Source organism: Humulus lupulus, chromosome 6 (genome assembly GCF_963169125.1).
Source record: "Humulus lupulus chromosome 6, drHumLupu1.1, whole genome shotgun sequence".
In the NCBI taxonomy this organism is placed as follows: domain Eukaryota; kingdom Viridiplantae; phylum Streptophyta; class Magnoliopsida; order Rosales; family Cannabaceae; genus Humulus; species Humulus lupulus.
In genome coordinates, this window is record NC_084798.1 from 34,537,046 (window position 1) to 34,609,134 (window position 72,089).

General features: G+C 40.3%; 2 protein-coding genes across 8 annotated transcripts; one reads left to right on the forward strand and one right to left on the reverse strand.

Annotated features, from left to right (window-relative positions):
* The first annotated feature begins 15,653 nt into the window (after window positions 1–15,653).
* LOC133782038 (uncharacterized) lies at window positions 15,654–19,772 on the forward strand. Of its 7 annotated transcripts, none has more exons than XM_062221184.1 (4): window positions 15,654–16,058; window positions 16,512–16,579; window positions 16,754–17,929; window positions 19,231–19,772. In XM_062221184.1, exon 3 carries the CDS (start codon window positions 16,847–16,849, stop codon window positions 17,924–17,926), a length of 1,080 nt encoding a protein of 359 aa, XP_062077168.1. In that variant the 5' UTR covers window positions 15,654–16,058; window positions 16,512–16,579; window positions 16,754–16,846; the 3' UTR covers window positions 17,927–17,929; window positions 19,231–19,772. The 7 variants fall into 7 exon arrangements, with proteins under 7 accessions (XP_062077168.1, XP_062077170.1, XP_062077173.1 ...); XM_062221186.1 differs by having other exon boundaries at window positions 15,654–16,054; XM_062221189.1 differs by having other exon boundaries at window positions 15,654–16,043.
* A 430-nt stretch (window positions 19,773–20,202) lies between these two features.
* Window positions 20,203–23,157, reverse strand: LOC133784960 (probable inactive receptor kinase At1g48480). Its single transcript, XM_062224223.1, has 2 exons — window positions 21,747–23,157; window positions 20,203–20,867 (listed from the first exon to the last, which is right to left on the reverse strand). The coding sequence occupies exons 1-2, from the start codon at window positions 23,155–23,157 to the stop codon at window positions 20,203–20,205; spliced, it is 2,076 nt and encodes a 691-aa protein (XP_062080207.1).
* Window positions 23,158–72,089: the final 48,932 nt, after the last annotated feature.

The following is a 72,089-nucleotide window of genomic DNA, read 5'->3' on the forward strand; positions in this document are numbered from 1 at the left end:
GTGGAACACACGCTCTGACTCTTTAGTAAGGGTCTTAATACTTAGTTTCTTGTCCTTAAATCTCCGAGTTCATCCCATCGAGCTCGTGATTCTTGCATGCATGGCCCTCACCATTTTTTCTTTCTCGTTAGATGTCACATAATCCGGAAAGACGGTGGGGGTCATTATGAGCAATCCCTTACGAGCCCAAATCTCCGAGCCCGGAATCGGTCTTTGCCCGGAACCAACGTCGGATTACAGAATACGAGATCACACGCGAGCAAGAAGACATTTGAGCCCACTATCGTTGCCAGATAGACGAGGTTATTGAAAAGAAGAGAAGAGTTCTTCGGGAAGCCATCTATCCGGAGCCCAACCAAGGACCTAGGCCAGTTCCCCTCGACCCTGCGTTAAAAGTCACGGTTGCATACCACCCAGGGGAACTCCAGTTTTCCTTAATGGCGGAGCCTTCGTCTTCGCAGCCTAGGAGGGAGATGTTTGAAGCCGAATTCTACCAGAGCTCGGTTACCACCAGCGACCAAATAACTGATATCTTGGCCCTCCATGGCCTTAGTTCGTTGGACACACTGAAGTGTCGAGCTCTGACTAGGCATGAACAGAGCTGTTTCGCCCCTGGGGGCCGCGATTCCAGTGTAAAATACGCGGCCTGGAGCCAGGAACATATAAGGGCAGGAGCTTTACTGCCCCTGAAGTCCTTTTTCAGAGACTTCATTGATTTCGTTGGGTTGGCTCCATTCCAACTCAACACCAATTCATACAGGGCGCTGTCTGCCCTGAGGTCCTTGTTCCACGATCTGGAGTGGACAGGGCCTTCACCCCAAGAGATTTTATATCTCTTTTGTTTGAAGAGTAATCCCTCCCGAGCTCGGGGAGGAGATGGTTTTTACTATCTTTCGTGCTACCCCAAAGAGACGAAGATCTTTGAAGATCTTCCGAACCACCCTCCTGACTTCAAGAAGGCTTTTTTCTAGACAGACGGTCTGTCCCCGTCTCGACATCGTTCGTTTAGGCGGATTCGTAAGTATTCTCGTTACTTTCTATTTTTGAGCTCGAAATTTTAGCCCTTAAATCCATATTTAGTTGAAGTGTATCTTGCCTTTCAGCTAACTTTCAGCGTCCCACCCCTGACGAGACAATGAAGGGGCACAGAGAGACCTTGCTCCGACTCCCTTACGGCAGGAGATCTCTCTCATTTCTATTACATGAGGACAAGCTACGAGCTTGTGGGTTGTTGGGACAGGGCCAGTCAACCTCTGACTGGTCCAGTAAAAAATATGAACGCTAGGAGGAAGTGCCACTGCCCACAGGCATCCTTCCTCCGAGGAGAGAAAGGAGGGCATCTCTCCCAATTCGCTCGAGAAGTCCGCGATCGGGGAATGAGGCCAATGACGAAGCCTCGAGTTCGGACTCCGATGGAGGTAAAACCCTTCCTACCTCGCGAATGTGGTCCCCCACTTTATTAAAACACAGGCCCAATAGACCAGTCTCATGCCTACAGGATAGATACCACTTCTACATATGGAGTTGGGTAGATGACTGTGTCCATAGGTTTGATAGTGGGCTCGGGAAATACGACACTATGTACACCACGGACGAGGTGTGGAATGGGATAGCTGTGCAGTATGGGACCAATGATTATAGGGACCTCTCGAGGTTATCACCAACTTATAGGGAAGGCACTCCCCCCACCTCTTCTGAAGACGGGGGAATTTCATGGTCCCCAAGCTCGAGCTCGGGGGAGAGTCTCCGTTAGGTTTTTTCTTCAACTGGTTTCCATCTTTTTTCAAAGTTATTATTATTGTTCAACTCACTGTCATTGTGCAGGTGCCATGAATCCTGACCTCGACGCGGTGCTTTTTAGCGATGGTAGAGCTGGCGCCCAAAAGAGTAAACGCCCGAGGATACCAAAGAGATCCGACCGACCGTCCAAGGTACCTAAACATCGCGAGACGACTCCCACGGCCCAGACCACTGCGAACACCTCCAAGGAACCGACTGCCCAGATTGATGGGTCAGGCCCGACTGCATCCATCTCGCTGCTTCCCACCGGAACCCGGTTAACAGTTGTTCGGCCCCCGAAGAAACCTTCTACCTCGACGGTTCAGCTGCCAACGGCTCGAACCCACACTGAGGAGTATGTACTTGATGGTGCCGCTGGGACAGAAGGGGCTTTACTCAGCTTGGACGTCCTTTCTCGGGTAGGTCAGAGCTTTTCCGGCTTTGGCGCCGACCACTGGGATCTCGTGCGCAAGGCCTCGGACTGCAACACTCTTTATGAGAAGAGTATCGAACTCACCGCCGCGATAGCCTTCTCAACTCTATTTTAAGTATTTATGCCTCAATCCGCAATTCTGATTCGTTTGTGTTTCAGGCCCTTGTTGTTTCAGCACAGCTCAACTATAAACTGACCAACGAGGTACAAACGAGCTTGTCTCTGGCTCAGAAGTCGAAGGATCTCGAGCTTAAGATGGTTGACGAGCTCAAAGACTCAAAGTCTGAACTTGAAAAACTAAAGACCCGTCTCGAGGAGCTGGAAAAGTCAAACGCTGAGCTCGAGAAGGCCAATGCCAAGCTCGAAGAGGAGAAATCTGCTACCCTCGTCCTCATGGAGAGCGAGAAGGTCCGCCTCCTGAACGAGTCTAAGGAGCAGAAGGAGAAAGCGGTCGACCAGGCCATGTACAAGCTTTGGGCCGACAATGCCGACCTCGACACCAGCTTCCTGGGTCCTCTCGAAGCCACATATGTTGAGCGGTGGAATGCCCGTCTCGAGGCAAGCGTAGCTGCTCGAGAGGCGGCCCAGCAGGATAGCCATGCTATTCGTCCTGGAGGGTCCGGTGATACTGATGCTGAGAAGGCCAAGGGGACTCCTCTTCCTTAAATCTGATCTCGGGGAAATCACTTATTGGGGCTGCGTCCCCTTATTTAACTTTTAATTTATGCCCATGGGGCTGATACAATTAATTTTAACATTGACTTTTATATGCTTTACATTTCTTGGCTCGAAATATTTTGCACATTTTATATGGATGAATCATTTATGTTTATTTATTCATACAAACATATTGTGGATTTAAGCTCGAAACTCGATGCATTCATGCATAGTTTGTTCAAATTATCCGCTCCCGACTTCGTTATTCATCAAAGTCGGATGTTACTTTAACCATGAACTCGAAAATACTTATATGGTATGTAACGTGAATGGTTCGGTTATATCTTTTTTGCTTAGTCACTTTTCCTCGTCCTCGGTTTTTACTCCAAGGTTAAGAGTTTGAAACTATTTTTCTTTAAGATATTCCAGCCTCGATCTCGACTTATCCCGAAGTGGGTTTAGGTTCCTACTTATCGTCGATTAGTTTTTTGGCTGGTTTGTTCCGAACCTGTTAAGTTTGCACATCTGGTTAACTCCAAACGTTTTCTGTTTTTTGATAACTCGGTTATGTCCGAACTATCTAAGCTCGCGTATCTGATTATATCCAAATACTTCATTTTTGATAATTCAGTTATGTCCGAACTATCTAAGCTCGCGCATCTGGTTATATCCAAATACTTTGTTTTTGATAATTCGGTTACGTCCGAACTATCTAAGCTCGCGCATCTGGTTATATCCAAATACTTTGTTTTTGATAATTCAGTTATGTCCGAACTATCTAGGTTCGCGTATCTGGTTATATCCAAATACTTTATATATATATATATATTTTTTAAGCTATATATACCAATGATGCCCCCTTAATATCCTATGAGTGTGACCATAGGTTATTAAATTAAGAGAGATTGCAAAAATAAAAATAAATTACATGTGAAACAAAGTAGACCTTTCATTTGATGAAATTCAAAAACAAACTAACATAGATAGAAAATCATGGTTACAGGCAACACTTTTCCTATACTATTGATAATAAGGTCTAAGGTGTTCGCCATTCCATGCTCGAGGTATCAGGCTCCCATCTAATCTCGCAAGTTTATATACGCCAGGTCGGATGACTGATTCTATCTGGTATGGTCCTTCCCAGTTCGGCCCGAGCACCCCAGCTGTTGGATCTCGGGTTGCCAAGAATACTCGTCTCAAAATCAGGTCTCCCACTCCGAAATTTCGATCTCGAACCCTCTTATTGAAATATCTCGTGGTTCGTTGCTGGTAAGCAGCATTCCTCAGCTGAGCCTCTTCTCTTTTTTCATCGATCAAGTCTAGGGTTTCTTCGAGCTGAGTATGATTGGAACTTTGATCGTAAATCTGAGTTCGGATCGTCGGAATTTCGACCTCGATGGGCAACATCGCCTCGCAGCCGTACGCTAGAGAGAACGGAGTATGTCCCGTTGATGTCCGAGCTGTAGTCCTATATCCCCAAAGGACTTGAGGCAATTCCTCGGGCCAACGTCCCTTTGCCTCCTCCAACTTTTTCTTTAGAGAACTCTTGAGAGTTTTGTTAACGGCTTTGACCTGACCATTCGCTTGAGGGTGAGCCACTGATGAAAAACTCTTTATTATACCGTTCTTGTTACAAAAGTTGGTGAATAAGTCACAATCGAACTGGGTTCCGTTATCAGATACAATCTTTCTTGGTACTCCATATCGGCATACGATGTTCTTTACCATGAAATCTAGGATCTTTTTCGAAGTTATGGTCGCCAATGGTTCAGCCTCCGTCCATTTTGTGAAGTAATCAACCGCGACCACAGCATATTTTACTCCTCCTTTGCCAGTTGGGAGTGAGCCTATGAGGTCGATGCCCCATACCGCGAAAGGCCATGGGGATGTCAACATGGTCAGTTCGGAAGGTGGAGCTCGGGGTATCGTGGCGAATCTTTGGCATTTGTCGCACTTTTTCACGTACTCGAAAGAGTCCGTTTTAATGGTTGGCCTGAAATATCCTTGGCGTATAATCTTCTTGGACAGGCTATGCCCCCCGGTATGGTCTCCGCAGAACCCTTCATGAATTTCTTCAATAATCTTCTTTGCCTCGGGAGGAGTCACACATCTGAGCAACGGCATAGAATACCCCCTTCTGTATAGCCTTCCATCCAGGATGGTGTAACGAGGAAGTTGATACATTAGTTTCCGAGCCTGATTTCGATCTTTTGGAAGAATTCCATTTTCGAGATAATCAACTATCGGGCTCATCCAGGTCGGCTCTGTCTCGATCATACACACATCTTCCTCGTCTGGCTCAGTAATGCTAGGTGTTGACAGGTGTTCTACGGGTACAACATTCAGCTCTTCATTTTCGGCGGAAGTGGCGAGCCGAGCTAAGGCATCTGCATTTGAGTTTTGCTCTCGGGGAACCTGTTTGATTGCATAAAACTCGAAATACTCTAATGCAGATTTTTCCTTCTCCAGATAAGCTGCCATTTTTGTGCCACGAGCCTGGTATTCTCCCAAGATTTGATTAACCACGAGCTGGGAGTCGCTGTAGCAATGTATAGCTTTGGCCTTGAGCTCTTTTGCTATTCGTAGTCCCGCAAGTAAAGCCTCGTACTCAGCTTCATTATTAGATGCTTTAAAGCCGAACCTTAAAGCAGAGTGAAATTTGCTCCCTGCAGGAGTGATCAGAATAACTCCTGCCCCCGCTCCATTTTCATTTGACGACCCGTCGACGTAAAGTTTCCACAGCTCATGGGCCGTGGTTGTTACCTCGTCGTCGGCTATACCGGTGCACTCCACTATAAAATCCGCCAACGCTTGTGCCTTAATGGTCGTTCTCGGATGGTAGGTGATCTCGAACTGTCCGAGCTCAACTGCCCATTTAAGGAGTCGACCAGACGCCTCTGGTTTAGACAAGACTTGCCTTAGTGGTTGATCTGTTAGTACATGGATAGGATGTGCCTGAAAGTAAGGGCAGAGCTTGCGAGATGAGTGGATTAGACTGAGGGCGAGCTTCTCCATCAGTGGATATCTTGATTCTGCCCCCAGTAATATTTTACTGATATAGTAGACGGGTTTCTGTATTCTCTCTTCTTCTCGAACGAGCACCGCGCTTATCGCGTGTTCGGTAGTTGAGAGGTATAGGAACAGTACTTCTCCCGTCTCAGGCTTCGATAGGATGGGTGGTTCGGCTAAGTGCTTTTTGAGCTCCTGAAAGGCTAGCTCGCACTCATTTGTCCATTCGAACTTCTTACTTCCCTTCAATAAGTTGAAGAATGGGAGACCGCGGTCCGTTGACTTCGAGATGAACCTGCTCAGAGCTGCCATCCTGCCAGTCAAGCTTTGAACATCTTTATGCTTCCGAGGTGAAGGCATATCGATCAGGGCCTTTATTTTGTCGGGATTAGCCTCGATCCCACGAGAGTTGACAATGAAACCCAGAAATTTTCCTGAAGACACCCCGAAAGTGCACTTTTGAGGATTCAACTTCATGTTGTACTTTCTGAGCACGCCAAAGCACTCTTCGAGGTCATCAACATGGTTCTTGTTAAGTTGAGACTTTACAAGCATGTCATCAACATAAACTTCCATGTTGTTCCCTATTTGTTCTGAGAACATCATGTTTACGAGCCGCTGGTACGTGGCTCCGGCATTCTTGAGTCCGAATGGCATGACATTGTAGCAGTAGAGCCCTTTATCTGTGATGAAGCTCGTATGCTCTTGGTCGGGGGTGTGCATGGGAATCTGGTTATATCCAGAATAGGCATCCATGAACGACATCAGACCATGCCCCGCCGTGGCGTCTACGAGCTGGTCAATTCTCGGCAGTGGAAAACAGTCTTTTGGGCAGGCCTTGTTGAGGTCCGAGTAGTCAATGCACGTTCTCCATGTCCCATTGGGCTTCGGGACCAACACTGGATTGGCCACCCAGTCAGGGTAAAAGGCGTCCCTAATGAAATTATTTGCTTTCAGTCTGTCAACTTCCTCCTTTAGTGCTTTCTTTCTGTCTTCATCCAGCTGTCTTCGCTTTTGTTGCTTCGGGGGAAAGCTTTTGTCTATATTCAATGTGTGGCTCGCTACATTAGGGCTTATTCCCACCATGTCAGAGTGTGACCATGCGAAGACATCCTGGTTTTTCTTCAGAAAGCAAATTAATTGCTATTTGGCTTCGTCTAGGAGGTGTTTTCCGACCTTTACCTTCTTCGAGGGTTCAGCTTCGTCAAGCTGAACTTCTTCGAGCTCTTCCAACGGATCGAGGTCAACTTTCTCCTCAATCCTTGGATCGATTTCCTCGTCGATTTCTAAAACCGTCCCATCCTTATTTTGTATGATAACGAGCGCTTGAGCGCTCGTTTGTTTCTTTCCCCTCAAAGAGATGTTGTAACATTCTCTCCCTGCCAATTGATCTCCTTTCAATGTTCCGACCCCGCTCGGAGTTGGGAACTTAAGGGCTAGATGCCTTACAGATGAAACTGCCCCAAGCCCGACCAGGGCGGGTCTCCCGAGCAGTACATTGTAGGCAGATGGTAACTCTACTACCACGAACTCCATCATCTTGGTCACCGAGACTGGATAGTCTCCCAAGGTCACAGGGAGTTCGATGGACCCCATACAGGCGGTTCCTTCTCCAGAAAAGCCGTACAAAGTGGTTGCGCAAGCCTTTAGGTCGCGAAGGGAGAGTCCCATTTTCTCTAGTGTTGCTTTATAGAGAATGTTAACTGAGCTCCCATTGTCTATGAGAACTCGGCGCACTCTTTTGTTGGCAAGCTGCAGGGTGATGACTAGTGGATCATGATGAGGGAACTGGACATGGGAAGCATCTTCCTCGGTGAAGGTTATAGGTTGAGTTTCAACCCTTTGGCTTTTTGGTGCCCTTGGTTCGGGTTCATAAGGAGACCCGTCCCCTGTCTTCAGCTCATTCACATATCGCTTTTGAGCATTTCTACCCCCTCCTGCGAGATGAGGACCTCCCGAGATGGTTATTACGTCCTCTCCATCTATCGGCGGAGGCCTATCTTCTTCCCGAGATCGGAAGTTATTATTCTGTGCTGTCGGAAGTGCGGCTACTCTCTGGCTTGCAGTAGTCTGTCCAGTACTCTGGTTTTTGACATACTGCCGGAAATAACCTCTCGAGATCAACCCTTCGATCTCGTCCTTCAGCTGTCGGCACTCATCAGTTGTGTGTCCGGTGTCTCTATGAAACCGGCAATACTTACTGGAATCCCTCTTGGACTTTTGATTCCTCATTGGGTCCGGACGCCTGAAGGGGACCTGGTTTTCATTAGCCAGGTATATATTTTCCCGAGACTCGTTGAGCTCGGTGTGTACTTTATATACGGAGTAATACCTTTCTCCTTTCTTTTTCTTTCCTCCTTCAGCCTCGGGGTTATTTCCCTCGCTCTTTTTCCTCTTAGAGGGATTCTCTGAGGTAGGCTGTGAAGCCGCTGGGTCAGCCGAGGTTGAGGCGGAGTTAATGTTTATCGTTGTAGTTTCGGTTTGCGAGGTTGCTTTTAGCGTTGACCTCGCCTCCTCTACATTGACAAATCTCTGCGCCCGCTTATTAAACTCGGTTATTGACCTCACCGGTTTCCCTTGCATGTCATCCCAAAGGGCACTTCCAGGTAACACACCAGCTCGGATGGCCATCAAGTGCCCACTGTCATCCACGTCTCGAGCTCGGGCGACCTCTAGATTAAATCTTGTCAGGTAGCTTTTCAGTGTTTCGCCCGGTTGTTGTCGGACGTTAGTCAAAGTGGATGCTTCGGGTCTGACTCCCATCATAGCCCGGAACTGCTTCTTGAAGTCTCTAGACAATTGATCCCACGAAGTTATAGAGTGTCTCTTGTACTTCTCGAACCAACTCTTGGCAGGTCCGGCCAATGATGTCGGAAACAACATGCATCTGAGCTCGTAACCTACATTACTGGCTCTCATAATAGTGTTGAACGTACTCAGGTGGCTACATGGGTCGGTTTTTCCTTCAAACGTTGGGACGTGAGGAATCCGGAACCCTTGAGGAAACTGAGTGTTAGAAATATTAGGAGCGAATGGCTCGAGCTCCTCATCAGAGTCCTCGTATCGACCACTCCCTCGTTCATTCTTCAAAAGCCTAAAGGCTTTTTCGAGCTGATCAATCCTTTCTTGAACTGGGTCCTTAGGTGGTGTCTGGAATTGATAGTCATTAATCGCGATCCCAGGCTCGCGTCTCCGTGAGGGATCTCTACGCCCATTCAGATGATTCCTTAGATCCGGATTTGTCAAATCTCCCTTTCCCCTGCTCTGATTCAGATGATTTCGCAGGTCAGGATGACTCTTGCGATTCCCAGTATTTTTACGACCTCGGTCGTGCTTACTGACGGACCTAGTCTCTCTGGACTCATCACTGGTGAAACTCATTGATCGGTCATTTTGTGGTGGATCCTTTCTACGTCGCCTTGTCTCCGCAGTGCGAGATCGAGACGTCTGACTTCTCTCAGATGGTGCGCCTCTCCGCTCCTGGAACGTCTCCCTGTTTCCTTGTCCTTCCCCTGCACGCCCTTGATCCTGATCTCGAACAGGTTGAGCGTTTCTGCGGGGAGGTGAAGGATATCTTATGGGAGACGGAGGGAATCGTATAGGCGACGGTGGTTGTCGCCCTTGCCTCGGCCTAGAGGGTCCAGAATTTGCCCGAGATGGGTCAGTCGCGTTCGGTGCACTACCAGGAACCTGAGTCCGAGCCTCGGCAGGAGCTCGGTTGTTCTCAGTTCCTGCAGGCACTTCCACAGGTGGATTAGGCGGGACCCGAGCTCGGGTACTCCTCTGAGGCCTAGAAGGAGCAGATGGCTCTACTGGTGCTGGAGGTTATGTCGGCCTCCTTGTGGCAGCATTTTTTCGTGGACGTCCACGGGGCCTCCGGGGAGGAACGTGCACGTCCCTTGGAGGAGGGACTTGGTTTTCGCGCGGAGGCGGGGGCTGAGCCACCTGCACCTCTGCGGCTATCCTGGTCAACTCCTCGTTACGTTTGTTGGCTTCTGCCAACAACTGTTTCAGCTGCCGATTCTCCAATTCTACAATAGGGACATAACGCTCAGGATTGTAGTACATGTCCTCATCCCTTGGTTGTGGAGGTGGTCCCCGAGAATCAGAGGACCCACTTCTTTCATCAGCATCCGGGTTCTCCATTGGCTGTTTTCCAGGACGCCTTGGGTAATTTTCTTCAGGGGTGTTCTTATTGTTTGCAGCCATGAATCTCTCAAGGATGAATGCTTAAGGCTCTCAATGAAAGCACCAAACTGTTGACGCCGTTTTTCGTCAACAGATAAAAGAAGAGCACAAAAACAATGGATGACGATGGCCAAACGGAACAAACAAATCAAACACACGATTTTTTACGTGGTTCAGCAGTTAAATCTGCCTAGTCCACGAGTCTCTGTTATTAATCTTAAGATTATCTCTGAAAAATTCTTTAGCATGAATTCTCTAGAGTTTTCTCTCAAAGATCAGAATTTCGGTCCATTACAATGGTGCATGGCTTCTCTATTTATAGAGAAGGATGCAGAATACTATCCCACATATTTTGGGTAGTTACTCTTTTGTGAATAAAAATAAATGCCTTTAAATGCCTTTAATCAGATAAACAAGGAAACGTCCCTGAAGACCAGGGAATGCATAACTGACTAAATAATATCCCACGATTCTTGGGGATTTACATCAATAAATGAGGATTACATCTCATGTTTACAATACTTGTAGATATTCAAGGTGGTTATAGCGTATCTCCAAGGCTTCAACATCTCAGGTTTCATGTCATTGTGCGAGCCACTGACATCTCCCGAGCTAACATTTCTTTCGAGATAGTACATCGAGCTCAAGACCCATGCTCCGAAGTCCCTGAAGATGAAGGTGTTCTCGGAGCTACCTTTCGAGATCGAGATCATTTCGAGGTCACCGCATTCGAGATCATATATCATACTTTGCATGCTCGATTTACAATCCTAGATCATACTCTAATCCTCACGAGACCATTTATTGCGAACTCAGCTTTCGAGGTCATATTTACCATGGCTCGAAATCTGGGTATAACATAATCTAATAACACTAATTTCAAATAATTAAACTACAATATATTATAATAAAATAACTATAAAAACACACAAAAATCTATGAAATCAAAATAAACCCCATAAATTCAAAATTACTTAAAAACTTAATAAATCAATTAAAAATTCAAGAACTAAGCAACAATTACCATATAAAATATGGTAAAATAACTCTATTTTGTAGAGTTATCAACAATCACATAGGGTCGTGCCCTGCAATACAAACTATAGGGCCACGCCCTGCTCTACAGGTTTAACAGTTTTCTTACCTGTGTCCCAAGCTTCCCGAGCATCGATATCCAGAGCACAATCCCTTAGTCCGAGCCTCGCTGAAAACCTAGTCACAACGTATCAACAACATCCGTTCATCAAGCTCTAATCCGTTAAATAACTTTGGAATGAAATTCTAGTCTCTGGGACCTTGGATTCTATCAATCCGGGTGATAAAATCCACCCCAAGCCTTAATAATTGGGTTCCCAAGCCAAAAACCTACAAACACAACCAATACATTGAATTAGGGCTGCGGCGCGCCCCAAAACAGAGGCACAATGCCTCCCTGCTGGGAGACACGGGCCGCGGCATGCCATTCCTAGGGTCGCGGCGCGCCTCAAGAACAGAGGCCTCCCCAGGCCTCCACGCACACGCAGGCCGCGACTCGCACCCCCAAACCCAGAAAACCTCCATTTTCCCTGCATTTCCTTCGAGCCAATCCTTCTAAAATCATCCCAACTCAATATCTAAACCCAGAATTAAGCTTGGACTTCCCTACCACACCATCTAGGCTCCACAACAAGTCCAAAACAATCATATAAACTCAGCCCATAACTAAACTCAACTCAATAATCTAGTTCACATGAAACTTACAATTCTAACCAAAACTCAGCAGAAACTCAAAGAATTTAGTGTTAGACTAATTACCTCAACTGGTAGCTTTGCCCTTGAGTTAATCCCCAACCACAGCCAGCTTCAATTCCCTAAGAACTAAGCCCAAAATTCTCTAATACCTCAAAGTCTTCAACCGCAAGGAAGAGGAAGGAGGGAACCAAAGGAGAGAGAGAGTCTTGAGTTATACCTTATCTTTTCTGAGTTCTAGTAAATTCCTAAGCCTCTAAGTGTATAACCTTTAGCCAAAAAGACTAAATTTCCCATAAGCCTAACATTAACCCTTTAATGACATCAAGGGCATTTCATTCATTTGCCAAATCTCGCTAAGTCCTCGAGTATTCTTATAAATCCCCATTTAATTTCGACATACTAAATTATTGATAAGTTACTAACCATTACTCATTAATTCTTGAACACAAATTATATACCTAAAATACCCCTAGGCTCCTCTCGAGCCTGGTATTCGACCCCGTTGTGACTTTTTAGCTAAATCGCTCTCTAGGACTGTCTCGGGTGGTGCATCACAAATATATCACCACTCACACGTGGTGTCAATCACAATATACACAAATATGCATTCATGGCCTCAACAGACTAAAATTACAAACATGCCCCTAATAATTAAATGGGGCCCACATGCATATTTAATTCACCCAACACATGCATTTCTAATCACATACTCATCAAATTCACATATTAATATAATAAATCACTTATTGCCCTTCAGGCACGCTAATCAAAGCCCTAAGCCTTGTTAGCAAATTTGAGACGCTACATTATTGGCGAGGGCAGTGGCCACCCGTTATTTGTTCTGGAAAGTTCAGAGTTAAGCCGGGCAGGCTCCGGGTTATTCCTGACAGGTTCTGGGTTATCATTTCGAGCTATCGAAGAAGCTCAGTTATTCCTAGTTCCTGCAGGAACACTTCCTATAGGATTGTTCCTAACAGGGTTCCGAGCGTTCTCTCTAGGTCGACCATTGCTGGTGTTTGTCCTGTGTCTCGGTTGAGCTTGTTGGGCCCTTTGCTCAGCCATCCTGGCAGCTGTACTCCCACGGGGTCATCCTCTGGCCCTCCGAGGTGGTGCCTATACTTCAGCGGCTTGTCTCACCAACTCCTCGTTTATCCGTGTAGCCTCGACCAGTTGTTCGCACAATCTGCGATTTCCTAATTCCACTATTGGCACATACCTTTCAGGATTGTAATGCAAGTCTTGATTAGGCCTAGGGGTCTGACCAGGCCGTCCCCTTGAGGCCGATGATGCACTCCCCTCATTGGGACTTTGATCCACCACAGGCTACTTTCTAGGCCTCTGAGGGTGGTTTTCAGTCTAAGGAGTACGCTCCTCGGGGATTTGAGGTAACTGTCGCCCACAAGTTTCAGGGATGTTCAAGGCGGCCATTGATGTTGCGCAGGAGGTTTTTACTAAACAATACAAAGAATTGCTTAATGATTTCAACTAAAGCACCAAACTATTGACGTCGTTTTTTCATCAACTTAATTATGTAGAGCAATAAACAATTAATTTATAAAGAATAGAAGAAATCAGAGATTTTTAACAGTGTTCAGCCGTTACAATCTGCCTATGTCAACATGTCACTATTATTATGAACACTCTGTAAAAGTTTCGGATGATAGTAATTTGGCAGTCTCTTCTCAGTAAAAAATTGTGCCTAAGTACAAATGACCTAGTCCAGGCTATTTATAGGTCTAGTTGTAGGAATATTTTCCTCCCAGTTCAGGGAAGTTGCAATCAAATATTTACATTCAAATAAATATCTCAATTAATAGTACAAATCAAATGCATTAGTTAAATAATGATCCTATAAAAATAGGGATTCGTTACAACGTTTTGACCAATTCCAAAGAAATAGGGATTTCCCAACAGCTTTTCCGTGTGGTGAACGCGTCATCGAGCTTGAACATTGCTTCAATGCGCTTTCGAGATCACTCATAGCTTCGAGCTCATCAGTTCAGTTGTTGCCTCATCCTCACTTGCTAAGTCGATCGAACTCGTCCCTCGGAGAAAGTTGGTATCCTCGAGCCTGCAACTCATGCTCGAGCGTTGATAGCAAATCTAGAATCATTCGACAATTTGTACAAGTGTACTGCTAACACTTGTTAATCCCGAGCTTCTCCTTTATGAGCCTACATTTCAAGACTATCTATTTAATCTCGAATTTTGAGTGCAACAACTTTCAATTTAAACCAAAATTGAATTCAAAGGAATATTTTGTAAAATTTGTACTAAATGATAAAATAAAATAAATAAATATATTATAGTATTTTTAAAAATAAGTATTTTTTAAAGGATTTTAAAAATAAGTTGAGATATTTAAAACAAAATACCAAACTAAATTAATATATTTCTTCACTTAAAAGTTAAAAATAGTAGTTAGTATAAATAATTGAGGTTTTGTGCAAAATGACTCTTAATGGTGTGTGAAAGTAAGTAAATGTCTATGATTTTAATTTTGTAGTAAAATAGCCTAATCACATTTTTAATATTACATATTACTAAATATGTCATTTAGCAAATTACTATTTTATTCTAAATATTTTAATATTATGGTATATGTATATTATTTTTTATTTTGAAGTTATTTTGATTTTTTTTTCGTTTTTTACGAGTTGTTGAATGATATATCATACCACAAAATATATATATTGAGTTGAAAAATAATATACCAATAAAACTTACAAAATTATTATTAAAAATATATATACTTTGCTAATAAAATTATATACTACCATAATACAAAATTATATAGTACCATTATGTATAATAAAATAGAAACTAAATATTATAAAAAAAATGGAGAAATTTGCAGCCTAACCCCATTTTCTTTAATTTTGGTGGGAAAACCCCCTTATGTTTGATTTGTTGAACACTTAACCCCATTTTCTTTAATTTTGGTGGGAAAACCCCCTTAAGTCCCGTTCCGTTTGCAATTCACTGTTTCGTGCATTGAGGGTTGGAGAGTTTGTGGGTTGTTGTCGATTTCCAAACTCTCCAACCCCGAACGATTTTTTCTTCTTCTTTTAATCAGCCCTAAAATCGACCAGATCTGGAGCGTAAGTATCTTTTGATATTGGAGGAGTTGATTTTCTGATTGGGTCGAAGCTAAATCGCACCAGGTGTGCGTAAACTCTGTTCAAAGTTTTGACCCCAATACTCACAGTCGACATATTCTGGGAAAAAAAATTGTAGATTTGGATCTTATTTATTAGATTTATTTTATTATGTATTATTTTCAAAACACAAAAATAGTTTTAATTTGCCACCTGTGTATTAAAGCAGCCACGTTGGTAGATAGGCTGAGTTGGATTGTGTGGATAATGGGGTCAATGCACGGAATAGTGAATTGCAAACTGTACGAGACTTGTGGGGGTTTTCTCACCAAAATTAAAGAAAAGGTGGTTAAGTGTTCAACAAAACAAACATAATGGGTTTTCCCACCAAAATTAAAGAAAATGAGATTAAGTGTTCAACAAAACAAAAATAAGGGGATTTTCCCACCAAAATTAAAGAAAATGAGGTTAAGTGTTTAACAAAACAAACATAAGGGGATTTGGCCGCAAATTTCTAAAAAAAAATAATATATCATACCACGAAAAATATATACATCAATTAGAAAATAATATACTAATAACTTATAAAAAACTTAAAAAATCAATATAACTTTAAAACTAATTAAACAAAACTCTTAAACAAATAAATAAAATGTTAGAAAATAACAATTTAAATAAACATTTCTCTACAAATTTAAAAATGGAGATATTATCTTCTTCTTGACATTGTTTTAGTTATTTTCCTATAATTTCTCAAATAAATTTTCAAAGAGCTGGGATGATTGGAATTTCAACGACATTTGACTTCTTTCTAGATTGAAATAGGGCTTCCCCTTTCTCCTTTTCCTCTTCTCCGGAGTCGCGTAGTCATCACCGTCTGGACCTCTCCACCGTCAAGGGAACCGCTATAAGGTGTCGGCTGGGAACTTTAACCTAAGCCTCGCCGGTGAAAGAAAGACGGCCTAAGGATTGAAACCCCCCTGGTGAAGCTCTTCAAATTCCTCTGTGCTAAGCCGTGTCAATCAGTGCTCCGCCGCGTCACCGGTGGATTCGGTTGTTCCTTGGCTCCTCCCGTCAGGAAAATTTCATATATTTCGATTGAGAACCGACTTTGTGGAGTGTCAGTTGATTGCTTGCATATCGATTTGGTTAGTGAAAAGTAGGTAAATGTTTTCAATTACCCAACTCTTTGCTGTGTTATAATCTTGAGACATGTAGTTGAGTGAGTAGTCTGATTCTATGCCGTTATAAGCTAATTTTGAAATTGAAATTCAGAATTTTCGAAAGATACATAAAATCATTGGAAATATGAGATTATGTAATGAAATTCCACATGACAGTTATACGGTTGAACATATATGAATGAGTGAGTTGTGCTGGTTGAATGAATTGTTTTCATAAGAGATTGTTAGTTAATGATTATTCAGTTCGTTGAGATAATCTATGTAGTATGAGGGTCGTGTAAATGTGTTTGTAGAACTATTTTTCAAATGAAGTACTAGCCATGTAGGAGAAGGGTTTGGGTTGAGTGATCAATGAGGTGATTAATCGATATTCAAAAGTCTTACTAAGAAGCATGTTGTTTGTTCATTCAGCAATGTTTCCCTTCCTTTCAGGCATGAGTATATTGCGTTTTGGATTAGGAAAGCTCTATGTTTTGCTCGGAGAGGCAAGGCATTATACAGTAAGTTAACCAAAAAAATAAAAAAATTGGTAGACTGTGACGGCTTTTATTTTGTCAACCTGGGGACTTTTGAACTCTAGGAATTTACTCGTTATATACTGGTGTTTGTGAATGTATATAGTGCACGGATTTCACGTAATTTATTCATTATTTATACGCAATCTGTATAATCAGGTGATCCCACATCTGTGGAGAACATTAAGCAAACTTTATAAACAGTTTTGTGTTCTTTACCCTATAACAACAATGCATTGAGCTTTAGGAACTATGCCTACTCGTTATATGCGTAAGAAGGCTTATGATACCAGGAGAATGGCTACTTTGGAGAAATTTCTACAGTTAAAACCACCTTATTTTGAGGGAAAACCGGATCCATCTACTGCAGAGATGTGGCTTAAGTCAATTAAGGAGAAATTTGATACCTTGGATGTGCCTCCAAATTACAGAATGCAGTTTGCCACGTTTCTTTTCGAGGGAAATGCTGAGGCATGGTGGGACTTGATGGAAGATGATCATGACGTGGAGAACATGAATTGGGATCAATTTGAACAGTTTTTTCAGGAGAACTTTGTTACTGTTGATAATCATTTGTCAACGATTTCAGAGGTTTTTCTTGATGAGAATCTTGGTCCATTCAAGTTTTCAAAGGAAAAGAAAAAAATAAAAAATGGGTTGGTGACTAGGAAAAGCCAGAATCAGTTGCAAGGTTCACAGGGTAATGGGACCTCCTGTGGTGGTAGTGGTTTCTCAGGCAGTGGACGTTATAGTCCCTATAGCTGTTACAACTGCAACCAACAAGGCCATTTGAAGAAGGCCTGTCCATTACGTTTGCAACAATCTCCACTTTCCTTGAAGGGTTCTTTGGGTAGTCCGTCAGGTTCAGTTCAATTGGAAGTCAAGACTCCTCAGGGCAGTCAGGACCATAAACAGTTGGAAGGTTCACTGGGTAGTGGGATAACTAGTGGCAGTGGTTATAAGACTCCTCAGGGCAGTCAGTACCATAAAAAGTTGCAAAAGTTGCAAGATTCACAGGGTAGTGGGAAAACCAGTGGCAATGGTAATCTCTCGGAGCCTGGCCCTAAGGGTTCACTAGGCTGTTTCACTTGTGGCCAGCGCCATTTCAAGAAGAACTGTCCACTCCGACAACAAAAGCGACCTCAAACTAGTCAAGCTAGACCAAAGCAGTTTGCAGTAGCTAGGATTGGGAAGAAGAAGAAGAAGAATCAACTTCCGTTGCAAGGCCCAAAAGTTAATGGGAGCACCAACATTTGTTACAAGTGTGGCAAGGCGGGCCATTTCCAGAGGAGCTGTCGTATGATTAGCAGCACCGATCTCCACTTTCCTTGAAGTGTAAGAATTACAGCTTTTATATTACTCGTGAATATCTGGGTTATTGAGACCTAACCTATACATGTTAGCATATATAAAGAATACTCTGGAGCTATTTTGGTATGTAATACTAACCATCCAAAAAGATAATTAGAAGAAAACTAATAGGGTTGTTAATCTGAGTTCATACTGAGAACCTTGTGCCAATTATCTGTCACGTTGCACTTTTGGGCGGAGTACAGTGCAATTTGGGTTATGAAACCCATTTTTAGTAGTCAGAGGCAAGGCGTCAAGAAGTTAAGTTTATTGATCTCGTTAGACTAGCCTGCCTTAAAAAAAAAAAAATTCTGTTTGATGTTGTGTGATGTACCAGAGTTAGTATGTTTGAAGTACTTGAGTACCCAGTGTTATATATTTAGGCGTAACTTCCGTTTATTTTTTTGGTGCAGTTTGGTACAACTGTTTGTTTACATTGTTAAGTGTATTTATTACACATAGGTGGAAGTACTCAATTAAAATGATATTTATAGTGAAAGTATTTAATTAAAAAGATATTTGCAGTGAAAGTACCCATGTAAATTTGATGCCATGTAAGCAGATTTAACGGCGAAAATATAGTTGCATTAAAATATAGATATAAGGTAATTTTGCGACAAAAAATAAGCTGGGATATTTAAGTATTAGTGCTACAAACGTAATAATTTGTATACTTTCACTACGTTTCCCTGTATTATATAATGTGTTTATAAAGATGAATGACACCAGGATTTTACCTAATTTTTTTTGTTCGGAATAGGGATTTTACCTATATTTAATTCAGTGCTTATATAGTCTACTCTATGTTTACAACGTTTTGTTTGTTTGTTTGAGGATTTGCATATGTTTATGATTGAATATCAAATATGTTAAGAAGAATTTTGTGTTCAATTAATTTCATTTAATTTTATAACCCTTGTTCTTAATGTTACCGCACTTAACATCTGGGAGTGTAATATAGTGAGTTGAAGTTGGTCTTTGAATAGTGAATGTGAGTGTAACTAACACACGAAACTCTAATTGGTCTCAATTGTTCCATTTTTCTTTCTGATAAATCTACATAATTAGAATTATATTACTACTTTTTATACATCATATTAGTTTAATTCTTGAGTTCTTATTTTAGTTTGCTGTCTTTATTATTTTTTATTCTTTAATTTAATTTATCTATTTTATAATTTGGTATAAATTTATTTTATTTTGCATATTTTGTTACATTTATTGTTATGTAATTTTCTCCTTTAATTATTTATTTTATCCTCGTTTGCATTTAAAATTTGGTGCAGGTTTAAGAACTTATAAAAGCTTCATTGTGGGGTTAAAATTGAAAGAAGTCCTCAGCCAAGCGCAAGTGCAGAGCACACTACTCTCCCTGAGTTGTTTGATCAACAAGGTGAAGCCATCAGATGCGTAAGTGCAGTGCATGGTACTTAAGCCTTTGCTTGTGTCTTCGAACACTAGCATGGCAAAATGGGGCGGTGGGTTGGAGCCCCGAGCTAACGGGGCGGTTTTGCCCCAGTTTGTTCGGGGTAGTATTCGGGGCGGGGTGCCGACCTGCTGCGCTCTGCTATTGATTCAAGCAGGTCGATCGATGATGGTTAGAGATGCTCTAAGGATTTGTTCTGTGTATTAGAATTAAGCTATGTTATCCTAATCAAGGGAAGAGAGGAATCAAGGGATTGTTGAGGAATCCTAATCTTGATGATTTATTAAATTTAATTATTTAGCAACTAGATAATAATGAAAACAGTATTGTTCTATAACTATTATGATGAATGATCTTAAATTCTTATTTTTAAAAAAAATAAAAGAAGTAATATTGTGTGCATCTCAAACGTTTTTTTTTCTTTTTAATTTTAAGATAGTGTTGTAAAAATTATTTTTAGAGAAGATTTGAAGCGGGATCTTCAATCACTCAAATTATGTTGAACATTATATTTTTGTCACCAAAGAAAGACAATTTAAAAAAAAAAAATTGAAAATTGGAATTTTAATTGTTTTCTCACCTTTTTCTGGATCCAAATAATCAAACCATATATTCATTTTTAAGAATTGCGTGATAATAAATAATAGACTATAATTAAGTGACAACTAAAAATCCCACAACATTAAATTTCATATCAGTATATTATTTACTTTTTGTGCATATTTAGTAATTCTTGCGAAGAAACACGTACGTACCCTACAAAACAATCCAAATATTTTCTACACATACGCGATCATGATCATGATCATCTTCATCCTAGCTAGCTCAACTACTACACGGTGATGGAAATGGAATCATCAGTAGTGTAGGATCGTTCCATCGAGGTATACGGACCATCATCGTCTTCAGACTGATCAACAAACTGAATCTCTTCCAACTCTCTCACCACCTCCGACATATGGGGACGCTTCTCCGGAGACTTCTCAATACAATTCAAGGCAATCTCCAGCATCCTCAGCATTCCAGGCACGGCGCTTCTTCTATTCACGGCTATCTCTCCATCGAAAATCTCCGCCGTCCACTCTTCTCGCACCGCCTTGTAGACCCAACTACACAGGTCCACTCCTTTCACTCCGGCGGGTGCAGTGTAGGCTGCCACTTTACCGGTCAAGAGTTCCAAGAGGAGGCAGCCGTAGCTCCAGACGTCGGTCTTCTTCGAAACTCGCCTCGTCGACTTGTACTCTGGCGATCTGTATGAAACGGTGCGTTGAATCACGACGGCAGGTGCAATGATCAGGAAAGCAAGGCCGTAGTCGGATACCAAAGCGGTGTCGTTCCAGCCGAGAAGAATGTTTGTGGACTTTAGGTTCCCATGGGGGACTGTAACTTGGGAAGAGGTGTTTAGGTGTAGATATTCTATGGCACGTGCTACCCCACGTGCAACGTTTAATCTCGAGCCCCATCGAAATGGAATTCGCCCTCTTTCACCTTTGGCTCCTGCATTTATTTAATAGTCCAACATTAAGGTTTCTGAAAGTTAAAATTTTTGTTTTTTTATTTTTTAAACATAAAAATGAAATATTATTTTTATTTTTTTTATTTAATAATATAAAATGAGATAGATTTAACTGTTTAAAAAATTTTAAAAGTGAAAAAATTTTATTTTTAAAATTAAAAAAAAAATACAAATAAAGTTATCAAATATTGTTTATATTTAATTATCAAATTTTTAATTAATTAAATAAAAAATTATTTTTTTAAGTGTTACCAAATATCACCCATATATGTATATATTTATATGTGTAAATTTTGCTATAATAAATATTTATTAATTATATTAATATAAATTCAAATATTATAAAATATTATTATAATAATATTTAATACAAAAATAGATATTTAATAATTATATTAATATAAATTAATATGTTATAAAATATTATTATTACAATAATATATAATACTAAATAAATACATTATATATATGTATCATGTATTCAAATAATATGATAACTAAATAAGAAATTAAAATAATATTTATTTTTTATAAAGAATAAATAAATTTTTTCTCTAATCATTGATTGTGATTTAATCATGAATATTTTTTTTACTTTATATATTCTAGTTTGTGATCTAAAATATTATAGTATTATTTTAAATAAAAAATTATAAACAATATTTTGATCTAATTTTTCTTTTAATATCTTTATCTCATCTTTTATATATGGTATTATTTATTTATTTAAAATTTATATAGCAATAATAAATTAATTTATTAAGAAATTGTACAATAATAAAAACTTAATAAAAATAATTAATAAATTTTCAAAATAAAAACTAATCAAATTTTGACTTGTCCCTTGTATAAAAGCTCACCATGAATTCGTTGATAGAGGTTGCCTCTCTCGACATACTTATAGAGCAACAACTTCTCATTCTTGGAGTTGTAATAAGCCATAACAGGAAGCAAATTAGGGTGTTTGAGGCTAGCAACCAGAAGAAGTTTCTTGTTGAATTCCTCATCAGCCAAAGGCTTCAAGTTCTTCAACCGCTTAACCACCACCACCTTCTCTTCCATAATCATCGCCTTATAACAGTTCCCAAACGTCCCATGTCCCAACCCTTCCGCCGACGCCTTCAGCAGATCACCTATCGCAAAACTCCTCTCTTCCACCTCATCATCTCCACCAAGGAACATAAGCTTACCTTCACTTCCTTCACTTCCTTCTCCTCCAATGCTCTTCTTCTGATTCGTTTTTGTTAATCTTTTTTCAATATCAGCACCAGTACTAGTACTAGCACTAGCTTTTTTCACTTCAACGGTCTTGATTATTTGATGATTGATATTTTCATTTCCCTCACTTTTGATCACGATTCGTTGATCATTATTGTTAGCTCCCTCTTTCGATTCTCCACCTTGTTTGGTCCTATCTTTAATTATTTTCTTGAGCTTTTTCCGTTTCCTAAGGTACAAAACCACCATGAGAACCACCACCGCTACCAAAACTACATTCAAAAGAAGCAAATACTTCGTGTACGATTTCTTCTTATTGTCGTTGGATGATGATGAATAATCTTCAGTCGTAGACGAGGGGGTGGTGGCGTTTTGAGCATGAGACACAACGGAAGAGTAGTCGAGTTCATTATTTCCTGCATATGAATCAGAGCCAAAAAGTTCCAAGGACGGAGTTAAAGGGACAACACCACTGAGATTGTTGTAGGAGACGTTGAATTCCCTTAAGCTAGTTTGATTAAACGCTGGGACCGGTCCCGTCAGCGAGTTTTCCTCCACAAGAAACGACACCAATCCCAAGAGTCCCAAGACCGAGATCGGAATCTCTCCGGTAAATAAGTTTCGAGAAAGATCAATTCGCGTCAGTTTCGGGTTCAAACCAAACTCCATTAAAGTACCACTCAGAGAATTGTTTTTGAAGCTTAGAGTAGACAAGTCAGTCAATTTGACAAATGCGTTTAAGCTAATACGTCCACTTAAGTTCATGTTTTCCAACACTAATTCTGCCACGTGGCCTTCATTTGAGCACTTGATTCCGTACCATATTGGGGTACTTAAATTGCAGTGGGGACCAGACCAGACTTTGTTGAGGAAGTGATGGTTGAGAACTGCCTTTAGAGAGTAAAGGGCAGTTCTTTCTGAGTAATAGTAGTAATAGTTGTCTTGTTGATCTTCTTGTTTGGCTATGGTGAAAATGAGTAACAAAAGAAATGAAGTGATTAGGACTGGAAGGGACATACTAGATTTGATGGAAAATATGGAAGGAACTGTCATTTTGATTTTATTGTTTGGGATTTGATAGAACATATAATGATGAGAAAACTTTTGTTTATAAATCAATGATGATGAGATTAATTTAGTATAGATTGACAATTTTATTGCATGTAATTAATTTAATGATTGAATATTCTCATTGAAATTCCATTATTTGTACAGCTACACATGAATGGGGAGACAAAAACAAGACTCATTTTGACTTCTTTAGTTTGGCCTTTTTGATTATTATGGTTGTAAATCTGCTTGTTTTGTCTTCATTAATATGAGGTTATAAATTACGTTAACCTGAAATTGACTTATACTATATATATACATTGATCTTAAAACATTTTTTTTGTCATGTTTTGACCTGAGAAAACTAATAGTCGATTTTAAAATATATGTTTGACAGTTCATAGATTTATTTTTTATGTATAGACTTTGTCATATACGTGTTTGTATCATGTGTTATAAAGTATACACTTATGAATTTATTTATAGAAGGAAATAAACAAGAAAATATAATAATCATGACAACTGTATGAATGATATACTAAAATTAGTAGATTGCCCATATCGTTAAAGAAGTTCCTAGAGTTTATTTGTTTAATGCCAAAAAATTTCTTTGATAATATTTGGTGGAATTTTGGAAATAATACAATATATAGAGGCAGACTCACACTCAAAAATACAAACTACACATAAATATAAGACAAAACACAAAAATAAAAGTAGGAAGAGAATAAGAAAAGGAGATACAGTGCCATAACTCAAAATACAAATAAACAAGACTCAAACACACGATGAAAGAAGAAGATGCGGAAAGCACAACCTTAAAACAAATTATAAAGAACTTTGTCCATAAGATTATATTTCCACCCACTGATCTCTAGAATTCTTGGGGTACTGTCAAGGAAGTAATCTTTGGAATTTATCAAGCCTCACATGCTCTTAGGACAAAATTGAGAAGATGAGAATGTAAAGTATACTTCATAGTGCAAGGATCACAATACTAGTATTAATAGTACTATTTATAGATGTTTTTATCAATTTATGACCTTTTTGGACATTAATTAAGAGCTGATTTAGAATTTAAAATCTAAATTGGCAACATTAAAAATGCTAACAAAAAAGACTAATTTTGTATAACATGTGACATGTCGTCTAATGTGTAGGACATATTGCCAACCATATTGTTGTGAACAACAACACAAAGAACTAATCACACAACTCAGAACAAAGATGAACAAAGAGCAATCACACTCAACTTTACTTGGTTCAACAGAAAAAATAATTTGTTTTGTTGTCTACATCCAAGGTCTGAACACAGCCAGCAATGGCTGGTATATCTTTATTGATCAGCTAAGAACCTTTACAAATTATAGGGATTAACAATGGAAACTTGTTCCGAAATAAGAGAACAAAAATCAAAGCAATGCTCCTCTTACAATTCTCTTTGTACAAACGAATTATATCCCTCACAACTTTCTTTTCTGATACAAGTACAAGAGAAATAAAAAATGCCATATAAAGGCAAGAATTCTAACTAAAAAGAATGAGTAGCCAGCTGAGCTGCCACATAAGCCAACTCTTAAGTCACTAAATTAATCACCACAAATCCACCTTGATTTAGTCACTTAAGAGGTTAAAAAAATATAAATTGATTAGACCAGATCCAATAAGGTTCATTGTCAAATACCAAAGTTAATCAAGCTTAGGCGGTATCTAAACTTGGTTGTTGTAACACTCTTTGTTAGCATATCTGCAAGGTTGTCTTCAATGTTGATCTTCTTGGCAAAAACTTTCTTCAATGTTTCTAGTTCTCTGGTAAAATGGTATTTGATGTCAATATGTTTGATCTTTCACGCAATATAGGATTTTTGATTAAGTTCAAAGTACTTTGGTTATCATAGTACACTGTGATGTTCTTTAAGTTCAAACCAAACTCTTGAGTCAAGCCTTTCAATCAAAAAACTTCCTTAAATGCTTCAGTGGCTGCCATATATTCAGCTTTTGTTGTAGATATGGCCACCACTTTCTGCAAGTTTGACTTCCAGCTGACACAACCCCAAGTACCTTAAACACAAACCCTGTTAAATACCTTCTTGTATCCACATTAGCTGCATAATCAGAGTCTACATACCCCACAAAAATTTTGTGAGAATCAACATCTTTACCATAGATTAGACCTTGATTCAAAGTTCCTTTTAGGTACCTGAGAATCCATTTGAGTGTTGTCCAATGTGCTTCTCCTAGTTCACACATAAATATGCTCACAACACTCATAGCATGCCCCAAATCAGGCCTTGTACAAACCATTGCGTACATGAGATACCCTACAATGCTGGTATAAGGAACTTTAGCCATATAGCTCTTCTCTTCATTAGTCTTTGGAGCTTGAGTCTGTGACAACTTGAAATGATTTGCTAGTGGAGTAGGGACATGTTTGACACTATCCATAGAAAATTTCTGAATTACCTTCCTGATCAGATAACCTTCTTGAGACAACTTAATCACTCATTGTCTCTCTCTCTTTATTTCAATTCCAAGAATTCAACTAGATTAACCTAGGTGTTTCATTTTGAATTCTTTACTCAATGGAGCCTTAAGTTTATCTATTTCAAATCTTTTATTTCCAATGATAAGTATATCATCAACATACATAAGCAAATATACATGACCATTAAGATAGACACAAGGATCATAAGCACTTTTAGCAAAACCAATGGTTGAAATGAACTCATCAAACCTGATATTCCACTGTCTTGGAGCTTGTTTAAGCTCATACAATGATCTTTTGAGTAAACAAACTTGATCAGGATTACCATTTTCAAACCCCTCAGGTTGATTCATGAATATATCTTCTTCAAGATTTCCATGTAAAAAAGCTATTTTTATATCCATTTGATCAATTTCCATATGAAATTTAGCAGCCATTGCAGTCATTGCTCTAATTGAAGTTTGTTTTACCACAGGTGAAAAAATGTCATAGTAGTCAATACCTTCCCTCTGTGTAAAACCCTTTAATACAAGCATTGCCTTATATCTTTCTTTCTCTACCCCTGGTATCCCTTCCTTCTTCTTAAAAATCCACTTGCATCAAACTAGTTTCAGTTTCTCAGCTTTATTCACTAAGATCCAAGTGTTATTCTTAGTCAGGGACTTCATTTCCTCTTCCATGGATAGTTTCCATGAAGCACTATCCTTACTGCTCATTGATTCCTTGTAAGTTGTTGGTTCTTCACTTTCAATCTCTTCAACGGCTGCTAAGGCAAAAGCTATGAAATTAGCATAGCCAAATCGATCTGGTACTCTTGTTTCTCTTATTTCTCCGTGCCTATCCAACTGATAAGTGCTTAGATTAGGTTGTATGATTGCAGATGCTTCAGTCTCTTCCTGCCTTATAACTAATTCAATAGGTTAATCTCTAGTACAGTTTCCACCTCAAAACTGGCTTTGTTACTGTTGGAATTCTGAATAATTTCTTTGCTCCTTTTGAATGAAATTTCATCTTCTCTAAATAATGTTACATCTCTACTAATGATACATTTCTTAAATCTAGGTTCCAAACACCACAGTTTGTAGCCTTTAACACCATCTGGATACCCAATGAACATACACTTTATTGCTCTTAGCTCGAGTTTGTCTTGTCTAATATGAGCAAATGCAGTACATCCAAACACCTTCAAATGTTCAAAACTTGGTTTCTTTCCTGTCAATATTTCTTGTCGTGTCTTGAAATTAAGAGCTACTGATGGACACATATTAATCAAGTATCCATCAATTTTAATAGCTTCTCCCCATAAATGCCTCTCAAGTCCTGCTCCTTTCAACATACACCTCACTCTTTCTAAGAGTGTTATCACTACAAGAAAAAATGCTTTTAATAACACCGAAAATGTGTTACCAAAACATACGATAACACTTTCTGATGTGTTAAGACCGACTATGTTATCGTAGGTCAGGGTACTTTACATAACACTTTATTAGTGTTATACAGATGTGTTATTGTACTGTCAACGATAACACAATTTTTGTGTTATTTTAATATATAGATAAGTGTTGAATTATGTTATTTATAGTTGATTATATAACACTTTTTTTGTGCTATACTACACTTTAGTATAACACTTTTTTTGTGTTATACTACACTTTAGTATAACACATTTTTTGTGTTATACTATACTTTAGTATAACACATTTTTTGTGTTATACTACACTTTAGTATAACACATTATTTGTGTTATATAATGAAGTTTGCATAACATAATTCTTTGCATAAAAAGTGTTATTGTAATAGATATTATAACTCAATTTTTCTATTATTGTTATATTTAGATATGTTTAAATTCTCATTATATATTTTATTTATATAACACTAATTTATTCTATTATATTTTAATTTTTTTTATATAATTAAAATTAGATTTCTAATATATACTAGCATCATCAAATGAACTTCATTTTCAAATAACAAAAAGTAAGAACATTCTACATTGAATTAACAATCCACAATTTAATTTAAAACATTCAACACTGTCATCAACAACAAAATATTCTTTAAGTATTCAAGGAGTCTAAAAGTTACTAGTTTCAACACAAAGAAATAACGCTTTGCTGGATTTTTCCTCTACTTCTGCATCATCCATTGACAAGTTCTTAGAATTGTAGCTGTTTGATGGTTCTTCAATAACCTCTTTTTCAAATCCATTTTCCTTACCATTCTGGAGCTTAACTGAAGGACGCGTTCTCTTCAAAGGTGATAACAATTGTTATACCCAGATTTCGAGCCATGTTAATTATGACCTCGAAAGTTGGATTCGCAAATAAGTGGACTCATAAGGCTGGAAGCAAGCTCCAGGATCATATGCCGAGCTTGCAGGATATGGACGATCTCGAGTATGGTGACCTCGAAGAGTTCATGATCTCGAAAGATAGCCTTGGGAACACATTCATCTTCGGAGACAACTTCGGATCAGGGTTCCCGAGCTCGACGCGCATACGATCTCGAACAGATTGGGTGACCTCGGAAGATGTCTCCAGCTCGAAAGGTGACAGGAAACCTGGGAGACTAAAGCCTTAGAGATACGCAATAACCACATTGAATATCTACAAGTATTATAAATATGAGATGTAATCCTCATTTATTAATGTAAATCCCCTAGAATCGTGAGATATTATTTGATCAGTTATGTGTTTCCTGGTCTTCAGGGACGTTTCCTTTCATATCTGATTATAGGCATTTAAAGTCATTTATTTTATTCACAAAAAGAGTAACTACCCAAAATATGTGGGATAGTATTCTGCATCCTTCTCTATAAATAGAGAAGCCATGCGCCATTGTAAAGGACCGAAATTCTGATCCTTGAGAGAAAACTCTGAAGAATTCATGCTTAAGAATTTTCAGAGATAATCTTGAGTTTAATAACAGAGACTCGTGGACTAGGCAGATTTAACTGCTGAACCACGTAAAAATCGTGTGTTTGATTTGTTTTATTGTATTTGGCCATTATCAATTCTTGTTTAAGTGCTCTTCTTTCACTGTTTGACGAAAAACGGCGTCAACAACAATCTAGTAATAGCGGCTTCAACATTGGCTCCACATATTGGCTCTTTTAAATAAGTAACAAAAGGGGTACTGATAAGCTTTCCCTGACAACCCTTAACACTGTCTGACGGGCACTTGAAAAATCCAACTATCTAAGTTAGGAAATCCAGCAGAAGTCTAACAAGCAGTCTGCGTAGATGATCCAAGACATAAAATGACTAGGATACAAAAAATTAAAACACATATTTCTCAAAAGCAGATAATATAGCCAGTATTATCCAGTCAACACTTGACTTGGAGCGCTTGAACTTTATTCATACGGACTTCAGCTTCTTAATGAACAAGTCTTACTTATGTAAGGCCAATAATTATTTTAATTGATACTATAATCCCCTTCTGAAATTACATAGTTAAAGCTATTTTTCAATAGATGGATTGGCAACACCAGTTTGTACATCACATGTTTACCAGTGTTATTTACCAATTACATAAGGATAGGGATGCAAGCTTACTTTTCATGTGGTCGATGAATTATTTAAACTCTGGATCTTCCCACGATGTTTTTAGAAAGTCTATAAGCCACAATATGGTCATCCTCCTTAATTGGAGCCAATAGCTCTGAGGGGTTTTCCAAATATCGAAAAATCTTATGTTCATAAACCTGGCAATCGAAATTACAGTTACTCAACCACTAGAACTAAAATTAAGGGAATAAATAAAATAAATTGTAGCAGATATCAATGGAAACCAAATTTACCTTTGCAAGCAGAAGAATCTCATCAGTATTCAAGCAACAAGCATTACTTAGTTGTTCACTAAGATCTTTATAGCAACCTTGCTTTAGCAAACTAATAGTGTATGGCATAGGAAGGCCACTTCCATCGCCGTAAAATACAGTCACGGTTATTTGCCGAGTTGCAGTTGAAGGTAGCGGCAACGACAAATACATGAAGGGATCAAAAGTGATTGAAATCTTTCCACATGCTGGGAAAACCAGTGTCGACTTATATTGACCCTGACCATTAACATATAAACATTGTAAGAGAAGAAAATACTTTTGTACCAATACAGGAAAAAATAAATGCTTATGGTTCAAGGAAAGAAGAAATATAGCTTTCAAGAAAGAAGACTTTAATTCCCACTTACCTGGTAAACATCCACTATCAATGAGTCATTCCGGGCCCTGTGATTTTTCCAACACTCAACGGCAACTTCCTCATCTGGGCGACCATCTGAATCCTTTGCTTCTATGTAAGGTTTTCATTTAACACGATTTAAATCCTCATGCAGTCCATCCAACAAGAATGCAAGAAGTTCCTACGAAGAGAAAATTTTATGACATGAAGCAATATAGTGATCGTAAAAAAGAGTAAACTATAAAAATATATTTATATATATAGGAGTCAGTTCAATCAGTATGCTTCTTTAGCCTATTGATAGGAATAAATAATTTGTATGAAAAGTAGTATTTAAATTTTTTAGGGATTGATGATATATGGATAAAGGTGATATATGGTGGACTATAGATTAAAATCAAGAAGTCAAAATTGATTTCTCGATTGATAGTGAAAAAAATCCTGTTGTGACGACCCCATATTATATATACATGTATGTGTGCTACATGTAAACTACCTTGAATGGTTTATCTCATTTGCAATATGGACAAACTAATCATACAAAACATATCTAACAGACCCTAACGTCATAAAGTACAGATAAGCACAATACAAATTTGTTTGCTGAAGCCACACAAAGAGGTTTTAATTTTAAAATCATCAGCTCAATGAAGTGACTAAATATTAGTAAGAAAAGAATTTTCCCAATTTAAAAAGGCTGAGAAAAAATAAAAGCAAAACTTAGACTTAGTCCCAGTATCATCTGCAAGCACAAGTCCAAAACCAAAGTACTATAAACATAAATAACTGATTGATTTCTCCAACTTCATGCGCTAAAATTTCTCCCAAAAATAAACATCAGGACATAAAAATACATTAAACATTGAAGTATTCAGTATTGAAAGCTTTGCGATTATTATTCAATATACAATACTAACTTGAGAATCATGCTGGTTATAGCCACTGAACTGGGGAGAAAATCGAGCTAATTTTCCCTTGAAAACATGTGGTGCAATTGTAGTTCGCCTTAAGGACCATAATTTCCTCAACAACTCACCAAAGGCAATTGCAAGCTCACCCTGCACAGCTAAAATATACTTTAGAAATTGTATAAGCACCAGACCTACTTAAAATTCAAGTTATCCCCATAAAAAAAAATAGAAAGAAGATAAAAAAAGAACTAAAACCTACATGCATTCCCAAAGGATTTTCAGTATTGATCTCATCTTTGTAATCTTGCAAGAAATACTCAACAAGAGGAGGCGTGTGAACTAAACATTGCTGGGCACTGTTCATAAAGCAAGTATTTCCCAGATTCTGCAATCCTGCCAAACCTCCCCTTTCTCCTTTTGTTGACTTGTAAACATCATATCCATCATCTCAGAGAAGAAAATAAGAATCAAGACCCAAACCAACACTAAACTATTATCCCTTTTTTTCCTCAAGAAATGTGAGCTAAAACCCTAAATAAAATATACCCATAAAAATAGAAGCAAAAATAAGTATAAAACATTAAGTATAAACATATAAACCAACTGATAAAGAACCAAAATATGCCACTTAAAACAAGTTGTGAAATGTGTTTGTATGCTCAATGGTCAAAATGCATGTTCAGAAGAATTGATTGCAGAACTTGAAACTCTGTCAATATGTACCAACAAGATAAGAGAATTATCTACACTATTGCTTACTGTTAGCCAAAATACCCATATAAGTGAATCCATAACAAGTTTTAGTTGATGAAAAGTGCACCAAATGCACCCCAATAAGGGATCAAAATCATTGGGTCAGATCAAATCATTAGTTCCATGTGGTTGTTATTTCAATATTGCTGCAAGCCCAAATATGAATGAAAGCTAAATGGTAATTGGCACCAATCCTTCCATAACTTCTACAATTTATTTTAAAATCACAATAAAGAAAATGGAAAAGGGATATTTTTAATATAGAATAATGTACACTAAACAAATAGAAGAAGAAAAAACATATTTAAAATGTCATAAACAGAGAAAATAAAATATGATCACCATTAGATAACATTATAAAATATTCACCCAATTATTTAAAACAAGTTTTTCTATTATAAATTAATATTTTTAATGAAAAATAAACTTAATCTAACTAGCTAATGCTAAATGTCCAAAACAAGAGAGAAATACAGAAGCAAAAACATAAATCAATGTTTAAAACAATGAGAAATTATATATACCATGGACACGAGTGCAAGGAGTGTTCTCATAACAATATATATAAATATATATATTCAATTAGTATTGTATTATATATGTTCCAATAAATTAACAGAAATAAGCATTAAATATGCATGCACAAAAATAAGGCAGAAGCGAATGAGGGAACACTTGAGAATAGGCATTTCAACACAACCCATGAAATCATAAACTTAATTTAGGATCAATAGTAATAGAATTAAAATTTAAACCAGTTGCATAAAAAATAAATCACATGAAAACAGAGGAACGTATCCACAATATGGCACTAAAACTTCAATCCAAAGTCAAAAAACACATAGCAATTCATATCAGTGGCAAATTCTAGCCATCAAAATCTATGGCTGAACAACTTTGAGGATATGCAAGAGAGTACTATAGTATATATATATAGTATATGTATGTATATATAGATTATTCTGTCTTTGGCCATCAAATAATTTTAGTTCTTTCCCATTTCAAATCCAAAAAAAAAATAAGCCAAGACAAATAAAAAATACACTTAAAAAATTATGCCTTCTTATCATTTATATATCTTAGTGCTCAGAAATGCAAGTCCAAAAACAAAAATGTTTACAAATTATGAGATAAGAAAAATGCCAAAAGTTCACCAGTAACGAGAAGAAGCCAATATGAGAGTTGCTTAAGGAAAACAACTCATTTCCCCTTAAAGCGAAAAATGAAAGTGGAAAACTTATAGAAACAGGGATATTGCACATAGAAAATTAGTAAATATGTTAATAAAAAGAGTCAGTTGCATGTTTAACACATTCATATCCTCCATAAGATATCTCACCCCATCCTTTCCAACCACAGTCTTGAAAATTTTGACAACAACACATTAGTATATGCACCAGAGCTCCAAATAAAACTTTCAATCACAAGCATGGTACACGGAAAGAATAAACCTCCATTTGCTGCTTATGTATTACATAATGAATCAGCCAGAAAAATTAAAAGCATCACCTTTGGAATCAATTGCAGGAGTTTTTAAGGGACCGAACCAGCAGAGGATTTTGCTCCAACACAAAGAACCTTGCAACTATGCTCATGATTGTGAATGATAAAATAATACATTTTTTTTGTAAAATTAGCTAGAAGTTTATCAACGAATCACCAAATTTATTTTTACAATCAAGAAATGTAATCTATTAAGGTTTACCATAGCAATATCGATGCTAGTTTGTTCAGATGGTGTATAATGTCCCCTATTAATATAAATTAGAAAACCATTACTGAGAACAAAATAATTTAAGCTAAAATGCAAGATAAGATCAGTTAATGATGCAAAGAATCACACATGGTAAAAGGTTCAATACTATGCATTACCATTTGAAAATGAAAATAGCATTTGGATGGTTGCCTTTGACTTATAGACAATATCTGAACAAACTAAAGTTGTTATAATATATAACGAAAATAATTTCATATGCACACACACATGTGTGCTCTAATATCCCAGCATAAATCCCCAAAACTTGCTTGGTGGGTTCAAGTTCAAGTTAATCCCCAAAACTTGCTTGCTTGTCTGATTGCTTTTCCAGACTAGAATGAAAATTATGTTTCACTATGGCAAGAGAAATAGTTTTCTGAAGCTAGAGCTCCCACCATAAGAGTGAAATGAAAAGGAACCTGTTGACCCAAGATTTGGCCAACTGACACGGAGTCAGAATATGCTTGATATGAATGAATGTGTAGAGAAGAACGTAATGACAAAAAGCAATGACAACACGATATTTTTATAGTGGTTCGGCCCCAGGATCTGGTAATAACCTACGTCCACTTAGATTGTTATTGATATGAGAACCAAAGGAGTGATCAAAGAACAAGAGTTCCATGAGTTTCACTAACCTCTCAAGAACAATACAATATTACTAGGAGAATTACTATATCTCTAATGATTCAAAAGCCCAAAAGTCCCTTCCTTGAGCTATCTTTTGCTATTTATAGGCTCAAGGGGGATTACAAAAGATTGTTACAGATATTCTTTCCTGAATCATCGGATACTCAGGAGATTGTGTGAGATAGATTCGGGATTTACAAAGATCTTCTCATAAATGTTGCTTTGTATGCGGAACTATCGACCAGATTGGTCGCAGGTAAGACTGGGCCGCTTACTGCTTCCAATGTGTCTTCTGGTCGATACCCTAGCAGAACTTTTCCAGGTGTCAGCCACGTGTCCAAGGATCACTTGCCACGTCATCAATGCTAATTTTTTGAATAACATTTGCCCCCCCAAGTTTATTTATCACGAGCAATAAATAAACTTTTGAACAAATGACTCTTTGGTAACCCCGCCATACGTGTCAGAACCCTTCGTGTGTTCTTGGAAAAAGTAACCTACTTCTGTCTAATCACGTCTTTTCGGTTCCCCAGAAATATTTCGATGGCCATTCCGCTTCCCCATACTTCGAAAAAGGGAAACTGATGATTACACCTTTTTAATGCCACAGACAAACTTATATAATACCTTCGAAATTTTCCTTTTCTTTTTACGCACGCCATTATCTTCACAAGAAACCCTAAAAACCAGAGCTTTACTCGTCCCAGGAGACCATTTCTTCTGTATTTCCAAGACTCAGACCGAGAGTTTCTTGATCTCCGAAGGCCTTTTTTCCATCTCCACGATCATTTTCTTGGTAAGTTTTCGAATTCTTACGTTTCAAGTTTTCGTGGTGCATGCTTCTGTATGTTGACTGTTTGAGTCCATCTGCTTCTGGTTTGAGATGCTTGTGAGTAGAGTGTTTTGTAGGCAAAAAAGGTTACGAGTTAGTTTGATTAGTCAGGATCATGCTTTTTAGGACGTAAGATCGAAGTAAAAATTCGATCTTTAGGCTAGTTGGAAAATAGGTTTTTCCCGCCCTAAGGGGAGTTGAAAAAGCTTTCTTGAAAAACTTTTTACTTTCACGCTTTAATCCGTCTTTCAAACTGTTCGTATGGAACACTTTAGCTTTTGGTTAGAATGCTGTTGTATAAAAACTTGGCTTTTTATACTCGTCCAGCGTTATTCTAAAAAGCTTTTAAAAATTCTCAATCCTCACCTCCCCATTCTTCTGTTTGCAGACACTGATGCCAGATTTATGGGGAGGTGAGCGGCCCATTGACGATGACCTTCTCGCCCAGCTGCTCGAGGGTGAAGAACAAACGACCGACCGAGTTCACGAGATTCCCTTCTCACGATCCTCTACTAGACCCTGTCCTTCTCCTCAAATGGCCTGTTCAAAATCAGTAGGCAAGAAAAGACCTGAGTCTGAAAACAGTCCAAACCTTCCTGCCCAGCCTGATGCGCAGGCTAGGGCTCCCTCGACCAGTGGTCGAGAAAATCCTATCCCTGGCCCTTATATCCAAACTAGGGCTCGCCCTCGGCATCAGAATCTGCCTGATGTCGAGTGGTATACTGCTCCGACCAGTTCAGTAACCATGCGGATGGTTGCTAACTACTTTAGGAAATACCCTCTTACAGGGGTTTCTATTACAATTCATGCTGCAGACCAAAGGGCTAACCTCCCTGGGGGCATATTCAGTGCCTGGTCTCAGTATCACTTAGAGGCGGGAGCTTACCTCCCTCTTCATCCTTTTTATGAGGGGGTGGCCAATTATTTCGGTGTCGCTCCCTTCCAAATTACTCCAAACGGATATAGAATGATGGCCGCACTCTATATCCTGTACAAACTCAAGAAATGGCTAGAACCTACCCCTCATGAGGTCAATTATCTTTTTTACCTTAAATCCAACCCGCAACAATATGGAACGAGTTTCTTTCACTTCTGCCACCAGGAGACCAATCGGACGTTCCTGAATGACACCACGCATATATCGAACGTGGGGCAGTATAGTAAGGAGTACTTCCTTACACAGGTCATAACCAGCAACAACCTGGCCTTCGCTCGAGGAGGTAAGTGCTTGTCTTCGACTGGTCGATACTTTTAATCAAGTTGTTCTCTTTCATTTTTCTCAAACTGTAATCTGTCTTTCAGGCCCATGGTTACGTCCGACCCCAACACCAGACATGGTGTTGAGGTCCAATACTTTGGCCAGGATGACCGACGTAGCAAAAAGCGTCAAGACCCTGGTCACTGATGAAAACCTGAGGCGGTCTGGCCTCCTGGCTCCTCGCCATGAAACAAGAGGGTCCATGGTAGACGATGCCACTGCCGAGGGGGTTCCCGAGCAGCAACCTCTTGCGTCCCCTCCTCGGAGGAGGCCAACGGGGGTTACTATCAGGGAGCCCACGGGCAATCCTTCCGCAGAAAGGCCATCTGCTCCCCAAGGGAAGGGGAAACAAAAGGCCAAAGAGCCAGTTGTAGACTTGGGGGAGTCTTCTGATGAGAACGGTAACACTATTTTGCTTTTGAATAGTTTGCCAATTCCCTGTCACTTGTTTGACGGGGAGGGCAACTTTACATATACTCCAAAATTAGGGCCAGACTTCTTCATGCCAGATAGTGAATGTATGACTAATAGAGTCAATAGTATAGCGACCAATAGTTGTAGCTCGGGTATTCACTTTGTGACCTCTTTTCTGTTGCATAACAAATTTTCATCTGCCTTTATCTTTATTCTTATGCATGCTTTTTCTTGTGTGTAGATATGGCTACTCGCAACGTCTTTGATCTATACAACGCTGAGGAGGAAGAAGAAGTTCCTCAGCTCCGAAGGAAGTCGTCGCGGAGGCAGACTGGCGAAACAAGCCAGAGACCGGCCAAGAAAGGTCAAATAGAGGACCCCCCCAGGGACGTGCCAACTGGGCAAACTCCTATTCATCCTCCGGCCCCTGTCGAGAAAGAGACTCCTCCTGCTCCAAAGATCCCTCCTCCGACTCCAAAGAACCCTCCTCCGGCTTCACCCAGCAGGGAACAACATAGGCAGGAAGAGACCCTTGGGGCCAAACTCTCGAGCCGTACCGTACGAGTAGCAAAAGACCGCATCGCGTACATCGGGAAAAATGACCGTGTCAAAGATGCCATGGTTGAGGCAGAAAACATGACGGTCGACCTGATCCTGAACAGGACCCTGAACGAGATAGCCAGCGTAAGTACTTCTTTAATCCTTTTGGCCCTAGTTCTTTAGTCTTTGCCACAGGTTCTAACTCTTATCCTTTGTCTTCAGGCTTTGCTGTCCGCCACCACTGCTCGTACCCGCACCCAGGCCACCATCGAGCAGGCTAGGGCAAAGGCCATTGAGGGGTGCCAAGTGAAGGCAGCCGATGGGCTTTCGGCTGCAGAGGCCAGGCACGCCAAGGAGTTGGAGGCGATGGTCCAGCAGAGGGACGCTGCTGTGACAAATTTTTCGGAGGCTGAAGCTGTGAAGGAAGCCGCGATAAAGTCGAGGCAGGATTATCAGGATGCCAGCCGCACCCACCTTCGCGAAATCAGAAGGTTCGAAGAGGTGCTTAAACCCAAGGACGAGGCCATCGCCACTCTCGAGGGCAAAGTAAAGCAGTTGGAGGTTGACAACTCCAAAAATCTGGAAAGGTACAAGAAGACGACGCTCCGATGTTTCTACAACTTCTGGAAACACAATCAGGGAGCCGACTTCAGTTATCTTTCAAAGGAGATCAGGGCTGTTGAGCTGGCTCGCTGCGCTGCCCAACTGGCTGAAGAGGAGGCTAGAGCGAGGATTCCTGCCTCCCCAAGCCTGGCTGGTGCTGAAGAAGAAAGTTCTGCTGAGGATGCTGTCACCCAGAATGCTGCCAAGGACCCTCCGGCCCCAAATGCCTCTTGAACTTTTTCATTTATTTTTTCTTTCCTTTTGATTACACGACCCACGGGTCGTGATGTAAAGACAATATTTTCGTTTTAAACTTTGCTGCACGGGCAGTAAATCTTTTTTCTTTTACTTGAACAATTACATCCAAGAAGTGATGCTTGTGGTGTAAAAGATTGCACGATGCTATAATATTTTCATTTATTATAACATTTGTCCGTATGACCGAACTTAGCATAGTACTTTGGCATGATTTAACAAAATATAAATTTTGAAAAATACTCTAAGTACCCTAGCATGCTTTCACTCATTTTGTTCATGTGCTTACATACCTCATGGTACGCTTTGCTATCAATGTGCCTTATATGCCCCCCAAGTGATCGAGGAGCTTTAGGTCCTTGGTCACTTGCCTTGACCATGAACTGTTCGAACATTTCTGCTCGTGTGCAAAAATAATACTTGTAATACAGTAAAACAACACACGTAATGAACAAATACTTGTAAATGTAAATTCACAAAGGTTGGCAAGAATGACTGGCTGCGCATAGTCCCTTATAATCTCGTATTAAAAATGGACTAAACATGTCTTTACGAGTGATTCTGAAATAGAATCTTACATATACGAGCGATTAGCCATATAGCGTGGCTAACCCTCTTTGCTAAACTTGTAAAAAGAAAAATTAATACAAGCCAATCCTTTAAAAAGGACTGTTTACTGATAATACTTGCGCAGGTGTTCTCCATTCCAATAGCGTGGAACGAGATCTCCGTTTAAGCGTGCAAGTTTGTAGGTGCCCGGATGAAGGACTTCTTCAACTTGGTAAGGTCCTTCCCAATTAGGTCCAAGCACTCCAGCAGTAGGGTCGTGGGTATTTAAGAAAACTCGTCGTAGCACCAAGTCTCCGACGTTGAATTTCTTTCTTTAACTTTGGAGTTAAAGTACCGAGCGACTTTTTGTTGGTATGCAGCAACTCGAAGTTGGGCCTTCTCCCGTACTTCGTCAATCGAATCTAGAGATTCCATCATTAGTTGGCTATTTTGGTTATGGTCGTATGTTAGACGTCGATGTGAGGGGGAATCTAACTCGACAGACAACATTGCCTCATATCCATAGGCTAAGGAAAATGGGGTATGTCCTGTCGCAGTTCGGTGAGACGTTCTATACGACTAGAGGACTTCAGGAAATTGCTCTGGCCATCCTCCCTTAGCTTCTTCAAGGTGTCTTTAAGAGTTTTATTCACGACTTCGACCTGCCCATTCGCCTGGGGGTGGGCAACTAAAGAAAAGCTTTTAATGACTCCATGTCTTTCGCAGAAATCGGTGAATAAGTCGCTGTCAAATTGGGTCCCGTTGTCTGAAACTATCTTTTTGGGCAGACCATATCGACAGATGATGTTCTTGATAATGAAGTCAAGGACTTTCTTGGTCGTGATGGTAGCGAGCGGTTTAGCTTCGGCCCATTTGGTGAAGTAATCGACCGCCACGACTGCGTACTTTACTCCACCTTTCCTTGTGGGTAGGGATCCAATCAAATCTATCCCCCATACTGCAAAAGGCCACGGACTTTGCATCTGCTTCAATTCGTTTGGAGCCACTCGTAGAATCTTGGAGAACCTTTGACATTTATCGCAACTTCGTACAAACTCCATCGAATCCTCGTTCATAGTTGGCCAGAAGTAGCCTTGCCTTAGAATCTTTTTTGCCAAACTCTGCCCCCCAGCGTGATCCCCACAGAAGCCTTCATGCACCTCTTTCATTAGTTCCTTAGCCTTTTCTGGTGTAACGCATCTGAGTAGTGGCAAGGAATATCCTCTTCGGTACATAACCCCGTCGACCAGTATGTACCTAGCAGCTCGCCTTTGTAGAGTTCTGTCTTTGTTCTTATCTGTTGGCAACGTACCATTCGTCAGATACTCCAAGAAAGGCACCATCCACGTATCCTCCATTCGAATCTCCATACTGGACTCCATTACTTGTATGCTCGGCTTACTTAGTCTTTCTACTGGCACAATGTTCAAAGTGTTCGCATCCTTCGCACTCGCGAGTTTGGCTAAGGCATCTGCGTTTGAATTTTGATCTCGCGGGATTTGCTGGAGGGTGTACATCGTGAACTGGGCTAGCAGGTCTTTTGTTTTGTTTAAGTAGGCCACCATCTTCAAGCCTCGCGCTTGATATTATCCTAGGACCTGATTCACCACCAGTTGTGAATCACTGTAGATATCAAGCGTCTTTATGCTCATATCCTTTGCCATTCTCAATCCAGCGAGGAGTGCTTCGTATTCCGCTTCATTATTTGATGCAGTGAAGTCAAACCTGATGGCGCAGTGAAATCGATGCCCTTCCGACGTTATCAATATCACTCCCGCTCCAGCGTGGGATTCGTTGGATGAACCATCCGTGAATAGCTTCCACGAAGGAGCTTTGTCTTGAGGCTCGGGCGCTTCATGCTGTTCTCACTGCTTGCTGTCTGGGAGTTCGATGAACTCTGCAATAAGGTCAGCCAAGACTTGTCCCTTGATTGCTTCTCGCGGTGAATGAGTTATATCAAATTGTCCCAGTTCGACTGCCCATTTTAACAATCGCCCAACCGCTTCCGGTTTTTGGAGGACTTGCCAAAAGGGCTGGTAAGTTAGAACTGTAATAGGATGGGCTTGAAAGTAGGGGTGTAACTTCCTAGAGGCCAAGATCAAGCAATATGCTAACCTCTCAATTGGTGGATATCTTAATTCTGCCCCAATCAGTCTCTTGCTGACATAGTAGACTGCTTTTTGTACGCTTTCCTCCTCTCGCACTAATACCGCGCTGGCAGCAACTTCAGTAATCGCCAGATAAATAAACAAAGTTTCTCCTTCAATTGGCTTTGATAAGATGGGAGGCTGTGCCATATGGGCTTTTAAGGCCTGGAATGCCTGCTCGCAGTCTCCTGTCCATTCAAACTTCTTATTTCCCCTAAGTAGATTGAAAAAAGGGACACACTTGTCTGTCGATTTTGAAATGAATCTACTTAGGGCTGCGATTCTTCCGGTTAAACTTTGTACATCTTTGATCCTTTCTGGCGACTTCATGTCGATCAGGGCTTTTATCTTGTCGGGGTTGGCCTCGATTCCTCTTGAATTTACAATAAACCCCAAAAACTTCCCTGATCCAACTCCAAAGGAACATTTGAGGGGATTTAACTTCATTTGGTACTTGTTTAGCACACTAAAGCACTCTTGTAAATCCCTCACATGCCCTTCTACCTTCTTAGACTTTACCAGCATGTAATCCACATATACCTCCATGTTTACACCGATTTTCTCCTTGAACATGTGGTTGACTAGCCGTTGGTAAGTCGCACCTGCGTTTTTCAGTCCGAAGGGCATTACTTTGTAACAATATAAGCCTGTATCGGTCCGAAAGCTGGTGTGATCCTCGTCAGGGGGATGCATGCTAATCTGGTTGTAACTTGAATATGCATCCATGAACGAGAGGATCTCATGTCCTGCGGTTGCATCGACCAGCTGGTCGATCCTCGGGAGTGGGAAGCAGTCTTTTGGGCAGGCTTTATTGAGGTCTGTAAAATCCACGCAGGTTCGCCATTTTCTGTTAGGCTTGGGAACCAGCACTGGATTGGAGACCCATGATGGATAAAATGCCACCCTGATGAACCCATTCTCCTTTAGTCTTTCGACTTCTTCTTTTAAGGCTCTTGATCTATCTTTATCGAGCAGCCTTCTCTTTTGTTGCACAGGTGGAAAGGTCTTGTCTATATTCAAGACATGGTTGATTACTGCAGGATCTATCCCAGCCATGTCTTTATGGGACCAGGCGAAAACCTCCTGGTTCTTTCGAAAAAATTCCACTAGTGCGTTCTTCGCGGTAAGCTCTAAGTTTCTCCCAACCTTTATGACTCTGGTTGGGTCTTTTCGTCGAGTTGGACCTCCTCCAGGTCCTCGACGGGTCCAAAATTTTCTTCAAAATCCCCAAAGCGAAGATCTAAATCTCCATTCTCACTTTGGGCAACACCCTATTTGGTGACTTCATCACTGGATTGGGCTTGTGTATCAACTGCCATCTGCGACCTATCTGAGGTAGCGCTCTTCGACGTTCCACTCTTCGCCTTTGTGATCGAGGCGTTGTAGCACTCCCTGGCTTCCCTCTGGTTTCCCAACACGCGTCCTACCCCCGCGTCTGTTGGGAACTTCATGGCCAAGTGCCACATAGAGATGACGGCCCGTAGATCAACCATTATGGGCCTTCCAATAACGGCATTGTACGCCGAGGGACAATCGACCACTACAAAGGTGGCGAGTAATGTCCTTGTCGCAGGCGTTGTACCCGTCATTACTGGGAGTTTGATCAATCCGGTGGGAGCGAGTCCTTCTCCAGAGAAGCCGTATATCGTTTGGTTGCAGGGCTCCAAGTCCTTAACGGACAATTTCATGCGTTCCAGTGTAGATTTATACATGATATTCACTGAACTTCCTGTATCGACCAGTACCCTCTTCACCATCATATTTGCCATCTGGATGTCCACGACCAGCGGATCGGAATGTGGGAACCTGACGTGTTGGGCATCGACATCAGAGAAGGTTATTTCACCCTCTTCTGACCGAGCCTTCTTTGGTGCACGGTCCTCCACAGTCATCATCTCGATGTCCTGGTCATGGCGCAGAGTCCGAGCATATCGTTCTCTGGCCTTTCCGCTATTTCCCGCGAGGTGCGGGCCTCCACAGATGGTTAAGAGTGTTCCAGCCACAGGGGCAGGCTGTAAGGGTGGCGAGCGGATGCTTGCTTATTGCCACCCAGAGCTTCTCGTTGGGAATTTCCCGAGGCCCGTACGTATCTTCTCAAGTGTCCTTGTCTAATAAGGAACTCGATTTCGTCTTTCAACTGGTTGCATTCATTGGTGTCATGTCCTTAGTCGTTATAATAACGACAGAACTTGGTAGTGTCTCTCTTCGAAATATCCTTCCGAATGGGGCCAGGTTTTTTGTAAGGCACACTAGAGCTTGTGGCCTGATAAACCTCCCCCCGAGACTCAACGAGGGCAGTGTAGTTAGTGAACCGGGGTTCATAACGATTACCCTTGGCTCGTTTGTTGTCGGAGGTGGAAGGCTCGTTATATGGCCGTTTTCCACCATTCTTTCCATTGCTGTTGTCGTTCCCATTGCCTTTGTCGTTGCCATTAGGTTTAGAACCATTGGCGGCTTTGGCGGGTTCGGCAGCCTTCTTACCCTTGTTTGAGGGCTTTCCATCATCAGCAATGGCTTCTTCGAGCTTGATGTAGCGATCAGCTCGGTCTAAAAATTCTTGGGTAGTTCTCACTCCTTCTTTTCGGAGACTTTTCCAGAGGGGAGAACAACGTTTAACCCCTGCGGTAATGGCCATCATCTTGCCTTCTTCCCCCACTGTTTTTGCTCCAGCCGCTGCTCGCATAAAGCGCTGGACGTAATCCTTTACTGACTCCCCATCCTGCTGGCGAATTTCAACCAGCTGGTTTGCTTCGGTTGGATGCACACGACCTGCATAGAATTGTCTGTGGAATTCCCTTACGAACATTTCCCAGGAAACTATGCTCGCGGGAGGGAACTTAAAAAACCATTCCTGCGCCGCTTTAGAAAGTGTTGCAGGGAAGATCCTGCACCGAGCGTCTTCGGACACTTTCTGAATGTCCATTTGAATTTCAAACTTGTTGACATGAGAGACTGGGTCTCCATACCCATCAAAGTTTGGGAGTGTAGGCATTTTGAACTTGCTTGGAGTTTCAGCATTAGCTATCCTCTGTACGAAAGGAGTGCCTTTCCTCCTATCGTGGTCGATGTAGGATGTCCTTCCCCCGACCAGCTGTTGCACTGCCTGGTTGAGGGCGTCTATCTGGGCCTGTACAGCGGCAAGAATCGCTGTGGCCTCTGTTGCCGGGGGGACGTTCTCGCCATGCCGCTCGCAGTGATCGTTAAGTACGTTACGCAAATCCTCGTCTCTTCTCTGCTGCTCGCTACCCCCGACCTGGTTGAAGACATTATTTTGTCTGGGTTGCCCCCCGGCATCCCATCTATTGGGTTGGTCATCTTGAGGTACCTGGCTCTTGCCTTTACCTCTTTATTCATTCCTTTGGCCAGCGCCCCCTTTGCCTGAGTCAACCTCATTATATCCATGGCCATCTCTGAACCTCGACTGGCTATGGTGGGATCGACTGTTCCCCCGATTTCCATTCCTGGCTGAAACGTTCCGAGCGTTAGAGGGCGGCCTGCGTTGGTCGTGGTGTCCCTGTGCATCATCGTGCCGTGGGGGACCCCGGACCGCAGAGCCTAACTCTTAGTCCCTCCTGTTACCAGGGGGATACTGACCTCTGTTCGGTAGGTTTGGCTCATCACCCCTAGGCGTCTAGGGCTACGAGGCTGATGCTCGGCCCTATTCTGCCTTTGTTACGGGGGATTGCCGCAACCAGCATGGGATAGTGGCTGCGCCTCAGGGTCCAGCAGGGCATCATCATGGGGCGCTTGAGGCTGCTCGGGCCTTTGTGGACTTGAAGGCTGGATTGGTGGGCTTGGATTAGGACCCCTCTGGGGTGGTCCATTGCCAGGTTGGTCAGGTTGCGAAGCAGGTGCGGGCCGATTCGTTGCCAGCTGCAAGGCCGCCTCGAGGGCTGCCATGGCTTCGTTCTGGCGGCGGTCCATCTCCGCCTGCCTTTCGCTTAGTTCCTCCCGCTGCCGTTCAATCTCCTGCTGCTGCCGTGCCACAACTCCGGCAGCAGTCTCCTGACTGGCTCTCAGATTAGCCAGCTCTTCTTGCAACGTGCCCAGGGTACTCTTCAGCATTGCATCATCCATATCTTCCTCCTCAAAGTCCAGATGTGGCTCATCCTCCATCACGCTTGCAGGAGGAGGAGGTGGCGGGTTTGACGGTGCAGCGGCGGTCGTCTGTCCAGCTTTCCTTCCAGTTTTCGCCATTAGTTTTCTCAGCAATGATTGATCAAGCTCTCAATGAAAGCACCAGAATGTTGACCCAAGATTTGGCCAACTGACACGGAGTCAGAATATGCTTGATATGAATGAATGTGTAGAGAAGAACGTAATGACAAAAAGCAATGACAACATGATATTTTTATAGTGGTTCGGCCCCAGGATCTGGTAATAACCTACGTCCACTTAGATTGTTATTGATATGAGAACCAAAGGAGTGATCAAAGAATAAGAGTTCCATGAGTTTCACTAACCTCTCAAGAACAATACAATATTACTAGGAGAATTACTATATCTCTAATGATTCAAAAGTCCCTTCCTTGAGCTATCTTTTGCTATTTATAGGCTTAAGGGGGATTACAAAAGATTGTTATAGATATTCTTTCCTGAATCATCGGATACTCAGGAGATTGTGTGAGATAAATTCTGGATTTACAAAGATCTTCTCATAAATGTTGCTTTGTATGCGGAACTATCGACCAGATTGGTCGCAGGTAAGACTGGGCCGCTTACTGCTTCCTTTCCTTTATCTTTTGCTATTTATAGGCTCAAGGGGGATTACAAAAGATTGTTATAGATATTCTTTCCTGAATCATCGAATACTCAGGAGATTGTGTGAGATAAATTCGAGATTTACAAAGATCTTCTCATAAATGTTGCTTTGTATGCGGAACTATCGACCAGATTGGTCGCAGGTAAGACTGGGCCGCTTACTGCTTCCAATGTGTCTTCTGGTCGATACCCTAGCAGAACTTTTCCAGGTGTCAACCACATGTCCAGGGATCACTTGCCATGTCATCAATGCTAATTTTTTGAATAACATAACCTATAAATGAAAATCCCTAAAAGTATGAAAATAAGATATAAATATTGAGAACAGATTCATAACAAATGCACCTTAACAGTATTAACAAACACTTTTCATTTTCATAAAAGAAAAGCAATGCAAAACTAATACCCTCGAAGCTAGCAAGACTTCTCTTTCTGTATCAAAGGACATCACGTCGACACCAACTATAGGAGAACATGACTTAAGGGTCATGACATTACAGATTAATGGCTCAGTATTTCCCTGTAAAGTTAACAGATTTGCAATCTACAAATAAAAGAGAAATATCAGTTATCATTTTTCTTATAAACAGAATGACCAATAAATTTTTTTTAAATAAATAATTAAAAGTCAGTAAATTTTATATAAACTATAACAGATGAACATGTCCGACCTGGATAACAGTCTCACATACCATCAATCTAAGTCCTTCCCCATTTCATTGTAAATAATAAAGCTGTCCTGTACTTTTCTACTTGTCTAATCCTGCAACTCAATGACTAAAGATATTTCACTGTATTGACTTATACGGTGCTCTCAGTTCCTCCTAATTTAAAAAACAAATGAGGGTTCAGATATCCATGCCAATAAGAGGACAAATTGTAAGTTAAGAAAAATTGTAAGTCTCAAGTTTCCTAGTCCAAGAAAGAAGGAAATAAAAAAGCCTCCAATCTTACAGGAACTGTGAAAAATCTTTAATAAACTAATGAATGGGAATAGTTATATAAACCAATTTAAAAAAAAATGTAAAATCTATAAAGAGGAGAAATTTGGTGTAGGCATAGAGACGGATAAGAATTTGTCTGTATGTGTTCTCTTGTACAGATATAAAGAAGAGGTCAAGAATTATCATTAAAAGACAAATGAATTTCTTATAAATGCTGTCAGCCTTGAGAAATCTACATTGGAAACAGTGAATGTTTTATAAAATATTTACACAGAAAAAACTTGCTTAGCAAAACAATACTGCCATGGAAGTGATAAAATCTGACATATACACACAAACTAATGAATAAAAATTAGAAAGCAGCTTCGGGAAAATGACCAAGTTAAACTGGAGAAATTACACCTTGGAAATACCAGAGGGCGGTTGAAGAGATTATGCATGTTAGTATAGCACTCGAAAGAAAATGAATATACTTTAAATCCTCACCAGCATCCTCTTCAAGTGGAGCTCTGTTGCTATCCTCAAATAAAGATCCCTTCCTAGTGAATTATGGTAGGTAACAAATGGTCTTGCTTCTGCTCCACCAGCTGTTCCCTAGTTGATTAAGTCAATTAAAAACCAACCTTCAAATAGAAACAATACTAATGTATGTAAATTAAGGCACCAAAAAATTGTCATATACAGAAAAAGTAAAAACTATTCCTGGAAATGAATACAGTTAATCAAAATTTATAAAATATGAACCAAAAGAATTCCCAGCTAAGCATTTCAACAGTTCAACCTCCAGTCATCTTTACAATAAACTAGACATTATCTTTTTAAAAAATTATAGATTAGGGTATTCTATAAGTTGTATCTTGGCCAAGAACAAAAGCTAAGTAATTGAACAAGCATCATCAGAAGTAACAGTAATCTTACATAAGAACTCAACCAAACTATAAAGTCAAATTCCATTATAGAAATGCTAAATCTTGATATGAACCATATGACCATAAAATGGTTAGAAAATCCACAAACCTGTAGAACTGGAGTTTCAACTTCGAGAAATCCAAAAGATTCCACTGTCTTGCATAACTCTGATACAATCTAATCCACCAAAAAGAAAAAATAGCAAAACATCTTTAATGTATAAACAACAAGATGCCTCAACCACTCTATCTAGGGAATAATATTGAATTTATATATGTATACTTCAAAATGCCCAAACTAGAAACAACTTGGTATACCATCCTTCTTTTGCTCAAGTTTTCAACAACTCCATAATTGCTAAATACATTCAACCACCGTAAGCACTCTAATATTTAGAGCAAATTTGTTAAAAAGAAAGATAAAATATCCATAACTTGCATAAATAAATTATCTCCTTAAGTGTTAATGCTGTTAAGGAACTTAATATAGAAATTATAACCCTGTAACCTTTTTTTTAGAAAAAAAATAAAATCCAATGAACCGTGCTTCAACTCAGGAAAGGTCATTTAATGCTATTTTTGTCTATTCAAATACTTCATCAGAAGCTAAGTACACTTGAAGCAATCATGTAAGATAGTTCTAAGGTCCTCAAGTTAATAAAAATACTATTTCTAGAAAGAACATATACTTTAAATAACTAAAAGGTATTTAATTACTCCTCAGCCTAACTTACCTTTGCTCTCTTCCGAAATACATCAGCTACTTCAGGATTGGAAATCACATCAATGTACCTTTAAAAGAAAAGTAAAGTTCAGTTATAACCAAGTATACCCCAAAAAATATATATTTTCTTTAAAAAGCCATTTAGACAAGTCTTTTGCAAGCCACTTAAGAGCACAACATTTTACTCTTTTTTTGTATAACAGTAACGAACATAAGGTGTTGGTTTCAGATTTCGATGTATGAACATAAAATTTTACTCTATTTAAGTAAAATAGATAACAAAGATAAAGATGATGTTAGTTTCAGAATCCGACATATGAACACAACATTTTGAGTAAAAATACCATCTTTTGTTGAGGATTATTTTAGTGTGATAGTTTCTTAACAAAAGTAAGCATCTAATTATGATTTACATGTGGTAATTTAGTAGTCTTTAGATGTATGCATTTTCTTTTCTCTCTTTGGCTTCCTTCCAGGTCGATTCATCCAATTATTTGGAGATGACTCCAAGAATTCCAAATATTCTTAAACTATGTCAAATCAGGCACTAACAAGTTTTGACTAAGGACAGGACCGCAGACTGAAAGTATAAAAGTAAAGCACATGCAGTTGAAACAAGCAACTTAAGGCTTATTAGAATATATGAGCAATGAGATTATTACCCGCAGCCTAGAGTCTGTAGTATCCACATGGTAGTCCAAGTCATCCTGCACAACAACATAGTTGCATTATTACTCGTACAGAGCAGAGTACATTTTAAAATATAAACAATCAAGGTGAAATATCAGAGACAAAACCCATACAATAAGTCTGGTGTGCAAATCTAGTTCTTCATTAACTGCCAGTGCAATATGCTTTGTGCTTATTACAGTTTCCTCCAACTTCTCAAGGCCTTCATCTTCGCCATTTTAAATTTTTATAAGTCTTGCTCACCATTCATTTCTTCGCCATTTTCTAAATTTTTATAAGTCTATTGCAGCTGATTAGCAAAGTGAGTCCTGTCCCACTTATATGCATACGGTTCTAGCCCTTTGCTTCTCAATTCTTCTATCTACACAAAACACATCCACACAGACCTATGTTTATTGAGTAGTATTGAAATAACAATGTCCCTCTAACACACATTTCGCTGAACATTTTATGGGCATTACTTAATTGCCTCAAACAAGGATACGTAATCAAAGTCTAATTTCAAAACCTAGAGTTGGGAGTTAATCATCTTCACAATTTTCTCAAAAAAAAAAAACATATATATAATAATCAATTATCATAGAAATACCTCAATCAAAACTTTGGAGAAACCAATTTAAAGAAGAATGATAAAGAACAGACCTTCTTCAAGCGAATAGCTCGAACTGACTCCGGTGACGTGTGAGGGCTTGGGTCCGCGTGGTCGAAGCTTCGACGGCCTCTGAAGATCCCTAGCCGGCGCGTGTAGGGGAAGGTAGCGGTTGGTCTCCACAAAGAGAAAGGTGAGAGAGAAAGAGTGAAGGAGAGAGGTCTGGTGGGAGAAAAAGATCCGAGAGAGAGGAGAGAGAATGATAAGGAAAAAGGAGAAGGAAATGAATTGGCCCCAAATGAAATGAAAAAAAATGAAAGAAAAAAAAAGCTAAGTGTAAGTGGCAGAATGGTTTTATTATTACCGTCCAATTTTTATAAAGTGGCACATACTCTAGCATAATACTTTTTTATTAGTATTATATTCATGTGTTATGGAAATGGGTATTTGGTGTAGTGTATGTTCATCCTCCCAGCTAAGTCGTTCTATTGTGGAGTGTTTCTAACTGTATGATGCCTTGCGATTCCATCATTGCTGCAAAACTTGTCAAATTATTTTTAGCAATATTCAAGGCCATTATCGGTTCTTAACTTTTTAACTTTCCTCCCCAATTGGTTTTCAGTGAGCCTTTTCCAAGTTTTACAAGTTTCCAATGCCTGATCTTTGGTTTTTAATAACAACACCCACACCTTCCAAGAGTAGTCATCAATGGCACCCATAAAATAGTTAGCTCCATCCAATATAGAAACTTTAGATGGCCCCCAACGATCAGAGTGCAAGTAATCTAGAGGACCATTTGTAGTGTGCTTTTCTGAACTAAACTTGACCTTGCAACTTTTTCCATAAATGCATTCTTCACAAAAATCGAGTTTGCCACTGATTTTACCACTAAGAAATCCTTGTTTGTTCAACTCAAAGATACCCCTTTCACTAACATGACCCAGTTTGAGATGCCACAATCCTGTCATATCAGAGTCTTTGATACCCGAAATTGTTGCAGTTGTTCTTGTTACTGACTTTCCATTTAGAAAGTAGAGGCCATTTCTATAGTCACCCTTCATCACTTTCAGAGAACCCTTAAGAAATTTCATGGAGTTTACATCAATTTTTACTGTACAGCCTTCTAATGCTAGTACCCCAATAGAGAGTAAGTTTATTCTTAATTCAGGCACAAATCTTACATTCTTGATGGTTCTTTGTACACCATCATACATCTTGATTATCACAGTACCAATTCCTTGAACCTTACAAGCTTTATTATTCCCTAACAAGAGTGTTCCTCTTGCAATTTCTTCAAAAGTACTGAACAAAAGCTTTTTGAGACTTATAAGAAATGAGCATCCAGAATCCAAGATCCACTCTTCTCTTAATTCTATATTTGACACAATAAGAATATCAGCTGAGTCATAGCCTTCACCATCTGATGCAACTCCAGCTTCATCCCTTTCTTTCTACTTGGCTTGATTCAACTTGTTCTTTAACAAATAACAATCATTTTTATAGTGTCCTTCCTTGTGACAGTAATAGCATATCTTCCCAGGTCTTGAATTAGTTCTTGATTTATGTCCACCATGATTATTGTAACCATTAGAACCTTTATGATTCTTGAATTCACACTTCTCTTCTGCCTCTAACTATCAACCCTTCACCACTGTAATCACCATCCTCTTCAGACTTCTTCTGAATTTCTTTTGAGTTTAAAGCCGCTTTAAATTCAGACATAGTCAAAATATCTTTGCCATACAATATAGTCTCAACAAAATGTTCATAATGTTTAGGTAACGAACTAAGTAGAATGTCACCTTGATCTTCCTCCTCCAATTTGACCCGTATATTGTTGAGCTCCAAGATTATTAAGTTGAAATCATCTAGGTGCTTTATGAGTTCTTTAGCATCACCCATTCAAAGAGTGTCAAGACTTAGTAGTATAGCACTATGAGCTTTAGTTTCAGCATCTTTCTTTATCTTCTCATCCTTATGATTTTTCGAGTGCAGTCTCACCTATTGCATCTGAGATACCTTGATGCACTAACAAAGCCTTCATTTTAATCCTCTACAGACTAAAATCATTCTCACCAGTGAATTTATCCATTTAAAACTTTACCGATGACAATCTTGCTTTGAATCTTGAATCCCCAAGATTGACACCAATTAGTTCTTGAATCTCCTTAAGGAAACATGTGCTACTGATACCACTTGTTGTGAAAAAAACAACACAAAGAACTAATCACACAACTAAGAACAAAGAAAAATCACACGTAACTTTACTTGGTTCAACTGACAAAAAAATATGTTTTGTTGTCAACATTCAAGGGTTTGAACAACCAAATATAGGATCTTGAAATTTAAATCTAGATGCATGTTCTCTATTATATTTCCAAAAACATAATAGAAATATAGAATAACATGGCATACATATGAACATCATATTATAAATTTAAACAAAACACAAAGATGTAGAAACTTACGAATATGCAGTGGAACAATAACTCATTCCTTTAGATTCTCCATCCTTTTGTTCTTTCTAAATGCAAGGAATTGTCAAGAATCTAAAACTATTAGATTATGACACAGTCTTCCAAGCCTATCTCTAAATCAAGTCTAACAAAGATCGGGCAAGTTCTCAACACATGATATAGAATTAGAGAAAGAAGAACAAGAGGATGAGCGACCAAGAAAGGACTCGTTCTTTTGAACATTTAATTACAACTATAATCTATTGGTTTTTGAGCATGTGATTGACAGTGAAATGGAAGCATGTGATAATATTTCAATGCAATAATAACAATTATTAAAGCATAAGAACGAATCACTCTAGGAACCATAACTAGAATGAAATCTTTCTCATGCGCATGAATCTGAATAAAATAGAAACTTACAAATATCTTTTCTAGATGTAGAACACGTGTAGATCAAATAGCGTCTTAAGCATAGGGATATAGAGTTCCAAGTTGGGAACTATGTCTTCCTTCGAGTTTCACCTTTGAGAGAAGTGAAGCGGTTTGGGAAGAAGGAAAAGTTGAGCCCTAGGTTTGTGAGACTTTTGAGATCCTGGAGAGGATTTGGAACTACATGCAAATTTTTCCTATGAGGAACGATTGGTTCAAATCCTGGATAGAATAGATAAAGTCTTGAAGGACAAGACTATTCCTCTAGTTAAGATATTATGGAGGAACTGTAAGATTGAGTAAACGACCTAGGAATTGAGACAAATATATGGGATCAATGTACCGTATTGTTTAGATAAATTTCGAGGATGAAATTTCTACAAGGATGGGATATTTGTAACGTTCCAAATTTTTTAATAAGGCTTAGTGCCTTGATTAGGGTGCTGGGAGGGCATAATTGGAATTATGTGTTGTTTACTGAATATTTATGTGATTATGTGAATTACATGAGTTATATTATAATATGACTGATTATGCATGTTTAAGTGTATTAAATGTGCTTATAGACCCGTTTCTGTTAAAAATGGCATTTTTGTAACTTTAACCTGTTGTAGGTATATTTGTAATTATATGTGTTATATGGCTAAGCCCACATTGTTATGCGGGTATATTTGAGATATTCGGCAGGAGTCTATCCTTTTGAGCATAGTAGTAGTAAAGTCACAATGGAGATTGATACCCGACTCGGGGTAAGCCAATGGATATTTTGGTAAATTGGTGAGTTACCGGAACTCATTGGAGTGTGAGTCGTAATTGGGAAAAAAAATAGTGGTACTTAGGGATTGGCATAATTAATTGAGAATTATAAGTGTAATGTGGGATTAGAGTGTCAAATTTCATTTTTTCCCTCGGGGGCTTAAAGGAAGGGACTAGGTGGCCAAGGGCATCTTGGTCTTTTGGACCATTTGATTAACTTAAGCTAGCTGAGTTGATTAAATAAGAAATTACAAGACACTCTCTCTTCTTTCACGTTCTCTCTTTCTCTCTCTAGTGGTTCTTTGAGTTTTGAAAAGAATTCTTGAATTCAAAAGCTTGGAAGCAAACTTGGTGGGAATTGAAGTTACATTGGGAAAGTTTAGAAGCTTCCAAGCTGGGGTAAATAGTGAGAATTCAGATTCTCAGAGGCAATCCAATCATTTAAGTTGTTGAATTTTTTTATTTGAGAGTTTTAAAGAATTTCTTGAATTTTGAGTTTGGTTGAGTTATTGCAAGTTTTAAAGGTTGTTTATTGTTTATCGATTTTTGTTAAAGCCATATTTTGGGAGATTTGCTATTTCTGAAAATCGCAAGTTTTCTTGGTTCGTAGGGTAGCGTCGCGACACTATTCTTGAGTGTCGCGGCGCGCATGAACATAGACGAGGTTGGGGGTACCTCGAACCACCTTGGCGCTGCGACGCTTGGTGGGCTGCGTAGCGGCACAAGTGTATGGGAGTTTAAGAGCAGGCTCACTGGCTAGTTGTGTGCTGCGACTCTTTTGTGGGAATACTGCGGCTCAATTGGGAAAAAGGTAAAAAATCAGGTTTTGGGTTATGGGAACCCAAACCTAAGGGCTCGGGAATGGTTCTACTACCCAGTTTAGTAGAATTCATGGTCCCAAAGGCTAGGGCCCAGAAGCCTTTATTGGTTCCTTCCTTGATGGTTATTCCTTGTTATAATTGTGACTAGGGTGTATCGCTGGGCTTGAGGGAAAATGATTGCACTCAGGGTCGCTAAACTAAATCGCTTAGGACTCGAGGTCAGAAAACTAGTATATGCACATAGAGCTAATTGGTTGGTATGCTCATTAGCATTGAATTATCTGTGATTATATGGTATAACTGATAATCATCCACTATGTTGAACGTGGGGCCGCTTGGCCATCATGCTGAACGTGGGGTCAGTTGGCCATTGTGTTGAATGTGGGGTTGGTTGGCCATCAAATTGAGCGTGGGGCTGGTCAACAAGTGTGTGGAACACAAGTCGTAGAGGCAAGTTTAGTTGAGGGTGAAATCCCTACTCGCCCAACACGAACCGTGAGCTGAGTGCCTGAGTACGCATCTCGGTCAATTGGGCCATTCAGAAGGGTTGTTTTCTTGGGTCAAGTAATTGATTCATGAGAATGAAATGGAGCTCTTTGTAAGCTGTGGAATGTGCTTACAAGTTATATGATTGAGATAAATATATTTGGATGTTTGTGAAGCATGTGTTTATTACTTTTGAATATATGAATTATTGTTATACCTTGTGGGGTTTTCTTGTTGAGCCTCGACTCACGGGTGCTCTATGGTGTAGGTAAGGGCAATGGTAAGCTAGACTAGCCATGAGTTGGGGAGCTTCAAGGGCGGTGTGTACATATGCGGCCTGCTTGATCACCATGATTAAGATTTCTTTTGTGGATCTAGAACTATTGATCATTTTTCCGTTTAGTACGATTATTTTGTATAATGTTTGTCTTGTATCAGTTTATAAACTCTTTAATGGGATCCCATGTATATATTAAACTCTTTTAATAAACGGTATTACTCTTTTGGCCAAAATTTTTAATTCCTAACTGTTTACCCAAAAAACGGTTGTTGATGACGTGGCGAGAATTTCTCACACGTGGTTGACATGTGGCGAAAGTGCTGCTCGACTATCGACCAGAGGCACACCGCATCGTCAGGGTTAATTTTTGATACGACCAGGCTGGTCGTATAACCTAATTTATTTCCTTCTTAAGCTGTAATCTTATAAGAACTGCATTGACTATTTCTTCATTATTATCTTGATATGCAATTATTAAGGAATGATAGGGCACGTTGGTATGTGTAACCCTCCTTAAGCCTATAAATATGCATGAAATAGCTCAAGGAAGGGACTTTTGGATTTTTGATTCCTGAATCTTTTTGCGAAATATTGAGAGAAAAAGGAGCTATAGTGAGTTGTTCATCGTCTTATTGTAATACATTCAAGGTTTGTGAAACTCAAGAACCGTAGTTCTTTGATCACAACTTTGAGATTCAATAATAACAATATCACTAAGTGGACATAGGTCATTACCATTCTTTGGAGCCGAACCACTATAATTCCTTGGTGTTTTCTTCCTTTCCGTTAGATCATTTTTCTCATTCTTGCTTTATACTTTGTCGTACATTTGACTCTGTATCATTGGCCAAATCGAGGGTCAACATTCTGGTGCTTTCATTGAGAGCTTGGGAAAGAACTGTGAAAGAATCTAATGGCGAAAACATCCAAGAAGACTGGACAGGCTGCTAGCGCTGCACCATCCCAACCTCCCCCCCCCCCCCCCCCCCCCCGAAATGTGTCCGAGAATGAACCACAGTTGGAGTTTAATGAGGAGGAACTAGATTCCGAAACACTGAGGGAAATGCTGGGAGTATTGCAAGATGAGTTAGCTAATCTGAGGGCCAATCAAGAGAATACTGCGGAGACGATGGCGTTACAACAGAGAAATAGAACGCCAGCGCCAAGAGCTGAGTGAGCGACAGGCGGAAATGGATCGTCGGCTAAGAGTCAAGCTGTACCAGCCTCCCAGCCAGATCAGCCACCAAGCGCACCACCTCAAAGAGGTCCCAATCCAAGCCCTCTGCTCCAGCCAACAAGCCCTCAAAGGCCGGAGCAGCCGCCTATGGCCCAAGATGATGTCCCACCCAGGGATCCTGAGCAGAAGCCTCCATCCCAGGCTGTTCGAATCAATCCCCAGCGCTCGAGGTAGAATAGGGTCGAGCAACCGCCCCGCAGCCCTAGATGCCCAGGGGATGAAGAGCTAAATCTACCGAGCAGGGGACAATGTCCTTCTGCCAACAGAAGGAACACAGAGTCAGGCTCTGCGGTTAGGGGCCCCCCACGACATAACAATCCACGGGGACCCAACAACCAGCGCAGGCCTCCCCCTGATGCTCGAGAGATGCCACCTCGAGGAGGAAATAGCGTGAACAGCCGGTCACGCCATAGTCAGCCACAATTCAGAGATGGCCATGGCTATAATGAAGCTGACTCTGGCAGAGGGAACGCTGGTCGAAGAAATGAAGAAATAGGTGGAGGCAGAAGCCCCCCTCCTAGAGAAAATAGGCCAGCTAGCCAAAATGCTGGGGGGCAGCCCAGGCAGCCGAACGTCTTTAGCCGGCTAGGAGCTAGCGAGCAGATACGAAGAGACGATTATCTTAGGGATGTACTTAACCACCACTATGAGAGGCACGATGAGTATGCGCCCCCGGAACCAACGGCCCCAGCAGTCCCGGAAGCAGTTCAGGCTCATATTGATGCCCTGAACCAGGCAGTACAGCAACTGTTCGGGGGACGAACGTCCCATATCGAGTACGATAGGAGGAGGGGAACCCTCTTCGTACAAAGGATTGCTGCGGCCGAAACCCCCAGTAAGTTTAAGATGCCTACATTTCCAAATTTGGATGGGTATGGAGACCCAGTATCTCACGTTAATAAGTTTGAGATACAAATGGACATACAAAAAGTGTCGAAAGACGCCCGCTTCCGGATCTTCCCTGCGACACTATCTGATACCGCTCAGAAGTTGTTCTTCAAGTTCCCTCCTGCTAGTATAGTATCTTGGGAAATGTTCATGAAGGAATTCTACAGGCAGTTCTACGCGGGTCGTGTACACCCCACAGAGGCCAACTAACTGGTCGAGATATGATAGAAAGAGGGAGAGCCCTTGAAAGAGTATGTCCAACGCTTCATGCGAACTGCAGCTGGAGCCAAGACAGTGGGCGATGAAGGTAAGATGATGGCTTTAACTGTTGGAGTTAGGAGCCATTCACCCCTCTGAAGTAGCCTCAGAAAGCATGGGGTTAGAAGTACCCAAGAGTTCTTGGATCGGGTTGATCGATATATCAAGCACGAAGATGCGATTTCCAATGAAAGGAAATCGCCAAATAAAGACAAAGGGCCCAAAGAACCCGCCAAAGCCGCCAACGAGTCAGAAAAACCCAATGGCAACGGGGATGGCAATGGTAGGAATGGTGGAAAGCGGGCGAATAATGAACCCTCGGCTTCTGAGAGTAAGCGCCCCAAAGGTAATCGATATGAGCCGAGATTCACCAACTACACGGCCCTTGTCGAAAGCCGAGCTGAAGTCTACCAAGCGACCAGCTCAAGCGTGCCTTACAGACGACCCGCACCTATAAGGAAAGATATCTCCAAGAGAGATACAATGAAGTTCTGTCGTTTTCACAACGACTACGGGCACGAAACCAATGAATGTAACCAGTTGAAGGACGAGATTGAGTTCTTGATAAGGCAGGGACATTTGAGAAGATACGTGCGAGCCGTAGGAGGTTCTCAGCGAGAGGTTGAAGTTGGCAACGAGCAGGCGCCTGCACGCCAACACTCACCACCTCTACAGCCAGCTCCTGTGGCAGGCACTTTACTCACCATCTGCGGAGGCGCACATCTTGTAGGAGACAGTGGGAAGGCAAGGGAACGATACGCTCGAACCCTACGCCATGACCAGGTTATCGAGATGATGAGTGTGGAAGATCGAGCACCAAAAAAGGCTCATACAGAGGAGGAATTGATAACCTTCTCTGATGACGATGCCCAGCACGTACGATTCCCACACTCCGATCAGCTGGTCGTGGATGTACAAATTGCCAACATGATGGTGAAAAGGGTGTTGTTCGACACAGGAAGTTCGATTAACATCCTATACAAGTCTTCACTGCAAAGAATGAAGTTGTCCATCAAAGACCTGAAGCCATGCAACCAAATCATTTATGGTTTTTCTGGTGAAAGGCTCGCCCCAACATGGTCGATTAAGCTTCCAGTTACAGTAGGTACTACGCCTGCTAATAGGACATTACTCACTGCTTTCATAGTAGTTGATTGTCCTTCAGCATACAATGCTGTAATTGGGAGACCGATTCTGATCGACTTACGAGACGTCACCTCGTTATTGGCACCTCACTATGAAATTCCCAACAGACGCAGGGACCGGTTGTGTATTGGGAAATCAGCAGGAAGCGAGGGAGTGCTACAATGCCTCGATCACCAAGGCAAAGAAAGGTGTATCGAGAGATGTTCGCAAGAAAGAGTTGCAAATGGCAACTGATGCTCAAGCCCACTCGTGTGATAATGTCACTAAATAGGGCATTGCCCAAAGTGAGGATAGGGATTTAGATCCTCTCTTTGGGGATTTTGAGGAAGAAGTTGGACCCATCGAGGACCTTGAAGAGGTCCAACTCGATGAAGAAAATCTGACCAGGGTTGTGAAAGTCGGTAAAAACTTAGAAACAACAATAAAATGAGCACTGGTGGAATTTTTAAAGAGGAACAAGGAAGTCTTTGCCTGGTCACACAAAGACATGGTCGAGATAGATCCTGCAGTCATCAGCCATGTCTTGAACATCGACAAAATTTTTCCACCAGTGCAACAAAAAGAAGGCTAATCGACAAAGATAGATCAAGGGCCTTAAAAGAAGAAGTCGAGAAGCTAAAGGTAAATGGGTTCACCAGGGTGGCATTTTATCCATCGTGTGTCTCTAATCCCATGCTAGTTCCCAAGCCAAATGGCAAGTGGCGTACGTGCGTGGATTTTACAGACTTAAATAAAGCCTGTCCCAAAGATTGTTTCCCACTCCCAAGAATCGACCAGCTGGTCGATGCCACTGCAGGACATGAGATCCTCTCTTTCATGGATGTGTACTCCAGTTATAATCAGATTAGTATGCATCCCCCTGATGAGGATCACACTAGCTTTCGGACTGATACAGGGCTCTACTGTTACAAAGTGATGCCCTTCGGTTTGAAAAACGCTGGTGCGACTTACCAGCGACTCGTCAACCACATGTTCAAGGAACTGATCGGCACAAACATGGAGGTCTACGTTGATGACATGCTGGTCAAGTTGAAGAAAGCTGAAGGGCATGTAAAGGATTTGCAGGAGTGCTTCAACGTCTTGAACAAATATCAGATGAAGCTAAATCCCCTTAAATGCTCTTTCGGAGTAGGATCAGGGAAGTTCTTCGGATTTATAGTTAACTCGAGAGGAATTGAAGCCAATCCCGAGAAAATTAAAGCCATGATGAACATGAAATTACCAGCAAAGATTAAGGATGTTCAAAGCTTGAGCGGAAGAATTGCCGCACTTAGTAGATTCATTTCAAAGTCAACAGATAAGTGCGTCCCATTCTTTAATCTACTTAGAGGCAATACAAAGTTTGAATTGATGGAGGAATGCGAACAGGCTTTTCAAGCACTAAAACCTCATATGGCGCAACCGCCCATCCTGTTAAAGCCGGTCGATAAAGAAACTTTGTTCATCTACCTGGCGATCACGAAATACGCTGCTAGTGCCATTTTAGTAAGGGAGGAAGAAGGCGTGCAGAAGGTTGTTTACTATGTAAGCAAAAGGCTAATTGGAGCAGAACAGCAGTAGCCGCCCATCGAGCAGCTAGCCTATTGCCTAGTTTTGGCCTCCAGGAAGCTGCAACCTTACTTTCAAGCTCATCCAATTACAGTTTTGACCGACCAGCCTCTACGACAAGTCCTGCAAAATCCAGAGGCTGCAGGTAGATTGTTAAAATGGGCAGCTGAACTTGGGCAGTTCGATATATCTTACTTGCCGCGAGCAGCGATAAAAGGACAAGCCTTGGCTGACTTCATTGCAGAATTCACTGAACTTACGAATGGCGAGCAGATTGAAAAGCCTAATGAGCCTGAATGTCAAAACCAAGCTCCCACGTGGAAATTATTTACAAATGGTTCTTCTAACGAGTGCCACGCTGGGGAGGAGTGATATTGATGATGCCGGAGGGTCATCAATTTCACTGCGCAATCAGGTTTGACTTCACTGCTTCTAACAATGAGGCCGAGTATGAAGCACTACTCGTTGGATTGCAATTAGCCAGGGACATGAATATAAAAGTGCTTGACATCTACAGTGATTCTCAGCTAGTGGTGAATCAAGTCATGGGAGAATACCAGGCGCAAGGTTTAAAGATGGTTGCCTATCTGAACAAAACAAAAGATCTATTGGCTCAGTTCGACAAATACAATCTCCAGCAAGTACCTCGCGACCAGAATTCCAATGCTAATGCTTTGGCCAAGTTAGCAAGTGCGAAGGATGCTGATACTCTGAATATAGTGCCGGTTGAGCGGCTAACAATGCCAAGCATCCAAGCAGAGGAGACCGTTATGGTGATCCAGATGACGGATGCATGGATGACACCATATATAGAGTATCTAACGCAAGTCATATTACCAACGGTCAGAAACAAAGCCAGGACCCTTCAGCGACAAGCTGCTAGGTATATCCTGGTCGATGGAATCTTTTACCGAAGGAAATATTCAATGCCACTCCTCAGGTGTATTTCAAAAGAGAAGGCCAAAGAGTTGATGAAGGAGGTACACGAAGGCTTTTGTGGAGACCACGCTGGGGGGCAAAGCTTGTCAAAAAAGATATTGAGGCAAGGATACTTTTGGCCCACGATGAATGAAGATTCAATGGAGTTTGTACGGAGGTGTGACAAGTGCTAGAGGTTCTCCAAAATCCCGCGAGAAGCCCCTAATGAGCTTAAATAGATGCAAAGTTCATGGCCGTTTGCAGTTTGGGGCATAGATTTGATCAGATCTTTGCCCACAGGGAAGGGCGGCGTCAAGTATGTTGTGGTTTTCGTCGACTATTTCACTAAATGGGCCAAAGCCAAGCCACTTGCAACCACAACGACCAAGAAGGTCCTGGATTTTGTGATCAAGAACATTATTTGTCACTATGGATTGCCAAGGAAGATTGTCTCGGATAACGATACCCAGTTCGATAGTGATTTATTCACAGATTTTTGCGAACGACATGGCATTATCAAGAGCTTTTCTTCAGTCGATCATCCCCAAGCAAATGGACAAGTTGAAGCAGTCAACAAAATGCTGAAGGATACACTGAAGAAAAGACTAGAAGAAGCTAAGGGGGCGTGGCCAGAACAATTTCCTGAAGTACTTTGGTCGTACAAAACTTCCAACCGAACAGCAACGGGTCTCCATTCTCTTTGGCTTATGGATATGAGGCTATGTTTCCTGTTGAGTTAGATCTGCCTTCGCATCGTAGAATAACGTATGACCAAGGCTCAAACAGTCAACTATTGATGGAATCCCTCGACTTAATCGATGAGAAGCGTGAGCAAGCCTAACTCCGAGTAGCTGCGTACCAGCAAAAATTCGCCCGATATTTCAACTCTAAAGTGCGAGAAAGAAAGTTTAGCATTGGAGATCTTGTACTCCGAAGAGTTTTTCTAAACACTCGCGACCAAGTTGTTGGAGTACTCGGACCTAATTTGGAAGGGCCATACCAGAATGAAGAAGTCCTTCACCCGGCACCTATAAACTTGCTCGCTTAAACGGAGATTTCGTTCCTCACTATTGGAATGGAGAACACCTGCACAAGTACTATCAATAAACAATTCTTCTTAAAGAATTGGCTTGTATTAATTTTACTTTTTACAAGTTTTGAAAAAGGGTTGGTCATTTTATGTGACTGATTGCTTATAAGTGTAAGATCTTATTGATCACTCGTACAGACATGTTTGGTCCATTTATTACGAGAAATATAAGGGACTGTGCGCAGCCAGTCATTTCTTGCCAATTATTGTATTTATTACAACTATTTGCTCATTACGTGTGTTGTTTTGCTGTATGACAATTTCAATTATTTTGCTCCGAGTAGTATTGTTCAAACAGGTTTTGGTCAAGGCAAGTGACCAAGGACCTAAAGCTCCTCGATCACTTGGGGGCATATAAGGTACAAGTAAGCAAAGCATATCATCAAAAGGTATGTAAACACATGAGCAAAATAAGTGAAAGCATGCTAGGGTACTTAGAGTATTTTTCAAAATTTTGTATTTGCTATATCAAACCAAAGTGCTATGCTAAGTTCGGTCATGCGATCATATGTTATAATAAAATGAAAATGTATTATAATATCACAAACGTATTACTTTACACCACGAGTAGTATTGCTCAGATGTAATTGTTTGATTAAAAGGAAAATAGTTGCCCGCGCAGCAATAAAAAATTAATGTCTTTACATCACGACCTGTATGTCCTGTAATTAAAAGATTAAGAGATAGAAAGAGACTAAGAGACCGGAGGGTCCTGATGAGCGTCCTGGTCGACAGCTTCGCCAGCTTCATTATCTGCACCATCTATCCCTGTTGCCAGAGAGATCTCTGGGGAAGCAGGAACATTAGCCCTCTCTTCTTCCTCTAGGCGAATGGCACACTGAGACATTAGAGTCTGCCTCAGGCGTTCTGACAGATAATTGAAGTTAGCCTCCCAATTGTGCTTCCAAAACTCGTAGAAGCAAAGATGAGTGGCTTCCTTGTACTTCTCCAAGTTCCTGGCCTCGAGTTCCTCAAGCTCCTTCACACGCTTTTCCATATCCTCCGTCTCGTGCCTGCTCGCAATCAAATCAAGCTCGAGTTGTTTGCATTGTTGGTAGTTGAGTTTGGCGCTTTCCCTGAATGTTTCTTTGTCTTCATTGGATTTCTTCAGGGAGTCCCGAACCTCCAGCAGCTCCTCGGCCAGAGTGGCTTTTTGCTCGAGCATTTCCTCTTTCTGCTTAAACAGCTCCACACTCTTCTCAAGCAACTCGTTGTTCTGCTTAGCTAGCTCGTTGTTTTTCTCAAGCAAGTCGGCATTTTTCCCTCCAAGCGCTTTCTTAGCCTCAGCTAGCCTGGTGTCAAAAATTTTAGTCTTGGACACCATGGCACCTGCACGGCGCCAGCCAGCGGTCACGGTCAATAATCCCTACAACAGATGAAAAGGGTAAGGTGATGGCAGAAAATCAAAAGCAAATTATTCATCATCAGGAGGTAACGTACGCTAACAAGCTCATTCAGCCCTCAGTTGAGTATTTGGTCAGTCTCCATGGAAATGGTTTCGTTAACGGCCTCTTGACTGCATTTGTGCTTGGAGAGCTTGTATATCCTCTCCCTAGCTGAGCTAACCACGATGTTGGACAGGGAGCCTTCAGGCCGAGTACGCTGTGTTTGGCTAGTAGGGACCTAAGGAGTAGGGTGTTGGTCGACGAGTGTTGGAAGAGTGGAATGCTGGTCGACCGGAGGAGTTGAGGCTGGCTGCTCGAGTGGCGATGGAGGTGGCGTGTTCTCCTTCGACGGGACAGTGGCTGGAGGGTCCTCAGTTCGGGCCTTCTTTGAGGCAATTTTATTGCTCTCCCCCCGAGTCCTCTTGCTGTCTTTCTTCTTGCCTGAAGATGCAGCGGTAGCCTTGTAATGCTCGAACACGTCTTCAGATGACATATCTGCACAAAAAGAAACAACGCGAGCAGTGAGACAAGATGTACAGACAGAGATAAAAATGAAAGTAAAGAGAATATAAGAAAGGTACCCATGCTACAACTACTAGTCGCTACATTACTTACTGAACTACTTACTGCCTGGAAGAAATCTGAACTTAAGATTGCAGTATACTTAAAGTTGCCGTCGCCGTCAAATACGTGACAGGGAATTGGCAAACTATCTAAGAGCGAAAGATCAGTACCGTTCTCATCTGAAGATTCATCGATGGGAACGGGGGGTTCAGTGGCCTTCTTTTTTCCTTTTCCCTTTGGGGCGGGGGGAGCAGCAGCCTGCGGAGTGCTGGAAGGTTCCCTGATTGTTACTCTAGTGGCCCTCCTCGGAGGGGGTTGTTCCACGTCTGTGTAATGCCCCAGATTCCCTATTATGGTTAATGGCTGGATTAGTGGGCCGGGAGGGCCGTAACTGTTTAATTATGCCAATAAATGTGTTTATGCATGTTTATGAGAATTATATTATAATATGATGTTAAATGCATGCATGTGAGTCCACATTTGTTTACAGGGGTGTTTTGGTAATTTGGCCCGTTGAGGGTATAATTGAATATTTGTTTGCATGTTAATGATATATTGTGAGACCACATTATAATGTGGATTGGTTCGAGTATTTCGACGTGAGATGATCTTTAAACATGATTTATTGGTTTGGTCATAACAGGTTTGAGCTCGGGGCTCGGGGTGATATTAATGGTTATAGCGTTACCGGGGATTTTAGGGTAACAGGATATGAATTATTGGTGTTTGAGGATATTGAGATTAGCGGTAATTGGGAAGCGTTAATTATGATTAACGGGATAAGTGGAATGTGCCAAAATTACCCTTGAAGTGGCTTTAGAAGCTTTAAAAGACCTAGGGGTATTTTAGTCTTTTGGCTTGGATATATGTTAAGCTTGGAAGGCTGTAGATTAAACAGAGTAAAAACAGAGACATCACCTTCTCTTCCCGTACCTTCTCCTTACTTCATCTTTCTTGTGAATTCTTGTGGTCTTGTTGAGGATTTGAGCTTGGAAGGTAGGCCTTGATACTTTGGGAGAGTGTTCCACTGTTGAAGAGCACCATAACCTGAACTTGAGGTAAGCTTTTAGCCACTAGTATCCATGTATGCTCTGTTTTCTCTTTTGATTGCTAGTTCATGATTTTGATGTGGGAAGTGAGAATCAAAGGGAGTTTTAGTGTTGGTTTGATTGGGATTTGATGAGGGTGAGCTAAGGGTGTTATTTGGGGGTTTAATTGTATGTTAGGAAGGGGTTTTATGAAGGTTTGAAGGACTGGTTTGAGAGGAAATCGCACAGGGGAAAAACTGGTTCGCTAAGGGCATTCTTGCTGGTCTGGCCTGGGCGCCGCGGCGCAGCAGGGGTGCGCCGCGGCCCTTAAGGCCAATTTTGCCAAAATGTGGTTTTTAGCTTGGGGGTTCAAACCTTAGGCCTCGGGGATGGACCTAGTACCTGATTGGGTAGTATTTGATGTCTCGGGGGCTGGAATTTGGTTTGGGAACCCTCAGTTAACATTTTTATTAATGAATCCTATAATTTGGTTATGACCAGGTGATCGTCAAGGAATTAAAGGTTGATCGTTCTCAGGGGTCGCTCATATAATAATTCTCACTCGAACCAAAAGTAAGAGAATGGTGTATGAATACAGTTGCCCCCTGTATAGGTATATGACATGCATGGGTTGATATTGGAGCATGTTGGTTGATATATGTGGACGTGGATTGTATATTAAATGCTGATGTACGCTAATTACCTATTTAAGACACTGACTAGTCAGGGACCGACTCTAAAGTCGAGAATCATGCATTGAATGGCTCTATGGCATTAATGCTAGACCGACCCTAGGGTCAAAGAACTTATAAGCGCTTGCCTGGTCTACGACCAGATGTTTATAGCCAAGGTATAAGACCCCGGTGACCGTTTGTCACATGGCTAAGGGACGTTGTCCATAGTTTCGACTCTAGAGTCGTGAGGAAGGTTATGTTGGTGACTATCCACCTTGCACCTGTTCTGATCAAACTTATGAAAGAATCACTTATCAGTTAAGCCCTGGTGACCCTATTGTCACATGGCTAGAGGGAGCGATGCTCATTATTGTGACTTTTGGCTATTGTCACCTATTTGTTGGACTGATAGTCCTGAATGGTTATTACGACCGTTGTTGATATTATATCATGATTTATTGTGTTTTCTTGCTGGGCCTTGGGTCATGGGTGCTTTGTGGTGCAGGTAAAGGGAAGGAAAAGCTTAACCAACCCTGAGTGGAGAGCTTGGGCGATGTGGTGTACATACAGGGCCGCTTGACCGCCACGGTCAAGGAGTTCTCAGAGGGACTAGGGGTTTACCCTATTTTTGCCGCTTAGGCTGGCGGGGATTGTAAATCTAAAACAATAGCAACTCTTTTGTATTACGAACTACTTGTAAATATTTTTAAAGGCTCATGAGCAGTTTATTTACTTAATGAAATGTACCCTTTCCTTTTTACTGGTTTTCACCTTAACCTGATAATAGCACTTAGATCACGTTTTTAACCTAAGGACTCGGGTAGCAAGTCAAATTTCCGGTTCACTGTTCACTGTAACTGTTCTGGGGTAACCAGGGCGTTACAGTCTGGGTGCTTCTCGGGAACCTCTCCGCCAGTAGCACTCCCCGCTATTGACTCTCTCACGTCCTGATGAGGGGCCAAAAGGCCAACCAGCCTAAGGTTAGCCTATGTGACCAGATGCTTGACGCTTTTCTCCACGTCAGTCATACTGGCCAAGAGGGCTGATCTTAACTCCATGTCTGGAGTGGGGTCTGGTCACAACCATGGGTTTGAAAGGCACTAAAAATCTAAGAAAGTGTATAGAAAAAATTAAAGGAAGATTAACGACCAGTGGTACAAAGACGTTACCTCCTTGAGTGAAGGCCAGGTTGTTCGCGACCATGTCAGTCGTAAGGAAATACTCCTGATAGCACTTCCCCACATTTGATATGTGAGTGGGGTCGGACAGGAAAGTGCGCCATGTTTCCTGATGACAAAAGTGAAAAATCCCCGTGCTTTCTTGGTTGGGGTTAGACTTGAGGTCGAACAGATAATTAGCCTCATGTGGTGATGGCACATGCCATTTTTGTGGCTATAAAGGATATAGAGTGTTGTAAGCATTCTATATCCATTGGGAGTTATTTGGAAAGGGGCACTGATTTGAATACACAAAAAACAGTTTTGCATGGCATCTCAAACATCCAAGGGGTTCGTAAAACTTACTTGGATGAAAAGAGGGGTCTGAAATGAAACAGCTTTGAGCGTCCGAGCGGAGGATCCTTAGAATAGCGATGGAAGCTCCTCAAGTTTTTTGGGCTCTGAAAGTCGAGGTTCTTAGGAGTTCTTGACGAGAAAATGGCGAATGAAAAGTAAAAAGTAAAAAAAAGGATTTAGGGTATTATATATAGTGACTGCGACACGTTAAAAGAGGTAATCATGAGTTACTTTTTCTAAGCATGGGGAAGTGAAATGCCCGTCAGTCACATTCTTGGGAAACCGACAAGACTTGATTAGACATCATTGGTCACCTTTTTCGAGAAAGCATGAGCGGTTCTGACAGATTTCGTGGGGTATTCGAAGAGTCGGTTTCCTAAGTTTACTTATTGCTAGTCGCAATAAATAAACTTGGGGGGCAAATGTTTATCCAAAAAACGGTTGCTGATGACGTGGCGAGAATTTCTCACACGTGGCGAAAGTACTGCTCGACTATCGACTAGAGGCACACCACATCATCAGGGTTAATTTTTGATACGACCAGGCTGGTCGTATAACATAATTTATTTCCTTCTTAAGCTGTAATCTTATAATAACTGCATTGACTATTTCTTCATTATTATCTTGATATGTGATTATTAAGGAAAGATAGGGTACGTTGGCATGTGTAACCCTCCTTGAGCCTATAAATATGCATGAAATAGCTCAAGGAAGGGACTTTTGGATTTTTGATTCCTGAATCTTTTTGCGAAATATTGAGAGAAAAAAGAGCTATAGTGAGTTGTTCATCGTCTTATTGTAATACATTCAAAGTTTGTGAAACTCAAGAACCCTAGTTCTTTGATCACGACTTTGAGATTCAATAATAACAATATCACTAAAAGACGTAGGTCATTACCATTCTTTGGGGCCGAACCACTATAATTCCTTGGTGTTTTCTTCCTTTCCATTAGATCATTTTTCTCATTCTTGCTTTATACTTTGTCGTACATTTGACTCAGTGTCGTTGGCCAAATCGAGGGTCAACACTAACATTTATTTAGTTTAGTTACACGTTTAAGTCCAAATGACTCATTTAGTGAGTTGAACACTATTTTAAACACACAGTGTAACGATCCTGGAATAGTAGGGGTGTTACAATGAGATTAGGGTTAGGGAAATTGATATTGAGATCATTACAAGTTTAATTGGGTTACTCTAATTGATGATTAGATGTTTGTGACCATAATTAAATCTAATATATTAGATGAGGAATGCATTGTAACCCTAATCGAGAATTGCATTTAATGAGGAATGTATGATAACTCTAAAGGATATTGACATTGTATATGCATATAGTGATGAGACTAATGAAACCTTATGAGAAGGTAAACATGTCAATGCAATCGATATTGAGAACATTGCAGCCTTGAGTGAAGTTAATGCAACCTAAGAAAAGGTTCAAGGATGGTGGTATGATATTTGTGCCACCATTCATGCAACATATGATAAAAGTCTTTTCAAAACCTTTGAAAGTGCAAAGGTGAGACTTGAAGTCCAAATGGGAAATAAAAAGAGATCCAAGGTACTTGGGAGGACTGTATTGACATGTTCTTCACTAATGGAAAGAAAGTGACCCTAATTAACGTTTCTATGTTCCCGATATGACTAGAAACATTATGAGTGGAAGTCTTTTTTAGGAAACCCAGTATCAAAATGGAGTTTTAATCTGGTAAACTTATTTTGAATAAATTAGGCACTTTTCTTGGAAAGGGTTATTCATGTGATGAGATGATCAAACTATATACTCTTGATAATAATGACAATAATTATATGACATTTAGTTCTTATAATGTGATTAACTCTAGTTCTATTAATTTATTGCATAATAGACTTGCTCATATAGGTTATAGCACAATCAAAAGAGTTGTTAAGTGTGGATTAATTAATTGTGATGTGAGTGAGCATGATAAATGTGAATTATGTGTTAAATCTAAAATGTTTAAGAAATCTTTTCCAAGTGTTGATAGATGTTCAAACTTGTTAGATTTAATACATAGTGATTTATGTGAACTAAATGTCATGTTGACTAGAGGAAGAAATAGAAACTTCATGAATTTTATAGATGATTGCTCTAGGTATACTTATGTGTATTTTCTTAAGAGTAAGGATTATGCATTTAAAATCTATAAAGCTGAAGTAGAAAACAATTGGAAAGGAAAAATAAGACTCTTAGAAGTGATAGAGGTAGTAAATACTTTTCAAATTATTTTAATGTGTTTTGTGGAAAACAGTGTATTATACATGAATGCACTATACTATACACTCGAAAACAAAATGGAATAGCTAAAATACAGATTAGGACTTATCTTGAGATGATTAACTCAATGCTTTTACATGCTAAATTGTGATATAATTTGTGGGGTGAAGCTTCGCTTGTTGCGTGTCATATATTGAATCAAATTCCTATAGAAAGAACAATGTGTCTCCATGTGAGTTATGGAGAGGAAAGAAGCCTGATCTAGGCTATGTTAAAGTGTAGGGGCGGGTACCTTGCTTATTGCAAGGGCCATAAAGTGTCCAAAGCCTAAAAGGACCAAGTTGGGTCCAAGGGCCATAAAGTGTGCATTTGTTGGCTATGCCTCAAAAAGCAAGGCCTATAGGCTATTAGACTAGGAGTCTAATGTGATAATTGAATCAAGAGAAGTGGAGTTCTTTGAGAATATGTTATATTGTGATGGCAACTCTCAAGAACCCACAGGTGTTGGAGAATCTTGTAAAGAGAAAGATCCAAAGGTTGATGAGAAACCTATATTGCCTTAGAGAAGCCAAATGCTAAAATAGTTGGGATCAATTGAGAAATATTCTCAAGTAGAGATGCTCTACCATAAACTTGAAAAAGTCACATGAAAATCTCCTATGATTCTTCAAGTTAAGGATGATCCCAAAACCTATCAAGAAGTTCAAGAGACTCTGCCTTTTGGAAGGAGGCAATAAATGATGAGATGTATTCAATCATGTAAAACAACACATTGGGATTTGTAGACCTTCCACAAGGTTTAAATCCAATTGGATGTAAGTGGGTATTTCAGAGGAAATATCACACCAATGGCACATACAAACCTTCAAAGCTAGATGAGTAGCTAAATGGTTTGAACAAAAGGAAGGAATCGATTATTTTGACACATATGCACTGGTTGCTAGGACAACCAAAATAAGAGTTTTATTTGCCTTATCATCAATATATAACCTTTATGTTCATCAAATGGATGTCAAAACGACATTCTTAATTTGAGATATCGATGAGGAGATCTATATGGAACAACCGAAGAGTTTTGTTCTAAGGAGAAATGAACATAAAGTGTGTAGGAATGTTAAATCGTTGTATGGATTATAACAAGCACCGAAACAATGGCATGAGAATTTTGACAAAGCCATAGTTTCAGAAGAGTTTGGATAGAACAATGCGGACAAGTACTTATACTCTAAGACTTGTGATGGCTATGTTGTATTATTAGTGTGTCTATATGTTGATGATATGTTGAATTTGAATAATGAGATGAAATGCATAATAGAAACGAAGAAGTTTCTATCTTCCACTTTCAAGATGAAAGACCTTGGAGAGGTTGATACCATCTTGGGTATAAAAGGGAGAAGAAATAGTGGAGGTTATGCCTTAAGTCAAGCTCACTTTGTTAAGAAAGTGTTTAACAAGTTTAGTAATATGAAAATCAAAGAGGCGTGTACACCATTTGATTCAAGTATAAAGCTTGAAAAGAACAATGACAGAGCGGTTAGTCAACTAAGTAGGTTTACTAGCAATCCAAGTATCGAACATTAGAAGGCAATTGAGAAAATTCTAGGGTACCTAGAGAGGACCAAGAAGCTAGATCTCCAATGTTTTCTAAGATACTTGAGGGATACTCTGCGCAAGTTGGATCTTGAGTGTGGGAGACAATCTCTCCACCATTGGTTGGGTGTTATGCTCAAAATAGGAGTGGTTTATTGGGGCCTAAAGAAATAAACATATATTTCACTCAACCATGGAGAATGAGTCTATAGCTCTAGCGGCAAATGGCAAAGAGGCCAAGTTGCTTAGGGATTTCATGAGGAACATCCCAATAGTGATATACAAGCCACATTAGCTAGAGCTTATAATGACATATATATATAATAGGAAGTCTAGACATATAAATCTAAGACATGAGTATGTGAGATAATTCATTTGAGGAGAAATCATATAGATCTCATATATTAAGACATGCACTACAACAATTTTTACTTTTGATGACTCCCTATGATGTCTTACACATATGGTGTAAGACATTAAAAATTAGAATGAGTATTTAATGTCTTATGGTGGGATGCATTTAAAGTTTTGGATTTTTAATACAATTGCAAGTCATTAAAAATATGGGGGAGACATTGTAAATAGACTCGGTGGGCCGAATTCGGCATTACTTCTAACGTCTCCCTAAGGGAGACTTTGAAATTCTTTTTTTTTTTTTAATTAAAAATAGCTTCTAACGTCTCCCGTAGGGAGACGTAGAAAGTCTTTTTTTTCAAAAAAATTTTTTTATTAAAAATTGCTTCTAAGGTCTCCTTCAGGGAGACATTTAAAGTCATTCCTAAAAAAATAATAATAAATAAATTACATAAAAGGAAATAAGGTAGACCACGGTTTTGATTACCAGCACACAAATCCTTATCTTCTCTCTCTCTCTCCATTCAAACTCTAATTAGTTGTCTTTTTCTATTCCATTCAAACCCTTAACTTATCTCTCCCCCTCTCCATATTTATCTTTGCTTTCTCTCATAACAGTTCATCTCCAACAACAACAAAAATCCATTCATATTCTTCTCTTCTCTCCTTCTCCCTTTCTCATCTCTCCTTCGCTTCCATTCGTCGTCGGCCGCCTCCAAAGACGCGCAACCCTTTGTTGTGGCATCCCTCGTCTTCGCGCCTCCCTCGACACCACTCCTCCGTGTGGTCACGCCTCCCTCGACGCCGCACCTCCCCAATGCCACCTCTCTTCAAAGTCGCAAGCCCAACATCATCGAATCCTCAAGAGTTCAACAATTTTGTTCTTTGATTGTTTTTGTCCATAATCTATCTTCTTAATATTATTTATATAAATTTTGGACAACTCTTTGTATCTATATTCTTAATAAGTTGTTTTTGTTTTTCTTGTTATTTTTTGTTTAATTGAAGTGTTGATGTGGGTTTTCTTTTCAGATTGGATAGAATATTATTTTAGAATAGTGTAAAAATCAGTTTCGACAAAATGAAATATTACACATTCTTAAGGAAAGCCAATTAAAATATTGCAAAAATAATTAAAATTTACATAATAAAACCAAGAAAAATAGGCAAATATAATATATTTAATTAATAAATAAATTTATTCAATTTTATTTTAAATTAATGTATTAAAAAATATTAAATAAATATATTTTTTAAAATGTATAACCCTACGATGACTCGTAGAGGAAGACTTTTTAAGGTCCCTTGGGGGACGTCGTAGGGTGTAAAAAGATACCC

Excerpts from the sequence above, each read along its gene's own strand:
- LOC133782038 (XM_062221183.1), top strand. The coding sequence starts at position 16,847 with ATGCCTACTCGTTATATGCGTAAGAAGGCTTATGATACCAGGAGAATG.
- LOC133784960 (XM_062224223.1), bottom strand. The coding sequence starts at position 23,157 with ATGACAGTTCCTTCCATATTTTCCATCAAATCTAGTATGTCCCTTCCA. Across the intron at positions 20,868-21,746 it reads CCTCTATCAACGAATTCATG|GAGCCAAAGGTGAAAGAGGG; the intron begins GTGAGCTTTTAT and ends AAATAAATGCAG.